At 35.7% G+C, this 67,857-nt stretch overlaps 5 protein-coding genes and 1 long non-coding RNA gene across 7 annotated transcripts; 1 reads left to right on the forward strand and 5 right to left on the reverse strand.

Moving 5' to 3' along the window:
• Positions 1–7,791: 7,791 nt before the first annotated feature.
• LOC147550158 (protein CNGC15b-like) lies at positions 7,792–11,043 on the reverse strand. 2 transcript variants are annotated; one of them, XM_086665963.1, is made up of 9 exons: positions 10,895–10,948; positions 10,553–10,619; positions 10,185–10,408; positions 9,895–10,022; positions 9,591–9,803; positions 9,132–9,427; positions 8,932–9,043; positions 8,596–8,832; positions 7,792–8,501 (listed from the first exon to the last, which is right to left on the reverse strand). In XM_086665963.1, the coding sequence occupies exons 2-9, from the start codon at positions 10,576–10,578 to the stop codon at positions 7,884–7,886; spliced, it is 1,854 nt and encodes a 617-aa protein (XP_086522089.1). In that variant the 5' UTR covers positions 10,579–10,619; positions 10,895–10,948; the 3' UTR covers positions 7,792–7,883. The 2 variants fall into 2 exon arrangements, with proteins under 2 accessions (XP_086522089.1, XP_086522088.1); XM_086665962.1 differs by having other exon boundaries at positions 9,895–10,408; positions 10,895–11,043.
• A 1,211-nt stretch (positions 11,044–12,254) lies between these two features.
• Positions 12,255–14,179, reverse strand: LOC147550159 (RNA-binding protein CP29B, chloroplastic-like). The gene is made up of 4 exons (XM_086665964.1): positions 13,744–14,179; positions 13,533–13,634; positions 13,017–13,298; positions 12,255–12,522 (listed from the first exon to the last, which is right to left on the reverse strand). Exons 1-4 carry the CDS (start codon positions 14,158–14,160, stop codon positions 12,460–12,462), a joined length of 864 nt encoding a protein of 287 aa, XP_086522090.1. The 5' UTR covers positions 14,161–14,179; the 3' UTR covers positions 12,255–12,459.
• Positions 14,180–14,688: 509 nt separating this feature from the next.
• LOC147550160 (exosome complex component RRP41-like) lies at positions 14,689–17,996 on the reverse strand. The gene is made up of 7 exons (XM_086665965.1): positions 17,679–17,996; positions 16,429–16,507; positions 15,954–16,056; positions 15,744–15,864; positions 15,562–15,650; positions 15,258–15,407; positions 14,689–14,993 (listed from the first exon to the last, which is right to left on the reverse strand). The coding sequence occupies exons 1-7, from the start codon at positions 17,809–17,811 to the stop codon at positions 14,904–14,906; spliced, it is 765 nt and encodes a 254-aa protein (XP_086522091.1). The 5' UTR covers positions 17,812–17,996; the 3' UTR covers positions 14,689–14,903.
• An 18,056-nt stretch (positions 17,997–36,052) lies between these two features.
• On the forward strand, positions 36,053–38,024 carry LOC147550161 (lysM domain receptor-like kinase 3). Its single transcript, XM_086665966.1, has one exon. The coding sequence runs from the start codon at positions 36,410–36,412 to the stop codon at positions 37,730–37,732; it is 1,323 nt and encodes a 440-aa protein (XP_086522092.1). The 5' UTR covers positions 36,053–36,409; the 3' UTR covers positions 37,733–38,024.
• Positions 38,025–39,304: 1,280 nt separating this feature from the next.
• LOC147550162 (adenylate kinase isoenzyme 6 homolog) lies at positions 39,305–41,707 on the reverse strand. Its single transcript, XM_086665967.1, has 3 exons — positions 41,403–41,707; positions 39,798–39,943; positions 39,305–39,692 (listed from the first exon to the last, which is right to left on the reverse strand). Exons 1-3 carry the CDS (start codon positions 41,598–41,600, stop codon positions 39,506–39,508), a joined length of 531 nt encoding a protein of 176 aa, XP_086522093.1. The 5' UTR covers positions 41,601–41,707; the 3' UTR covers positions 39,305–39,505.
• A 6,149-nt stretch (positions 41,708–47,856) lies between these two features.
• Positions 47,857–51,268, reverse strand: LOC147550163 (uncharacterized). Its single transcript, XR_015238294.1, has 3 exons — positions 50,573–51,268; positions 50,221–50,423; positions 47,857–50,164 (listed from the first exon to the last, which is right to left on the reverse strand). It is a non-coding gene; the product is annotated as an uncharacterized LOC147550163 (long non-coding RNA).
• Between the last annotated feature and the right edge of the window lie 16,589 nt (positions 51,269–67,857).

The following is a 67,857-nucleotide window of genomic DNA, read 5'->3' on the forward strand; positions in this document are numbered from 1 at the left end:
AATATTAATATAGGATTTTAAGCCAAAATAATAATTATAATGGATATTTAGTCCAAATTAGGTAAAGTATGTCTAGACTTCAAAGTTACAGTATTTTTCTGTTTAAAAATTCTTGTTTTGTTTCATAAATTACCTGTTATTTATTGTTAAAGTTTCATACTTTATTTCATGTTTTCCATACTTTATTTCATTTTTTTTATATGTGTCATACATAACACGTTATTTATCAACAATGTTTCTTCCAAAACGAAAAGGACTAAAAACCTATTTTCTGGGAAGATTGGACCTTAAACTTTTTTTGAACTTTATTTTGGACTTAAAACCCATGGACCCTTAAATATTAGCAATCCTGTACCAATTCATTAAGCTCGTGACTTTAATTAAAAAAAAATTAAGTACTTTATGTTGAATACATAAATCACAAACAATTTAAAAAATATGAGAGAGAACGAGATCACGTTGCATCATGAATTTTGACTGGTTCCGTAATTAGTGAAGGAGGAAAGACGAAAAAAGTTTAGAAAAAAAGGGCAAAAGATGAAGGAGAAGAGTCTTCTCTAAAGCCATAAAGAAATTTTATATTATCAATTATTCAAGGTTTTGTTTTTAGTTATGAATATATAGGTCATTGTTATAGGATGGTGCGGACCAGCCTTCTGGCCTGCTAGTGATATTGTCCACAGGTAATCTCTTAACCATCCCATCAAATAAGTGGAGGATTCATTAAACTGTGAAACGTTACCATTTTCTCTCTTTGTGCAAGTTATTTCTCTTTTTGTCTAAGTCACTTCCTCTTTTTAGCACCCATGCTAGTTTTCAAAAAATTCATAAGCACACGGTTTTTAACGTGTTTCTGTTGACGCTCAAATATGACACATTCAAACATCAAATAATGGGTTAAAGAATATGTAATAACTCGATCATCTACTTCATATGCATATCCGATTTTGGCACAAGAGAATTATGAAAATCCAAGAGAAGCAACTGGGCGTATTGTATGTGCCAATTGTCATTTAGCTAATAAGCTCGTCGATATTGAGGTTCCACAAGCGATACTTCCTGATACTGTATTTGAAGCAGTTGTTAGAAATATTTTCTTGTCCTAAAATCGACTTGGAAAAGCTCTTATTGATTGGTTTCTAAATTTCGAGAAGAAAAAAATAGAAGAGAACACTTTCTGGGTGATAACTTTTTATCTGATCATTGGGTCGGAAGTTCTTGTCTATGTTTCTAATGCTAACTTTATATGTGACCGATATCCTTTCTCCGTCCCTTGACGAGAGCCTCGGAGCCTCTCGATTTCTTTTAGAAGTTTTTGGGCTTGGGCGATTGGCACGGTGAAAATTATCCCACCATGCTTCACCCCTATGGCTGTTAAAGAGAGAAAGAAACAAGAAGAGTAGATTAACAAAAAAAAAAGATTAAAATGAGGAAGTAGAAAAGTTGGAAATATGAAAACAATTCTTAGTTTCTTACTATCTTTTCCCACTTACTGAAAAAACAAAAATTATCTACTGACCCTAGAGTCCTAGAGGATCACGTTTTGTTCCCCTATCCATTCCTCCCTTGACCTAATTTTTTTTTTCCATCCTATCCCCCATTTCCCTCTCTTTGTGTTTCCACGCCTACCAAATATTTATCTCTTCTATGAGGTTTTAGTTTCTAGTTTTGGATAATTGAAGGAATATGTCTCTTTTCCTCTGTCTGGTTTATATTGATGCAAAGAGAGTCTAATCATCATCATAATGTCACATTTTGTGTCATCATCTAATTCATTATGCCACATGTACTCATAGTGTGATCATCTTCATCATCTATGTCATCAACTTTACACTTCAACATCCACTACATCATAGTTTGTCTTGATATCAAGTATGTCTTTAGCTTTCTTTTGTTTTCAAAATATAACAAAAAGTTATTTCATCAAAAAAAAAATATAACAAAAGGTTATTTTGTGATTGGCCATCCAAAGCATGGCTTGTTTTCGCCTGATTCCCTTTGAGTTGAGAAAAATATCTTGGTGCTTGTTTTTTCCAATTTTTACATGCATATTGACTAGGTTATCGATTTAGATTGCTCGGAGAAACATTGATTTCAAATGAATGATCTGTTTCATAGATGTAGGAAGCAAAAAAAGAGATACAGATCAAACTTTAAAAAAAAAAAAAAGACTATGAAGATTAATCAGATTCAACAAGAAGAAATAAGAAACTCTCGGTTGTTTCTGATGTTGATTTTTTGGTGGAATGACATCTGTTGTATTAATTCTTAGAAATATTTTGGACGTTCGTCCAATTATACCAAATTATCTAAAAAAATTGTTTCCTAAACTATTTAAATCTTTTCAAAAAACTAAATTTTATGCCTCATTAAGTACCATAAGTCTACTAGTCACTTTTTTGTTGTTGTTGTTGAGATAGTCTACTAGTCACTTGTTAGAGACTAATAGACTTTTAACCTTCATCGAAAAAAAATAGACTTTTAACCCATAAATTCTTATTGTAATATGTACATTGTGAAATCTGTGCCAATTAAACATTGTAATATTAAAGTAAAGGGTTGTGGTCTTTGGCTTGATGAGTCAGAATCCATATGTAAGGAAGTTGCTTAATAAACTTGAGTTTCACCAACTCTAGGACAGTCCAATTTGTGTCACTGTAGTGATTGATGGTAATTACTTATTAGTCTCTCTTCCTCTCCCTATCTCTAGCTTGGTTTCTTAGTTTCATTTATACCTCAAAATATTTGTGTTATTTAATAAGAGGACCACAACATTCAAAAGGTGGTAATTGTAGCTATGAACAATTGAGAAAGAGTACATGACAAATAATTTATGATAATATCTAGCAATGAGTATGTTTAAAAGTTCGAACAAGTTAATGGACCATATTTGTATGGTCTAATTTGTTATCGTATCATTAAAATGAAAATGACATGTTCTGAGATAAGAATGTTGAAGACCATATATGGTTACAAATTTCCAAGTATGTTAAATTTACTTTACGTATAGGATACATTTAGCCGACTATATAATGTTTAAGATAAGATGACAATGACAATAACGATCATGACAATGACAACAATGATCACAATTTATCTTTTGAAAGTTCTACAAAATTGGGTTCCGGGACAGACTAAAAGAAAGTATGTCCTCTTTCTAGAGGTTAGAGGGAATTATTCAATTGTCGTCATCTTGATGAATTCGGTCTTAAGCTTAACTTAAAGATAGCTTGATTCTAATACTATAATGACAAAACATGAACTTTAGTTTAAAGCATAGCTTTTACTTTTCTTTTGGTCTCATTAAGCCTTCAAAAAAGCAATGACCTTTTGTTTTATTTTAGTTCAAAACTTATTAGGGTGGTAGTTATTCTGGTTAACCTTTTACTTTTCTTTGTGATGCTAACTTAAATACATTTGAACCCAACCCAACTACCCAAGCTAGAGAGAGACTAACAGTCAAAGTGGGACATCTTGCCATCTTGGTGTACTAATCCACCCAAAATAAAAGGAGAATTTGCTTCTAATGTATGGGACCCCTTCTATAGGGAAAAAATGAGTGAAAAACCCAAAAATCTAGACCCTAATAAGAAAAAAACCCACTCAAAAATAATAATGTCAAAAAAACCTATTTTTTTAACATTTTTCAAAATGTTCACAACATATGTAATTATGTTGTTAACAAGACAACATATTTTTTTCATTATTCCATTTTTACTCTTATATGTTGACAACATATATCATTGTGTTGTTATAAAATGTTGACAATATCTATAATAATGTCCCGACTTATTATAAAATGTTGGCGTCATATATAATTATGTTTTTAACAACATATATAATGTATTAGTCAAAATATTATTTGTTCGTTAACGGATTTGTTAAATATAAAGGATAATATGCATAACATTTTAATTTTTGTAAAGGACAAATAAAAAATGCTTTAGTCTTTATATTTATGTCGAAAGCAAAACAGAAAATGCGAAAACCATTTATTTTTTCACAAGACAAATCGAAAAATGTTGTAGCCAAAATGTTTGTGTTTGTTTGTTAATGTAAAATGCAAAAGAAAAAAATGCGAAATATTTTGGCAAAACAATGTCTAAGCAAAAACGAATTTGTTCAAAAATTTACAAATTGTTGAGACAAACTAAGATTTGTTCAGAAATTTACAAAATTGTCGAGAGCAAACCAAGAATTGTTCAGAAATGTTCAGAACGCTGATTTGGGCGGAAAATTTCATTTTGGAGGGTAAAATTGTATTTTTACCTACTGGGTTTTTTCCTCATTATTATTTAGTATTGGGCCTGATTCTCTTTAACTTCCCCATTTTGGGCCTTATAATTACCGGCCCTTTTATAGGTAAGTTAATATAATCTTTTAAAAAAGATTATATTGTGTAATCTTATACTCCATCTAATTTGGACTCAAATACTATTTTTTTCATTTTACTTTTTCCTAGTCACATCTCAAGAGGTTAGTAACTTGTGAAGAGAGGTGGAGAGCCCAGAGCTAAGGTTTGGGCCCATTGATGTTCCCTCTTTATTGGCATTGTCTTTCTTTTGGTGGCCAATTTGAGTTTTACCACATCAATATGTTAGTTACTCCCTTTATCTTTGGTTAAGCCAATCAATCTCCTTCATTTCAGGTAAAACTAACTTTTCACTTTTTTTACCTTTTCTGTTTTCTAAAGGTAGAAATTGTTTTCTCACTCCAAAGACCAAACTTTTGGAGGTAAAAATTGTTCAAAGGAGAGATGGTATGTAATAAGAAGTCCAAATTGTTTACCTCCTTGTTTAGAGGAGGAACTATTAAGCATGATTAAGATTAAGTACACATTTTTCTTTCCTCAAGGGAAGACCGCGTTGAAGGTTTTTTTCTTAAAGTAATTAATACTGGGGGATCAAATATTCGATACCAAGTCAAAACACCCAAACAACCTCTTGACTTGTAAGTTCTTTCACATTTTGTATTACACGTCTAAGTCTGCAAGGTGTTCAACAAGAAAGATAATTGTCTCAACCTAATAGGTCCAACTACAACTTTCTCCCTTTTTTGACGAATAAATGATTATTTAACGTTCTACTTAATTATAAAGTAGACTTTTCCAATAAATACAAGATCTTTAGAATTTTAATTAGAAAGAAAAAGTTATGGTAATCCAAGTCTAACCCTAACTATACTGAAGAAGTGATTATTAACCCCTTGAGACTATTTTAGTATCTCACACAATCTTAGGGTTAATCAACATTCTCTAATATAATACTAGTTTTCTTAAACTTTAGGTCAAAGTTTATAAGGACTTCAAAGGTGAAGTTGTTAATGGTGAATCTCACATATTTTTGTCTCTTGTATTCCATTCAACAACTTTTCAAGAGTTTGGAGCCAAATTAATCAAAGCCCTAACGAAAACACAGGATTAGGAAATGCTTTATATGTTAAAAAGATTCAAAAAATAGATATTAGTATATCATTATAAAGAGATTAAACTTTAACATTAAAAGTATTGGAAAAGAAATCCATGCATTAAAATATTCATAATATGATTATGAGATTATCTAAAGCAAATAGGTTTGTAACAAGTGGGTTTGATGATCAAGTAAGAAAACATGCTCTAAGCTATGATTCTTTTAGTGGTTTGCATTAAAAATGTAAGCATCTATTTAGGGCACTTGATTACATTGGATTGCTCAAAATTGGCACTCATAGTAATAGACCAGTCCTCTTCTTTCTTTTGATCTCGTTCAACTTTCTCTAAGTCCTTTTTTTTCTTTCTCTTTGGTTAAAAAGCTTGCCTTCTTTTTTCATCCCAATGAATTCTTTGATTTTCTTGGACAAAGTTAGAGTATCTCTAAAATAAGAATAAAAAGTTCTTTTTCATTTTGAGGAAGGACTCACCGCCATAATTAGTACTTGAATCTTTTTTTATTTTTATTTTTATTTTTATTTTTACTTTTATTTTCATTGAAGACTTCAAAAATCATTACATTCATTACATGACATTAGTTATTTAGTTATAGTAGGCAAATTCAACATTGAAATATAACACAAGGACAAGATGAGCAACTACATTGCCACAATTGATATTTCGACATGTAAAGGTCATATAAAAACTTTTAAAAGTCATCTGAATGGACTTTAAAGTCATTATATATTCCTATAATTACATAAGATAAATTTTGGGGATATTCCGCCTCCACCCAGGCTCAAACTCACTACCTATAAGACTTAAGAAGGAGACAGAAGCCGCTTGACAAAAGGCCCATTTACTTTATATATTTTTATGAATCGACATACATCTCCCAATTGTAACAAAAATAAAACATACATCCCCCAAATTAAAGTAATATTCTTCCGTCAAGTTCTCTATAAACCATATTTTCATTTATTTAGGCATTATGGATTAGCATAATTCCTCATTATTCTTATGGGCCTACTCCAAACCATTTATGTTTATCATGAAATTTTATAGACACTTACCATGTTTTTATACACACACACTCACAGTGACTTTGATTTGGTCATGTTACTCTAACCAAGTCAAAGTTTCACTCACACTCCGGCCCATCGTCTTCATCGGAAGATTAAAAGAAATCCTCTTCTCCCCACCCCACCTCCACCAAGACCTCTCTCTCTCTCCAATCTCTCTCTCTCTCTCTCTCTGATAGAGGGAACAATAGAGAGAGACACCAGAGATTAGAGAGAGTGGTAATTTTGGTGGAAGGGTGGGTGTGAGAGTGAGGAAAGTTTTTTATCTCATGATACAAATCGTGTTGAATTTGGGCCTAAACCAAATTTATATTTTAGTTGGGATTAGCCTTGCTTTGTTAATTCAAGAGTTTAAGTGAATTGTACTCTCTCATCAAAAAAAAAAAAGTGAATTGTACTCCGGTTTAAAAAAGGTCAGTGCTTTGGAGAAAGCTAAATAGTTTCTGGGGTATGAAGACTTGGTCAAAATTTGATCAATTTAGTTTGACAAATTTATTTTGTAAGATGTTATAGGGAAATAAAAAAACCCTTCACCTCATCCCACTCTCTCTCTACCTCACTTCACTCTCTCTCCACCTCACCTCTCTCTCCCCCACCATTCTCTCTGTCTTCTCCGACTAGGTCGCCGGCCGGAAGTGAGGTGGAGGGTTTTTTATTTTGAACCATATTCCCCATAAAATATGTTTCTCCGGAAAATTTTCAAAATCTTGCATATTAACTTTAAAATTTAAAGAATCTTGAGGGTTTTTAGTGAGACAGAAGAAACTTAATAGTGTGGAAGAAATTTGAAGAAGATCTGCAATGTTTCTTGTATTCAAGGTAAATAAAAAGTATATGTATTTTGTTTATGAAGTTGTAGACCGTAAAACAAACTTTATTGAATCAAAAGATGTTTATGGGAACACTTTGAAATATTTTCAAATGTATTTGCGTGCGGGGTATATTGGAACAAAGGGAACTGTAATATCCAAGAGATCGTCCGTCAACCACAGGTTGACAATCTTCATAGGCCAAGAGCCTATCTCACCTATATATAGTTGTTGTCCAATCTAAAACTAATGGGCAATGATTAAAGATTAACAATTGTTTATATGAAAACCATTCTCAAATAAACTTATTGTGTTGAGTACATTCTTCATGAGGTTTCTGAAACTCTCTTTTGCAATTTTCTAAAAATGATGCCTTTCGCAGGGGGTTGTCTTTATAAAATTGCTAGGGTTGATATCGCTTCATTTCAACCTAACTCAACCTATCAAATTACGGATTGGTTATAATGGATGTTCATATACCTTGACTTCAGAATTTTTCTTTTATAAGCAACATACCTGCGAAGGCTTACAACACTATATTTATTCAAAAGAGAGAATTCTTGTTATACAAATATAGACAACAGTCTAAATAAAATCATATTCTGCAGGTTTTGTTAATGAGATAATAACACTAGGGTTTGACCCACAAAACCTAATTCCTCCTCCCCTGGTACTATTAGTCACTAATCCTTGTTCATTCAACATCTCCCAAGCCCTAACCTGAGCCAAATTCTTTCTTTTCTTAAACCGACGCCACGCCACTTGTATAAAACAAGCTGCCCATGTTCGCCAATGGTGCGAATAAAACCTAAATTTATGCCTTATTTGCTTGCTATGTAGTCTTCGAAATTGTGAAGCTACAAACTTTAGATCTTCCGCTATTAGAGCAAATGCTTCAACTTCGGTAATGGCTTTGACAGTACGTGTTGATGAAGGTATAACGACGCTTGGGCCTAGGTCAAGAACCCAAGTAAGGAGTTCTTCCCCACAAAAGTCGCCAGGGCCTATTCGACATGAGTTGAAAAACCCAGTCCGCCCTCCGTTTGTGGTGTAAGAATCTAAATGTCCGCGAATTATAAATAACATTTCATTTACGGGGTCACCTTCGCGTACCAAACATGTACCTTCTGTGCATAAGCATGGTTTTAACCTCTCACATATTGCATCTAACATCCTCTCATCCATCTGATCGAACAACGGAACCTAGAAAGAGAACATGGTTATTTAACATGGTATCAGAGCAAAAGATCATAAAGGATAGTAGTCTGAAGAGAGTAATGTAGTTTTAAGTGCTTACTCGTCGAACAAGATCAAGACAAAGATGTCGTTTGATGTCTCTACGAAGATCCATAGGGAGACTCTTGAGAAGAGATTCTTCATCAACTCCTCTTGTCGCTACCCATTTATATTGATTATACCTTCGAACGGAATTTTTCAGTTCCCTTGGGAGTTGCCTATGTCGCATCCATTCTTCTGTATCTCTTCCTTTTATCCTCCATTCTTCTAATCGAACTGTTGTGGATTGTAGATATGTCTATGAATGACACAAAGAAAATTTAGCAAAGATTATTAGACGAGTACTCTTTATCGATTGAGATGACTAATGTCTTACGAACATATCGGATGGACTTACTTGCATATTCCCAATGAGCAACCCGAAAAGTACTAAGCCAAGAATCGCTATTACAATGGCGAAAACAATTTCACCAACATAAGTACTTGTCAAGAGATTCTGTCCCAAAGAACTGCATAAAATCGATCACTAGATCATAAATCTCATCGATAAACCCATTGTGTTGAAGACAAACTAAGCAATCTAACAAGCAAATGTACCTTAAATTCCTTAATCCCCACCAAAGACAATAGAAGTACTTCTCGAAGAAAGGCGAAGTCGTGGTTATGTCAAAATTCAAAGCATCGGCATATAGACCAAACTGATAGAACTTGTTACTTGGGTTACATAGTTTTGTAATGTTGCTTGATTTGAACCAAGATATCCTACTTGAGCTCTCAGCTTTATTGCAATCAATGTATTCATATTGACAATATGGATTTTCAAGACTGCATACTTCCCTCCAACACGCCTCTTGCCTCTCGATCGATAATAGATACCAACACGCTCCAATAACCTTTCAAAATCAAGAAAAAGAAGAAAGATTTGGATCAAACTATCAAAGTACTGCTCAAAATTGCAAGCTAGATGCAAAACATCAATTACGTTATATATATATATATATATATATATATATATATATATAACCGAAAGATGAATTAAAATCTTGAGTTACTTACATGACTAGCTAACATGTAGAGCATAAGATTGTAAGCTGCCCCGGCCCATTCTGTTTCCGTAACAACTCCTGTGGCCTTAACAATTTGTGATGAGAGTGGAAAGATAAGAAACAGCCTTGGTATATATTGAATAATGAGACTAAAACGAAGAACATTCTTCGTATTTGTCATCGTTAAACCCTTTAGATTAGGAATTACAGCCCAAAGTAAAACCTGCAATAATTCGAAATAATTTCTCATTCATGAAAGAGCCATATCCAACATAATATAAGTTCTTCGTGGTTAATGAGCTTAGTTTCTTTACCTGCGGAAGTGGGATTGCAGCTATGAATTCAATCCAAAATTCCTTGGCTAAGTACCTTGAAGCAATCTTCGATTGATCGATAACAAGTTCTCCTCTACCGAATACACGAGAAGAAGGAGCAACATAAGCTGTTCGAAACCGAACAAAAATCTGAATCATGTAAAATATGTCTGAAATTGACCTTATAATTGTAAGGACTACTTCAAGAGGAAATGTTATATAAATGCACATTTCATCCCGAGCAGCGGGTAAGTAAAAAAATAAAGGATCAACGAAGAGAGAAACTAAACAGGCAGCTAAGAAAATTTTGTTCCATTTACGAATGAACGGTCCTCGAGGATCTAAAATCTTTTTCTTCACTTTTCCGTAATCTTCGGAGAAAACTCTTGATAGTACTTTAGATTTTAATAATCGCCCAGTTTTATTTGTCGCCTCCTTTTCGGAATTGCATGAGAACTTAACCACTTTCCCTCTTCTTTTGAGGTTTTGAACTTCAACTTCATCATCTTCAAACCTGAAAATTTATGTTTGGGTTATAAATAGATCCGAGTAAAGAAGAACATAAAATTAAACTCAAATTTAGCAGATAACGTCAGGAAACAGAATGTAGATATGAACTACCATTAAAGAAGACCCGTTGAAGGGTTGGATAACTAACCTTAAGGATCTTGAATTATAATTCATTGCAATTCAAGAAGAAGATTCTGTAAGTTAGGAGCATTCGCCTGATATAAAGAGAAGAGAAGATAAGAGCTTCATAAGTATCTACACATGAATCAAGTGATACTTTCACTTCTTAGCCGCAAGAAGTAGAAGATCTTTTTTTATACTGTAATAACTACTTTAGCTGAGAATCATGTGAGAAAAAACAAAAGTTCTTTCAAACATGTGATACTCTTGCTCTATTTCAAAGTAAAGATTCGAGTATCGGAGTATGTCGATTTTATATAAGAAAACCCAGTGCCTGAAAACAGAATTGAAACAAAATGAATGAACTTGCCTGATTCAAGAACATCTATTGAGGAAAACTCATACTCTCTCTCTCTCTCTCTCTGACTTTGAGTTCACCAGCTTTATTCATGCCCAGTTCACAAGTTTTCTTGAGCCCAGAAACCAATATTGATCAAGAAAAATAGACACCCAGAAATCAAATTCTGGTTTTGTTTTGTTATAATAAATAACTTCCCTGAACTTTCAGGAAATAGACTACTGATTAAAAAAATCAAAGTTAGTTAGAGTACATAAAGATAGTTTTTTCTTTAAAAAATATATGAAGAAAAAAAGACAAAGATGGACCTAAAAGTCCACAAATAAGCATAAGCTTCAAGTAAACAAAACAATTTTGAGGAGTTGACTCCATTGTTATTTTTTGTTTTGACCTCTTATCCGTTCTACTATAAGTTTTTCTTGCTCGTTTTTCGCCATTTATGGAAACAAACAAGATTGCATTATACGTCCCACGGTCCAGGCTGTTTTATATGTTCTTCAGACCGACTTACTTGGACCAACATAAGCATGTTTTCTGCATAATTTGCGAGAAACATGACTCGTACGTTTTCACACTTTAGTGAAGATCCAATGGTCTATTGAATGTTTAAACACACACACACACGCGCGCGCGCGCACACACACACGCGCTCGCGCGCACACACACACACACATATATATATATATACATATGTGTGTGTGTGTTCTTAATTACTGCAACTAGAGAAGTTACTATATGTGCAGTTAAAATTGTACAAAAATGTTAAATATGTTGAAGTATAGTTGTGGAAGATCTGAGGGTCATAAACTAGAGAGAGAAACAAAATAAAGTTGGGAGGACATAATATGAAAGATGAGACTTGACAACAGAGTTGCAATAAATTCAGACCCACAAAAGATAAGCCAGCTACTATACATGTCCAACAAAATATTCATTGTACATTGTATAGAATTTCTTGCAATCTTGCACCCCCACCCCACAACATCAAATTTAATTCAAATGTTCAATTGGTCTAAATGGTGTTTATGGAAAAGAAAGGCCTATACAGATCTACACAAAAGCCTATATCGAAAATATATAATTATATCGGTGATCGGTCGATACACCTACCAGTCTAATAAAAGGTATTTCGTAAGGTCTTTATTCTCAATTATTTTTCCAATCTTTTTCAATAATATCTCTATTATATCATTGTATGAGTTATCGACCCTTAACCAGTATATATACATATTGTTCAATTTCAGAATATCAACTACCAAAGTTTGAGTACCAATACTTACTAGTTTGATCTACAAACTTAATGGGAGAGATCCTAATGTGTTTATCAAAATTTAGTATTCAAACTGTATATAAACAATTTGAACTATGGAAGTAACAAAACAAATGTAGCTGTAACCTGCATTTCTCTGATTCAAATACAAATCAAGGACCTATTACAGGAAAACCTATTGCTGCAACTTTAACCAAATCTCATAAATATATTCTGAGATAGAAATGTCTAACCAATTACATTCTCTAAGCACATAAGACGTAGGTCGGAACAGTTCCGAGCTGAAGAATCTGAAAATATCCTGCTATTAAAATTGGCGCCGTGATTTTGATTCAGCTACGGTTACTCGAATATCTCTACCATCCAATTCCTGCATTTTACACATAATAAGTACTTAAAATAGTAATACATGAACATTTTTTAATCTAGGAAGAAGAGGGTGAAAGTGTTCATGATCACAGTGACTGTTTTATAGATAGTCTGCACCACAACTAAATGTAGAATATCACCAAAGATAAAGATTCTCAGAGGTAGTAATACTCGAGCTATATCTTCTTTGGTAAAGCTCTTATATCTTCTTTGTTTACAGGATCAGCTTTAACATTTGGTTTCTTGAAGGTACAAGTAGCTAAAAGGTCGTCCTGACTTTCAACTATATCTAAACATAATCATAAGTATTGGGGCTTGACTCACGATTATATAACACGAAGACCCTTCGTGCATCTCTATGAACCTCGTATGCTTGCGACAAATTTATGCAAAACTCTCCTTGTTCATAATATATACACACACACATACATATATAATGGAGTCCTGAAATATTACAAGTTCCACAATAAATGATAGTAAAGGTTCATAACTTACAACACCGTTTAAGGATGAAATTGCATTATCGACTTCCTCAGAGGAGCTATAAGTAACGAACCCGAAGCCTCTTGATCTACCACTCTCTCTATCATAAACTACTCTCGCCTCCACAACTTTTCCTTGTTCACTGAATAAATTCTCAAGTGCTTCATTGTCGACGCTCCATGAAAGGTTACCGACGTATACACGTCTGTCATCACTTCGGGATTCCCGGGAAGGAAAACCTTCCTTAGGAGGTGGTGGTCCATAATTCACTCTAATTGGCCTCCCACCCAATTCCTGGAATCATAAAATTTCTCGTTCAAAGACAAAGTAACTTCAAAGTTCAAACTAGTTTCTTGAGTTCATTAACATTACGCAATATGAGATTTTCAAGTATATCTTACAAGAATCTCAACATTTATAATGGCTGTCATATATGACATAGATTTTTGAAATTGAAATTAGGTCATTCAATACTAGTTGAAGACCCAATAACTTTGGAAGTACTTCTTTGAGCTAAGAACAACTTACATAACCATTAAACTGTTGAGTTGCAGCTTCAACTTCCTCAACTGAAGACATAGTCACAAACCCAAAACCTCTGCTTCTTCCAGTTATCTTGTCGTACATTACCTGTTCATGAACACCCATTTCTTCTTAAACCCTCAAAAACCCAAACTTTTCAAAATTACAATAAACACAAAAAGTATAATGGAGAACCGACGTTTTAAGAAAAACCCACCTCTGCCATTCTTACATCTCCAGCTTGTCCAAACAATTCAGCAAGTTCAGCATTGGCAACACTGAAAGGAAGGTTACCCACAAATAGCCTCAAATCCTGGGACAAATTTGTTTCCTCATTTTCATCACTGGGGGTATCTTCTGATTCTTCTTCTTCAAATTCTGGAGAAACAGCTACTTTTAGGATGGAACGAGAGGGGGAATGGGCATAACTACTGTGGGAAGAGAAAAGAGAAGAAGTAGAGATGGAAATATGAGTGAGTTTTAGAGAGAAAGAATGGAAGAGAAGAGAGGGGAAAGGTTTTGTTGAGTGAGAGGAGAAGAGAATGGATTTGGAAGAGAGAGCAGATGAAAGGAGGAGAGATGAAGAAGCCATGGCTGTTTTGCTAAAACACTCTCCTGATAAGGTATTTTGCATAGTAACACCTTTTGGACTCTCACTTGAAACTCTTACTTCTCGAGTCCCTGGAGACGGGTTGAGTAAAATACGTAAGAAGATCGCCAACAAATAGTATTTATGTTGTCACCCATTTTCGTTAATAACCCAATAGTATCGATGATGTGACAACTATTTCTGATATTATACACCTCGGCCAAGTCTAACTACAACAAACTTGTGAAGTGGAAGATGAAATATGTTTTTATAGAGCATGACTGGATGTTGTGGTCAAACTATGGCAAGTTTTATACAGTCTCAATTTCTTTTATGAATGTCATCACTCCTAAGATACCAGTCAAAGTGCTCTAGCACTTCCAACATTATAGAGACCACAGTAATAAAATATATAGCGGGTTTAAGGCTCAAACTTAATAAAAAACATAGGTAATAGGTCTATTTTTTCTTATATACAAATATCTCCTCTAGGCACATTAAACATAAAAACAAAATAAGATTTGGACAATATATAAACTCCAAAGGTTCTGAAAAGAGATAGGTAATACAAAATTTCATTATAAAACTGCAAGCTGGAATTAGATATATATTGATCAAGTTCAAATCCTTTTGTGCCATCTTTAACCCAGTATGCCCATCAGTTACGAAAACAGATTAAAATTTAACAACAGCAAACCTAATCTGATCTATATCTCGACAGAATCTAGATAAAAGCTGGAACTGTTGAAGAACATCGAGCAAAAGAAATGAAAAAGAAATAAAGATTGTTATTCTTGTGGTGCTGAAGCTGATTCTTTTAGACATGATCTCATTATCTTCCCAAGTTTTGAACAAGCATCAAGGCAAAGCTCCATTGCCTGAACAACATAAACCATAAGATATTTTCCCACTCAAATTCCAGCAACAAACTCATACCGTATAGGCGTAAAGTATTATCATCCCGAAGATGGAAGCGAAAGGTTATATAAAAATGTATAGCCGTATAGTTTTATCATCCGGAAGATGGAAGCGAAAGGTTGTATAAAATAAGGAAGTTTTCTCGTAAGAATTTTTTTTCCCGAAAACAAATAAAATATTGAGCACAAATTTGGGAATCATTTGCATAAAGAAAAGTATCATACCTCATGAATCTTTGGAGTTGACCATTCACCCGTGAGGGTTAATTGAGTAACCTCATTACGAGAAGGCATTGATGTTATCATGAGACTTCCATCTTGAGAACTTTCTTCTTCTGTTATAGGGTCGATCACGAAGTTGGACCCAAGAGAAGACTGCGATTACATGAACAAAAAAATCAAACAAAAGATTAAGAGGCGTAAGCATTAAGCAGTAACAAAAAGTTCTTCGAAAATATTTTAGTTTCTTCTAAAATGGGTCTAATTGAATACATTAATTTCTTAAAGAAAAATCGTCTAAGGGACCTACCACAGAAACTGAAGTAACAAGGTCAAACATCAAAATGCCTGCATCAGCTAGGGCAAGACTTGCGCACGATATCACGACTGGAAGATCACCTACAATGTTTAAATAGACGGATATTTTTTAACAAGCCAAAGAATAAGATATGTTAAAAGAGAAATGTACAAGTACTAGAAGTTTATACTTACTTCCACCAGATTCTAACACCAAGGCAAAAACATCCACAGTTGTCTTTGGAAAACTCTCCAAAATAATAGCACCCTCCAAGGCTTTATGAAGCATCGAGGTGAACTCTTTGTGGTCTGAACCCTGGGTAATTCAAAAAAGGTTTGAGCTATTGGACAGATATATAAAGAATCAAATTGGGTAGCACGACTGCAAAATGATACAACTTATACCTGTCCACGGACTGGGGTAGAAAAAGTTGTGTAGCTAACGTTACAATTCAGACGACCTATGTCGCTGTACATCATAGCTTTCTTACTTTCCCTTGGACCAAATCTGAACCAGAAACGATTCAATTATGTCAACCAAATAATAGAAGGAAAATAATAGAGTGATAACAAGTAGTGGGGAAAATTATATGGATAAGAATTTCTCAAAGAAAATGTCTTGTTTAGTAGATATCTATCATCTCTTTAGGATATGTCAATGAGATAATACTACTACCTCATTCATTTCCTTGGTAGAAATGGCGAAGGATTAAAACAATAGTGTTTGAGATATGGGTGATAGTTAGATATGTGAGTAAGGCTCTAACCCAGTTTTTAGTATAAGCAATATAATCAAAGAAGGGAAGTATAAATTAGAGGAAATGCTGAAAACAACTCGAAGGGGGATTTCTTGAGATGTAAGATATAGTGATGTACTCACACAGATACGATAACCTTGGTGTTTCCAAACTCTGCATATGCAGATCCTGATGCCGAATTAACTGCACCAGTCCTGAGAACTGTAAGAAAATCCACAAGCATATGCATGAGAAAACGGAACTTTTAACACTACTTTCTTTTCAAAAGCAAATAATTAACTATTTTGAAAGCGGTAAGCTATTTTCATCTTTGTTTACTTGAACAAACACCAACTAATCAAGGGAATAAGAGCAAATTAAGCTAAACGGGACAATTCCTCCCCGCAAGAGATGATTCCAAGACCATTCCTTTTAGTCTACCTATTATGGGCTAAGCGGTAGAAGTACAAAAATTGTTCGTAAATGGTTCTTGGATGATATTTCAGAGCAATGACAAAGTCGTCTACTACATAAATACAGTCCCATGCTTCTCTGCATCCCTATGCCTCTCAAGTGTGGTAGTTCCCCTTTTCCTTATTTGTCTCGGCTCTTTAATGGGGGTAAGGTTCCATGCTCTCGGCTCCCCACATATGTATACGTTTTTTACAATAACAAAACGTACCAAATACTGCTCGCTCGAGTGTTCATTTCAGAAAGAGGAAGACAATGAAGGTTTCTAAGGGGTCAAAAATGGACAAGTAAATCCAAAAACATGTACATATAGTTTTCAAAACTTATACTAAGAACGAAAAGATTTACTTTCTACCATTCCCTTAAACTTAATTTGATCATTCACCTATTATGCTAATTAAACAATGATTCTGCATGTTTCAATTGTTCTAATAAAACTTCATAAAGGAAAACCATAGGCAATTTATATCTCCTTTGTAAACACACAAATTAAACAATTAAATCCATCAACACCTTACGGATTATTATTACTAGAAAACACAAATCTATTAGCCGACTGAAGTGCATGAAATCTAAATGAGCAAAATCTTCTAACTTCTATCCAATCAAACTATAATTTTTCTATTCAACTTTTCCTAATTGAAATGGACCAAAACCAATTGATTCTATCAAGCACTCCATTCCCAAAATACAAGTTATATAACTTAGAAGTTCACCACCCAAACAAATAAAAGGAAGAAAAAAACTTGTTTTTTGAAGGAGAAGGAAACTTTACTACCCATGAAGTGAACTACCTAATGTGGGTCAGAAATAATCGAAACAAAACAAGACCCAATCAAAATGATCAACAAAATCACAAATCCCATTATGTTCTATATGAGTTTATTATGACTAGATGATGAGATAGAGAGAGAGAAGTTACAAGCTGGGCGACATTGGTGAAAGGCACGGCCGTCGGGACGAACCCAGTCGACATCTTTGAAAATAGGGGTTTGTTTCTTCTTAACCGGAGAAGGAGAATACGTCGTTGGAGCAGTCGCAGACTTCCCCGCCATCTCTCTCTCTTTCTATTGTTTCTCTCTCTACTGTCTTCACCTACATGCGTCCGTCCGAGTACACAACTGAGAGAGAACCGCGAATTCGCTACCGGAGAAGGACAAGGGCCTTACTTACTTGAGTCTTATTTTATGCCAAAATAGACTATAATACCCTTAGAAGTACCCTCAGTCCAATACATTTCTTTTTAAGAAGTTTTAAAAGCCCTCCCTATGACTAGGTAAATTTAGTATGACTGTGTTTAGTTATAGACTTGTAGGCGCTTCTAATAAGTGGTCTTGGAGCAATTTTTTTTTTTTTTTTGAAAAAGCCGCTCAAGATCAACCTAATTCAAGTCTAATGTTTTGAGTTGAAATTAGTGGACTAAGATTAAATTTTATTACAAAATTCGACTCAAGGTCTACCGAATTCAAAACTAATATTTTAGAGTTGATTTAGGTGGACTTGTGTCGAATTTTAACAAAATTTCTATCAGAACCCACATATTTGAGTTGTATTCATGGTTTTAGATCCTTTTGGGATTGTTGTGCTCGAGTCGATTTTATAACCAAATTAGCTCAGTCCACCGATTTTACGTATAAAAAGAAAGTGTGGGAGTGTTGAGAGGAGACGTTTTTCACAATTTTGGGAATGTGGGGGCACCCATAACCGGAAGTCCCCAATAACACTTACAAGAGGCGGTTTTAAAACTGCTCATCTCTTTATATACTTTAATTGAACACTATTGACACTCCATAATGATTGCGGAGCATTTGTCATAGAGACTCTCAATAGAGTTGTTTTGAAAACTGGAGTGTCTTCTAGAGTTCCTATAAGGGTCACCTCATCAAACTTTAAAATTTAAACAGATAGAAAACTTTACTTTGTACGTACGAGTAGGGGTGGGAATCGGTCTTGACGGGCAGGAAACAGACACTAACTCAACCGGTCCGCGCGAAACGGGCACAAGTCGTAAGTGTTCACTCGGACATCCAGACAAAACAGCGGGCATTTCAGATTTGTCTCCAACAAAGTGTCAGTCTGTGACCGTTTCGACAGTCAGGCAAACCGGGCATCAATCGGTCGGGCACCGGTCACTAATGAACAAATAAAGAAATTTTTATTCGAAATTAAAACGGTTTAGTAGCTAAATACAACTTTCTAAACTCCCACTTTACAATTCCAAAAAGTAAATGAATACAAAATCAAAAGATAATTGTTGAGATTTCTCATGGATTATGATCGGTTCTATTCTTCTTCTCATGGATTACGATCGGTGTATTGTGGATTCTAGGGTTACTGATGAGATATTGAGATTTTGGAGGAGAGAGAAAGAGACTAAAGAAGTAGAGAGCAAAGACAAGATTAAGAAAAATGGTTTCTTGAATTATATATTTTTATTCTTGAAATCTAACGGTTGTAGCTAACCTTACAAATCTAAAGACATAAAATCAATCATATAGGTGGGCTGGTATAACGGGTAGGATAAAAGGACGGGTTCGGTCGGGCTATACAAACGGGCGGACTCGGACGGATCACCGGGTAAAGACCTATACCCTCTCCGTCTGCTTAAGCTCTTTCGGTTGGGTGGGTACGGACCGATTCGGGCATCAAACGGTCACGGACCCTTCGGACTCTCACGGTCGTGGGCAGGTTGCGGGTTTTCGGGCCAAAATCTCACCCTAGTAAGAATGACTTGTGTATTAGAATTATTTTACAGATCTCTGTTAGAGACAATACAAAAAAAAATGTCTTTATTTTGCCACTTTAAGAATAAATCTAATTGACACTTGATAACTAGGCTGTTAGAGACATTTGTCAAGTGTCTCATTGCAGTATTTCACTAACAGCCCTTAAAGTTCTTTCGCTTTTTATTACATGTTATCAACACGGGAAGCTCTATTACGATGTAATCTTCGAATAGTACATCATCTAATAATCTCATATCTGTGAGGGACTTAGGGGGGGGGGGGGGTAGTGGTTGGGGATATTGGGGGACATTTTTATGTCCCCCAATGTCCGTGTTATTGGTTGGGGACATTTGAAATGTCTCAGAAATGTCCGCGTTATTGGTTGGGGACATTTCAAATGTCCCCAAATGTCCGTGTTATTGGTTGGGGACATTTCAAATGTCCCCAAATGTCTGTGTTATTCGTTTGGGACACGAAATTAGGGACATTTCAAGACAAATTGGTTTTGGGGGCATTTGGAGACATTTTAGTGTAAATTTGGAGAGCTTTTGGAAAGAAAATGTCTTCCAAAATATGGAAGACACTTGTGGACACTTGGGGACATTTGAGTAAGGAAGATAATAAAAGTAATTATTATTATCAAATCATATTATAATAATATTATCTTATTATATTACTACATTATTGTATTATTATTATTATTATATTATTATTATTATATTATTATATTATTATATTATTATTATATATTTGAGTAAGGAAGGTAATAAAAATAATAATTATTATCAAGTCATATTATTATAATATTATCTTATTATTATATTACTATATTATTGTATTATTATTGTATTATTATTATATTATATTATATTATATTACATTATATTATATTACATTATATTATATTATATTATATTATATTATATTATATTATATTATATTATATTATATTATATTATATTATATTATATTATATTACTATTATATTATATTATATTACTATTATATTATTATTATTATTACATTATATTATATTATTATATCACCATTATATTATATTATATTATATTATATTAATATTTAACTATATTAAATAATAAATATTTACCAATTGTCCATCAATGTCCACAGATATCTACAGATGTCTACGAAAGTCGAAAAATATATATTTGGAAATATTAATTAATTTTTTTATTTCATATGGTAAGATAGTAGTAATATTAAAAATAATAAATATCAACTAAATATCTATCAATGTCCATGGATATTTACGGATGTCTACGAAAGTCGAAAAATATATTTTCAAAGTAGTAGGGCAAATTTATTTGAGGGGTTGGGCCATTGGTCCAAAAAGGGGCTCAAAATGAAAATCCCACCCAAAGTTGCCTAAAAATGAAAGGGAGGTTCAATGTGTCAGTTTGGGGGTCAAAATTACGTAAAGGGCCCTTAGAAAATAAAGTATTTACCGTTCATGCCATCGAAAATTACAAAATTGCCATTGAAAATTACAAAATTGCCATCGAAAATTCTCGGGAAACGATTTTTTTTTTGAAAAATAATCTGACAACCCGTCCATCAGAATCTGTACTGTTCAGAAAATTACGGAACTGCCACGGAAAAATTCCCGGGAAACGAAATTTTTTTCGGGAAATTATTTTATTTACTGAAAATTTTTTTCTGTACTAGGCATTTTTGCTGGGCGGGAATTTGAAATTTCGTAAAAAAATTTGAAAATTTGGGCTGGAATTTGAAATTTCGTTTGAAAATTTCAAAACTTCGAAAAAAAAAATTTGTGACCGGGAAATTATTTTATTTACTGGAAATTTTTTTCTGTACTAGACACTTTTGCTGGGCGGGAATTTAAAATTTTCAAAAAAATTTGAAAATTTGGCCGGGAATTTGAAATTTCGTTTGAAAATTTCAAAAGTTTCAAAATTTTGGAAAAAAGATTTCGTTTGCAAATTTCAAAAAAAAATTTGAAAATTGGAATTTTTTGTGTACGGGAGATTATTTTATTTACCGGGAAGAGATGGTTTGCTGGGCGGGAATTTGAAATTTCGTTTCAAAATTTCAAAAAATTTTGAAACTTTGAATTTTTCGTGTACTGGTAAATTATTTTATTTACCAGTCAGTTTTTTTTCCAGGAAAACGTCAGCATGTCCCGTCCAAGGGCAAGAGGGGAATAAAAAAAAACTGACATTTGGACCTGCAACTAATTTTTGGGCAAGAGTGGATTTTTTTTGGGTTTACCCCCCAGATTTTGGACTGTTGACTCAAAAATCCAAATTTATTTCGTATGATTAGACAATAATGATTACATTAAAATAATAAATGTCTACCAATTGCCATCAATGTCCACAGATATTCACGGATGTCTACGAAAGTCGAAAAATATATTTTCAAAGTAGTAGGGCAAATTTATATTTCGTATGATTAGACAATAATGATTACATTAAAATAATAAATGTCTACCAACTGTCATTAATGTCCTCAGATATCCAAAGATGTCCACAAAAGTCGAAAAATATATTATTGAAATATGAGTACAAGTATATTATTTCATATGGTTTGACAATAATGATAATATTAAAATAATAAATGTCTACCAATTATCCTTCAATGATGAGATAATAATAATAATAATAATAATAATAATAATAATAATAATGATAATAATAATGATAATAATAATAATAATAATAATAATAATAATATCCACTACACATTTTGTCCATGGATTCAATATGTTGAAATGTCCCCAGGACATTTTGTCCATGAACCAAATGTCTTAAAATGTCTCTGAGACATTTTGTCTATGAATCAAATGTCCTGAAATGTCCATAAAGACATTTTGTCTACGGACAAATGTCCCGAAATGTCTTGAAATGTCTCTAGAACATTTTGTCTCTGAGTGTCCTCCAATGTCCTGAACCACTACCCCCCCTTAGTATGTCAGCCTTATTAAGAAATTAAACACCTTTTTTGTGACACTTAGTGGCATGATTCTCTTGGAAGTTCAGTGTGTAACTACAGTCGGGCCTCTTTATAGTTTATACAATAACGTAATATGTAATAATTTTTATTCGGAAAATAATTGGCCAACGTTTGCATCGATATATATTTTGTAGTTAATTTCAGTATGAAAAAAAAATGAATATGTCAATACAAAGAAAAATTCAAGAGAAATCTAAAGAAAAATTCATTGTTGAAGCTTAAATTATAAATCCTATCAAATTTGGGTGATTACAAATACAAATGGAGTACATTGATATCGAGCAGCCTAAAGTAGATCTCCCCATGATTACAAGTGATTTTTTAAGGTTATTTGTCAAATAACCCCTTAGTTCGTAACCAGCTTTTCACGTAGCTCCTTAATTTATCAAAAATACACCGATGACAACCTTTTGCCGTTACCGTCACAAGACCATTAAATTCAGATTTTTTTTCAAATTTGTCCTCCTGTGTTGTCTCCCTATTTCTAACGTGTAACTTCAAATTTGTTTGACTCATTTTCCAAAATATATTTTTTGACCAAACCAAACTTAAACCTTTCCCTCAAAAAATCTTTTTCTCTCTCATCATCTTTCTCTTTCTCTCTCGAGGAGTTTAGCGATACCCCCTCATCCCTAATGTCCAATAAGCGATACCCCCTATTTTAATTGGATACTAGTGAAACCACTTTTTTTGCACTTAAAAGTACGAAAATAGCACTACACTTAATATATTTTCTTTTTTTTCCCCTCTCATATCACGTTGGTAAGCATAACATCGAAGTGGTATAAGAGATCGAAGAAAAACGATAGATAAAACAATAAAGATAAGGGTATTTTTGTAAGTGCAAAAAAAGGGGTTTCACTAATATCCAATTAAAAACGGGGTATCGTTAATTAGACATTAGTGATGAGAGGGTAACGCTAAGTTCCCCTTCTCCCTCTCTCTCTCCATATACTTTTTGACCATACCACTAGATCTTGGAATAAGAAGGTGAAAATTTGGGTATGGGATTTTGAGGGTAATTGAAGATGAGATATATGTAATTTGGCTATGGGATTTTGAGTGTTTTTTTTTTTGGAGAAATTTGAGTGTTTTATGTTCTTCAATTTTAACATCCTTCAACTCTCAAACTCTTCTCAGTAATTGAAGATGAGCTTTTTGGGTTGGTTTGAATTTTAGAGAGAGAATAAAAAGGAAAAAAGGTGAGTTTTCTGTTGCAGTATAGAGAAAAGTCAGTCATAGAGTTCAATCGATCTTCTTCTAACATGTTCTTGTAACATTTCAACTAGATTTTTTGTTTTTGCATTCTCGAATTTGATTTTGTTGTTGTCCTTGATGATTGTGCATGGAAAATCTAGGGTTTCAATTGGTGTTTTTATGTTATAGCTGGAGAGGAAATGGATAAAAGGGAAACCATTTACGAATAGTTTAAGAGCAAGGTATCGATGGAAACTGTTGCCAATGAATATATATATAACAGAAATTAAGCACGATAACCGCCTAAGTTAAACCGGTTGGAAAATTGTTTATATAATAAATAATTTTTTTTTGAGTGAAATTAAATCTAATGGTTACTTGTGAAAAGACACAAGTTATGGGAAGTCACAACCCAAATGGAGGGACATCTTGTGGATTTGTAGAGTCATGAGTAACTCTATAAATACTCAATTTGATTTCTCTTTTTTATATATAAATTTTGGACAGCCTTTAGTATATTGTGAAGACAAAGTTGAGTAGTCTAGAGTCGTCAATGAGAGCATAGTAACTGGAAAGTTCGATGGAGCGTATAGAATTGTAGTGCTTCTATCTTGTAAGAGGCAGTTTTTTTAAAAAAAATTGAAGAGGCGGTTTTAGGATGGCATGTTTCACTTTGGCGGTTTGAATTGGAATTGAAATTGGAGGCAGTTTCCAATTTGATTTCTAATTGCTATGGTCGGTGGATTGAGTTCCTATTTCGTAAGTTTGGAGTCGGCTTATATTAAATATAAATAGAGGTCTTGAGTCTTTGTAATACATCAACACAAGCAACAACAACTCTTCTTTAGAGAGTGCTAAAGAGAGAGAGCAAGTGAGAGAGAAATTTTTTGTTCATAGTTTTGACCGGTGTTTAATTTCTTGGTCATCGAAGATTTAGTATAGAAGGTTGATTTCTATACGGTACCATCTTGGGACGAACTTGCGGGTTGTGTGAGTCGTCTTCATCTATCCTTCAATAAAGATTTCTTGTTCGCCCGAGGACGTAGGCTTTAAAGTCGAACCTCGTTAATTCTGTACGCATATTTAGATTTTGGCTTAGCTTTTCGATTAATTTTCATAGTCGGATCAATTTCTAGGTAGGTTCGATAGCTTCCGCGACTTTTAGTTCTAACAATTGGTACCAGAGCCTTGTTGAGATTGAACGAAGAAGAAGATGGGATTGAGAAGTGGTACGGTCAAAGCAGGGAAATATGAGATAGAGAAGTTCAATGGGAAAAACGATTTTTCTTATTGGCGGATGCAGATGAATAATCTATTAATCTCGCAGAAATTACACAAGACGTTGACGGGAAAGAAACCAGGAGATATGTCAGATGAGGATTGGGAAGAGTTAGATCTCGAAGCACAGGCAACCATTATGTTGTGTCTTGAGAGGGACGTGGCGTTCCCAGTAGACGGAGAAACAACGGCGGCGAGTGTGTGGTTAAAGCTAGAAAGCAGTTTCATGACGAAAACTTTAACGAATCGGGTCTACTTAAAATCCAAATTATTCACATGTAGAATGGAAGAGGGTTCTTCTATTCAGGAATATGTGAATAGGTTTGACATGATTATCTCAGATTTGAAGGATATTGATGTTAAGGTTGAGGATGAGGACCAAGCCCTCATATTGTTACTTTCATTACCTAAATCCTATGAGAACCTTGTTCAAACTTTGATGCTTGTTGGTGATAGTCTAACCATGGAAGAGACGAGAAATTCGTTATTAGCGGATGACCTTCGTAAGGTTGCTACTAGCAGTATGACGTCAGGTGGAGTAGACAAGGACCAAGCACAAGGGTTGTTTGTAACGAGGGGGAGGAGTAATGAAAGGAGAAAGGGAAAGGGCGGGAAATCTAGATCCAAATCTAGAGGCTCTTTCAAGAAAACGTGCTTTAGTTGTGGTGAGCTTGACCACTTTAAAGCGGTTTGTCCAAAGAGAAAGTTGAAGCAAAAGAACGAAGACTACAAGGGGAAACAAGAGATGCAAGAGGCGGGATATGTGTCAGAAGACCCTGACGAATGTTTCTCGGTGACAGAGGTGTCTGAGAAGATCTCCGATAAGTGGATGCTTGATTCCGGGGCGTCACACCATATGTGTCCAAATAGGGAGTGGTTTACTACCTATAGGAGTATAGATGGTGGTACAGTTATACTGGGTGATGATAGTGTATGTAAAACTGTGGGACTCGGAACAATACGGATCAAGATGCACGATGGAGTGGTGAGAACATTGACGGACGTAAGACACATACCCGATTTGCGGAAAAATCTAATTTCCCTTGGTGTGTTGGAGCGGAACGGCTGTAAGATAATTATAGAGAATGGCTCCATAAAAGTCGTTAAGGGTTCTTTGGTGGTAATGAGAGGTACTCGTTACGGTAATTTATACAAACTTTTGGGGACAACAATTACTGGAGATGTAGCAGTAGGAATCAGTGGAAGGGATCCAACGGCTAGTACGAGGCTTTCGCATATGCGCCTTGGGCATATGTCAGAAAAGGGTCTATCTTTGATGTGCGGGAAAGGCTTGTTGAAGGACATGAAGAAGCTTTGCATGGAGTTTTGTGAGCATTGTGTGTTCGGGAAGGCACACAGGGTGACGTTCTCTTCAAGCAAGCACAGGAGCAAAGAGGTATTAGACTACGTACATACCGATGTCTGGGAACCGGCAAAGTTTGCTTCCAAGGGTGGTTCCAAGTATTTTGTTACATTCGTTGATGATCATTCGAGATTTGTCTGGCTTTATTTTCTGAAGCATAAGAATGAGGTATTCAACACATTCCTGGTGTGGAAAGCAATGGTTGAGAACAAAATTGGTCGAAAGCTGAAGACGTTAAGATCAGATAATGGGACCGAGTACACGGATGGGGCATTCAAGGAGTTTTGTAATCAGGAAGGCATTGTGAGGCACTGGACAGTAGTAAACACACCTCAGCAGAATGGAGTCGCAGAGAGATTGAACTGTACACTACTTGAGAAGGCTAGATGTATGCGCTCCAATTCGGGATTAGGCGTAGAATGGTGGGCAGAATCTGTTGCTATAGCTTGTTATATTGTGAACAGGTCTCCACATTCTTCTTTAGATGGCGGCATACCTTACGAGGTGTGGTCAGGTGAACATGCAGATTACGGGAGACTTAGGGTTTTTGGTTGTAAGGCCTATTACCATGTTAAAGGTAACAAACTTGACAATAGAGCAAAGAAGACAATTTTCTTAGGATATGCTACAGGAGTCAAGGGTTATCGGCTATGGTGTACGGAAGACAAGAAGTTTGTAATCAGCAGAGATGTGGTATTTGATGAGTCATCTATTGTAGCTATGGCGAAAGCTACGGTGCCTAGTTGTGGTGATGTTGGGTTTACTAAAGCTCAAGTAGTGGAAGTAGAAGCCGAAGACCAACGGGTTTCTAGGAATCATGATCAGGTGGAGCATCAGGATAGTACTCAGGATGAGGAAATTGATGAACCCGATCATGAAGAGGTTCAAGGGGAAGATACACAAGTTTTACAACAACAGCAGCAGGATGTTTCGGTACACACTAGGCCGAAACGGTTATATAAGCCGGTACAGAGGTTAGGGTTAGACAAACCTCTTAGGCATTACGGGCAGGCAAATGTGGTTGAATATGCACTCTCGGTGGAAGACGACGAGCCGGTCACCTTCAAACAAGCTATTACCGCGGAGGAAAGAGAGAGTTGGTTGGTTGCTATGCAAGAAGAGATGGAGTCTCTTCACAAGAACACGACATGGGAGGTTGTCCCATTGCCCGAAGGTAAGTCTGTTATTGGTTGTAAATGGGTGTACAAGAAGAAAGAGGATTCTTCCGAAATCAAGGGTACAAGGTATAAGGCAAGACTAGTTGCCAAGGGTTATGCACAGAAAGAAGGGGTCGACTACAATGAGATTTTCTCACCAGTCGTGAAACATACTTCTATTCGGGTGCTATTGAGTATTGTTGCTCACAGTGATCTTGAGCTGGAACAACTCGATGTTAAAACTGCCTTCTTGCACGAAGATTTGGAAGAAGAAATTTATATGGCTCAACCTGAGGGATACAAGGTTGAGGGTAAAGAAAATCAAGTATGTCGTTTGAGGAAGTCTCTTTACGGATTGAAACAATCCCCTCGCCAATGGTACAAACGATTTGATTTTTTCATGCTAAAGCATGGTTTTCGCAGAAGTGACTATGATTGTTGTGTATACATCAAAAAGATTCGCGAAGGTGAATTTATTTATCTCCTTTTGTATGTGGATGACATGCTTATTGCTTCTCGAAGCATGGTGGAGATAAATAAGTTGAAATTTCAACTCAGTCAAGAGTTTGAGATGAAAGACATGGGCGCTGCAAATAAAATACTGGGAATGGAGATTAAGAGAGAGAGAGGTCAAGTAAGAAACTGTACTTGAATCAGAAAGGTTACATCGAACGAGTAGTTTCTCGATTCGGGATGCAGAACCTTTGGCACCACACTTCAGGCTCTCGGGAAAACAATATCCCACTACTACGGTGGACAAGGATCATATGGATCGTGTACCGTATGCTAGTGCAGTTGGCAGTTTGATGTACACTATGGTGTGTACTCGTCCGGATATTTCACAAGCGGTCAGTGTGGTTAGTAGGTTTATGGCAAACCCGGGGAAGACATATTGGGAAGCTGTGAAGTGGGTCTTGAGGTACTTGAAGGGTACCGTTGATACGGGTTTTTGCTTTGGTGGAGACACATGTCAAGTAAGCGGTTATGTTGACTCGGATTATGCTGGCGATCTAGATAGAAGACGATCTACTACTGGTTATGTATTTAAGGTACATGGTGCTCCAGTTAGTTGGCGATCGATGTTACAATCTACAGTTGCGTTATCTACTACGGAGGCCGAGTATATGGCTATGGCCGAGGGTGTGAAGGAAGCATTGTGGTTGTGGGGTCTTTTGGATGATCTAGGGATTAAGCAGGAGTGCGTGGATGTATGGTGTGATAGTCAAAGTGCGATCCACTTGGCGAAGAATCAGGTCCATCATGCTCGTACTAAGCATATCGATGTCAGGTATCACTTTGTACGAGATGTCATAGAGGAAGGTGATGTTTCTCTCATGAAGGTACACACAGATGAGAATCCCGCAGACATGTTGACTAAAGTGGTGACGTGTAGCAAGTTTCAGCATTGCCTAGAATTGCTACAAATCGGCTCGTGTTAAGTTGTCCGAAAGGGCGTAATGGCGACAAGGTAAACTTTATGTGAAGGATTGGTAGAACTACGGTAGGCTTGATCCTGTAAAAGGGTACGTAGGCAGCCATGGTCATATGGTGCAGTCGGATGAAGTTACAAGAAGCAGATATATCTTACAAGGAGTATCCTGGTGTTCGTCCAAAATTTGAAGTATATCAAATTATGTCCGAGGTGGAGAATTAATTGTAAGAGGCAGTTTCTAAAAAAAAAATTGAAGAGGCGGTTTTAGGATCGCATGTTTCTTTTTGGCGGTTTGAATTGGAATTGAAATTGGAGGCAGTTTCCAATTTGATTTCTAATTGCTATGGTCGGTGGATTGAGTTCCTATTTCCTAAGTTTGGAGTCGGCTTATATTAAATATAAATAGGGGTCTTGAGTCTTTGTAATACATCAACACAAGCAACAACAACTCTTCTTTAGAGAGAGCTAAAGAGAGAGAGCAAGTGAGAGAGAAATTTTTTGTTCATAGTTTTGAGCGGTGTTTAATTTCTTGGTCGTCGAAGATTTAGTATAGAAGGTTGATTTCTATACGATACCATCTTGGGACGAACTTGCGGGTTGTGTGAGTCGTCTTCATCTATCCTTCAATAAAGATTTCTTGTTCGCCCGAGGACGTAGGCTTTAAAGCCGAACCTCGTTAATTCTGTTCGCATATTTAGATTTTTGGCTTAGCTTTTCGATTAATTTTCATAGTCGGATCAATTTCTAGGTAGGTTCGATAACTTCCGCGACTTTTAGTTCTAACATTTCTATACGACGCGATCGTTCTATCTTGGGAGACAAATGTCTATAGAACCGTTAGCACCAATGCGGGGACATGATTGTCTTAAGGAAAGAGTGACCACTCGCCTCGATCAAACAAGATAAGTTTTTCGTTTTTATATTTATACAATCTTATAGTGTCATATTATTCGTTGTCAAGAATCGAACCCGTAAACCCCAAAACCAACAATCTTAAGACAATCATCGTTAATCATATAATAGGGTTTGGTTTCTTGAAATGTAAAATGCTTATCATTTCTGGTATGCCCCTGTTCCAACATAAATGCCTTTGACTCAATGTAATGTGTTGCTTCTAATACATCAAACAAAGACGTGTACAACTTGTACTTTGTTTTTGAGTCTAGTAACATCAACCCTCTTCCATGTTTTTTACTTTCTATTTATTCTGATTAAAGTCTCTGATCTTTATGAATTTCTTACTGAAATCCATTATATAGTTGCGAGATATCGGTCAAAACCGATAAATTCCAGCATTGCCATTATTAACAGTAATTTTGAATTAGTTTTTGTAGGATGGTTGTTCTATACCTACATGCATTTAAAATTAGACAATTGTCTAGTTTAGTCTGCTTAGAAGCCTAACGTTTGGAACCTCATGTTATATGATATGAATCTGCACTTTTATGTCTATTTTTACTGAAAACAATTTCAGACTTGTGCAAGATTGCAAGTTCATTACGTTATAAGAACAGTTAGATGACAATATGTCATTAATGGTGTGACAAGCTTTCTCATAAGATCTTGTTAAGTATCCTCGCATAATACCACAGTAGGCTATAGTTCTTTGAAGTCTCTGAAATACGATAAGAGACTTCACCGGTCTGTATATGGCTATTGAATTTATTAGTAAGGGACTAACCAAACTTAGTAATTAATTATGTGGCTGTTATGATTATTAACCTGTCAGTATGTGGCATGAACCATCAAAGAAGGAAAGTGTTGGATAGTCACATGGCGTATTGGAGTAATCTAGTACTGTTTGGATTGGAATTAATAGACCCATCTTCTCATATTAGATGTAGAGGAACTGTTTTTAGAGGCAGACGTTTGAGAGGGTCACAGAATAATACATATTGGGTTAATCTTCTATTAGGAAATCTGTAGGAGATGATGGGTTCGCACACTTGAAGCATGTGGTGATAGTTATCTCATATATAGTAACAAAATTAGAATACAAAGTGACTAGACAAGAGAGAAAAAACAGAAAGAATGAGGGAATATTTTAAGGAATTAAAGTAAATGGACAATAAATCGGAATCCGTGGCAAAGCTTCATACATTTACAAAAGAAAAAATAAATCAATAATTTGAACGTTTTAGAAGAAAATCATGGAGAAAGACATGGCACTTATTCATATATCAAAGAACATGAAGCTTCAATTAAGAGGTGTGATGTAATGATTTCATTGGAAGAAGTCAGTATATAGGTGGGGAAGTTTGAATTACTGTTTCAAATCATTCCCTAACTTGTTGATCCTTGTGAGTGTATAAGGGTTACATGGATTTATATCCAAAGCCTTTTACATGGTGTAATGCCGTCAGAAAGTCACAAGCACTCCAAGCTGATGTTTATGCACTTCACTGAGTTGTTGTTGCTTTGTTTTGAAAGCGGACTTGAATTTTTATGCAAGCCTTGCATATTCATGATGATGAAGAAGGAAATCATCAAGAAGAAGATGATCACCTCTTTCCTTACTAGGATCATCGAACATCTGTTGTTTGAAATTGGATTGTATTTTCTCATAGATAATTCAAATTTGGCAGTACACCCAAGTACAATGGCAAAATATCTAGTCCTAGTTTCACCATTAAAGTGAAGAATACTAGAGACCCATCTAAACAGTGAACCATTTTGGAAATGATCTCACTGTGGGGGTTTTACGAAAGAAGGGTGTTTAATTAGCCTAAAATTCTCGTATAGGAGAATAAGAATCTCAAGTGATATCCACTTTGTTTAATTAGCCTAAAATTCGTCATAGTTCTCTAACATGATTTTTTCGTAAGACAGACTCAATATTCTTCGATGAATTTTGGTTTCATGACTTATTGAGAGTCATGAAATGTGGGGAAAGTGTGGAGTTATGATATATCATTGTTGCTTTCCCATGAAAATTTGTATGCTGGATTTATAGACGATTTTGTTTGTTTCAGATATGGTATATCATAGTTGTTTTCCAATGAATGTTGAGAAATAGTGTGTTGGAATGAGATCCGATTTTGATTAATTCGAGAATGATATATAAGATATATATCTTGTTTGGTTGTTGACTACAAACAATAGTATACCAGTGTATTAGTTTTATATAACTAAATGAATGTCCAACCAGTTGTCGAAATCCACATAACATAGGAAAAATGGATTTCTTAGAGGATATTCGAAAATAAAATATGATATATGCTTCGACAAAATAGTACCATAAAATAGTAGGTCATGGTATATGCGTCGACATAATGTTATCCTTAAATGATTGCTCTATACAGTTTAATAAACTAGATCAACTATGCATGCATATAAAGTTGAACGACAACCTAAAAGGATCCAATTAGAAAAGGTGTGTCAATCGCGAGCAATTATCATCAAGGGGAATGGGACTATTGCCTAAGTAAATGAGTAAATTCATAATGGGAACCCAACCTAGTTGACTGGAGATCCCAAGATATGAGTTCAATGGGAAATTGAAGTTATATACTGACTCGTTAGTAACACTGAAAGAGAATATTCTCTTACCCATTCCTATGATGAATCAGTGTTGCCTGTAATGAGTGAGGATAAGGTTATCTTTTAATGATTCCTATAATTTAGAATTATTTTCTCTAAATGGGGTATAACAGGATACCTTTAATAGGAGATCACCTATATGAGTCTGAACTGGTGCTGGTTCCGTGAGAAGGTCGTAATGGCAGACTTCTCTAAAACGCTCATGAAACCCGAGAATGTTCAAGGCCGAAATGAACACAACCGAGAACTAAAGGTTATAATGAGTGTCATGTGTGATAGATACTGTATCGGTTTACAGTTCATAGAACCCAGTTCAAGACATAGTTCACTAAGGTCCTTGTAAATCCGGTATCTATTCACTACGGAAGATTCAAAGCCAAAAGCTATCTTTCCCGATGCATGGTATCTCCTGTTATGCTCTCATATGTATGTATGTATGTCTGTATGTCTGTCTGTCATCTGTCTTTTGTGGGTAATTTCACTCATGTGGGGGATTGTTGGAAAATTATTTATATAATAAATAATTTTTTATTTGAGTGAAATTAAATCTAATGGTTACTTGTGAAAAGACACAAGTTATGGGAAGTCACAACCCAAATGGAGGGACATCTTGTGGATTTGTAGAGTCATGAGTAACTCTATAAATACTCAATTTGATTTCTCTTTTGTATATATAAGTTTTGGACAGCCTTTAGTATATTGTGAAGACAAAGTTGAGTAGTCTAGAGTCGTCAATGAGAGCATAGTAACTGGAAAGTTCGATGGAGCGTATAGAATTGTAGTGCTTCTTTCTATACGACGTGATCGTTGTATCTTGGGAGACAAATGTCTATAGAACCGTTAGCACCAATGTGGGGACATGATTGTCTTAAGGAAAGAGTGACCACTCGCCTCGATCAAACAAGATAAGTTTTTCGTTTTTATATTTATACAATCTTATAGTGTCATATTATTCGTTGTCAAGAATCGAACCCGTAAACCCCAAAACCAACAAAACCGTGAAAGAGGCGACTAAACTCTATTCGTTTGATCCGATCATAAAAAGAGGCCATTATAATGAAAGATAAAATGTCAAAATGACCAAAATCATTGTTGGGGTTGTTCTAGATTGTTGACTTAGAGTCATGCCCAGGGAGTTGAAGCAGAAAATTTCTTGCTACTCTCAATAAGGATGATGAAGAAAGAAAAGTAAACGGAGAGGTTTAAATTTGGTTAGACTTTGAAAATCACAAAAAGAAATCGTGAGAATGATTTATAAAGATCTGATGTGACAAGCTTTAATAGTTGTGCTCAGAGAATAAGGGTAACTTTGGAATAGAAGATGTAACTATAACGGTCTTGTGACGGTAACGACAAAAAAGAAACCATCTGATCTGAGTATTTTTTATTAAAAAAAGGTTACGTGAGAAGCTGGTCATAAACTAAGGGATCATTTGGGAAATAACCCTCTTATAATAAATCAAATTGAGAATCCAACGAACCCAACGAGATTTGTTGACCACTACAGTTTTGGGAAGGGCTTTAGCCAAACTTCTCAATTTAATGTTTATGCTACGACACAAAATCTTTTGTTGATTATAACTTAAGCAACAACAATTTTATTGGTTTATAACTACATTGTCTATGGGATAGTCCATTAGATGAGACAACACTAATCCCCCTCAAACACACCTCTGGTTGCAATTTTGAAGCTGCTAGATTCTGAAATATTAAAGTGGGCAACTTCGCTTGCAATCATAACTAAACATTCTACAACGCTGTTTCCATTTTTAAACAATCAAAAGTAATCATTTTCCAACGAAAAACTGGTTGATTTGTTTCTAAATCGGATCAATAAAGCTTCACTCGTGTTAATCCAACAATGTTGTTCAGATTAGGCATCCCACTTACTAAAGTCTGCTATTATTTGTCGATTTGGTTCACTTCACTGCAAGCTTGATGTCCATCTCATTGGATTCTACCATATTACTAGTTAAACATAGTTGTGATACTAAACTTTATCACAAATCTCGTGCATAACAACTCATTTCGATCCTATATTTTTGAAACATGTTTTTTCTCTCTAAATGCCACAATATGTGATGTATGTTTCTGCACGCCAAGTCACACTAAACTTAGTTCAACAAAAAATAAGTCACACTAAACTTGGTTCAACAAAAAAAAGTCACACTAAACTCTTATTACTGAATTTACAGATGACCATTCGTGTCATTCTTGATTAGGGGTGGGAATTAAACCCGCAGGCCCGAACCCGCCCGCGGGTAACCGAGACCCGCTATGCATATCGGGGCCCGTTGCCCGATATCGGGCTTAGCCCGCCCGCCCGAGTTAAGGACAACGGGCGGGCACGGGTGGGAACCTTGCGCCGGTTACCCGCCCGAGCCCGGCCCGTTTAAACCTTTAATTAGGGCCCGCGAGCGGCCCGCGAGATTTACCTTACAGCTCTAATGAAGATACACTCATGGGAAGCTTATATATAGCATTCAAAACCCTCTCCAATTTTATACTCTTCAATGTGGTACTAAACAAAAGAAGGAAAACTCATACAATTACAAAAATATATTGTCCCACATTGTAGATTGTGAGGAACTAAAGAAGCATGAAGTCCTACAAGTACCCTCAACCACTTTCAATCTCATAAAAGCACCATAACTTGCTATAGGCTTGTAAGGAGCTAAAGAAGCATGAACTCCAAGTCTCCATTTGGATTGGACAACATTAATAGACATCCCAAAAGGTCATATTGGTGTATATGAGGCTTGTGGTTCCAATATCATACTTGAACGATCCTTCTTTCCAATGTATTGTTGTGAAAATAGAGATTTGTATATAGATTGACAAATTTTCCTTCTCCACCTGATAAATAAAATCCGTGAAGGTGACAAGAAGATTGTAATACAACATCGTGAAAGCTTAAAATTATTTCCTTTATATAATTCCTTTATATAATGAATCCAACTGGTCCAAACCATATAATACAAATAATGTTACTAACAGGGGTCCAAAATTAACCCAAGGTGGAAGATACACTCATGAGAAGCTTAGATATAGCACTCAAAACCTTCTCCAATTTTGTTACCCTTCAATGTGGTACTAAACAAAAGAAAGAAAACTCATAAGATATTGTCCCACATTGTAGTTTGTGAGCAACTAAAGAAGCATGAACTCTTATAAAAACCCTCAACCACTTTCAATCTCCTCAAAGCATTATGACTTGCCTTGGGCTTGTAACCTTGGGCTGGTTTCACTCCTCAAATTGGGCTTTTCCACTGTTAACCGCCCGAGGCCCGACAATAATGAATTTTATTTTTAAAGGTTCATCGGGCTACCCGAATTAAGCCCGCCCGTTGCCCGATGTGCCCGCTTAATTAATCGGGCACGGGCGGGCAATGGCGGACTAAGAGAGTGATTTTGCCCGCCCGACCCGCCCGAAAAATAAAGTGGTCATCAGCTTATGTTGCCCGAACCCGCCCGGCCCGACTCTTTCTATGCCCGCACCCGACCCGCCAGTCCCGATTCCCACCCCTATTCTTGATCCATCTCATCTCATTTCATTTCAAACTTGTATCCTTCTTTTCACATGAACGTAAGGGACCCAACAAATATATGGCCACGTTGACTTAGCCGTCGTCAGTCGTGACGCTAGGGTCGGGAGAATAGTTCCAAGTAAACCATTGATGTCTCGTTTTTTCCCCTCTTTTTTTCTCCCCCTCTACACCTCCCGCCAAGAAAAGATCATCCTTTTCACTTTAACAAACGCCAAAAAAATCTAACAAGCCCAAATTAGTTCTCATGTGTTACGTCATCTCTATAATCACAAACTCAAATCAAACCCTAAAATCCCCAATTCATAATAACCCCCAAATTAAGATTTTCTCTCTCTAAAATTCTTCAACTTACAACCCTAAAATCGAGATTTCCTCTCTCTCTCTCTATCTATATATCTGAAAACCCTACAAAATCTTTATGTGTAAGACTAAAATGAACACGAGAGTAAAAGAACCAATTCAAATTTCAAGAACATCTCGAAGAACAAAATCATATGAAACAACTCGATCTACAACAAAAACTTCTTCTTCTTCTTCAGATCCTTCAAGTACCAGTTTTGCTTATACTACTACTACTACTTCTTCAAGCTATAAAGATTCATCAAAGAGTTCAATTTCAAGTAAAACTTCTCTCAAATCTCTCAGAAATTCATTACCTGAAAACGCTCATATCTATGATTTCTCTGAAATTCGATCCGCTACTAAGAATTTCCTCTCCAGACGTTTCTCATCTTCGTCTTCATCTTCTTCGGCTTGGAAATGTTTAATCCGCGGTAAAGATGTAATCGTTTTTCAACGGAAATTTCGTCGGTTAATCGAAATGTCTCAACTTCAGTTTTCTCTCTCGATTATCTGTAAAAGTCATCACAGTAGTTTGATCAAACTATTAGGCGTTTCAATCTCAGGTGATTATATTTATCTTGTTTATGAATTTGTTAATGGCGGTAACCTTCGTGATTGTCTACGGAACCCTAGAAATCCAGATTTTACAGTTCTTTCATCATGGATCTCAAGAATGCAGATCGCTACTGATCTAGCACAAGGACTTGAGTATGTTCATTATTATACAGGATTAAATCTATCTCCAGTTCATAATCATATCAAAAGTACATCAGTTCTTGTTACTGAACCTTCTTTTAAAGCTAAACTCTGTCATTTCGGAACATCAGAATTATGTGGAGAAATCATCATTAAACAAGATCATCATACTCAAAATGAAGACGATCGTCATAATCAGAATGGAGAAATTCAATTAGTAGAAGAAAATTCGACGAAGAAATTGAGAAGATCAAAGAGTAAAAACATGAAATTTTCAGGAACAAAAGGATATATGTCACCAGAATATCAAATAACAGGAATTCCAACACAGAAATCAGATGTTTATGCATTTGGTGTTGTGATTTTAGAATTATTAACAGGTGAAGAACCATTGAAATTGAAAATTAATGAAGAAGGAGGAGATTATAAGAGTATATCATTGATTGAAACAGCTAAAGAAGTGATTGAATCAAATAATAAGATTAGAAGATGGATTGATAGAAGATTGAATGATTCTTTTCCAGTGGAAATAGCTGAGAAGATGACACGTGTGGCTATAGAATGTGTTGATTTTGATCCAGATAAAAGACCTGATATGAAACAAGTAGCATGTATATTTTCAAAGCTTTATTTACAGTCTAAGAAATGGACGGATCAGATGGGAAATAAAATTGACCTCACTGTTTCTCTTGCTCCTCGCTGAGACTACGGGAAAGTATATCCAGAATAGTCCCACGTAAGAAAAAGATGACATAAATGTTATCCTGGATGAACGATGAAATCTAACAAGCGAAAAACACGGGAGTCTAACTCAATCATCAGCCCAATGTGGGTCCATTTTTTCGAAGAGACTATTGTGATAAAATATATATATATGTATTAAGTTGTTGCGGCATAATTTGCTTTATAAAGACATCAGAATTGTATGCAAGTGCAAATATTGTATATTCTCTTGTGAATATTTAAATAAAATGGATAAGTACTTTAATGTATTAGATTTTTTTTGTTGAAATAGAACATGGTAGATGACTTTAATATTGGAGTTTTGTCTATAACGATGTTTCCTCTACTAGCTTAGAGGTTTTTTGCATAAATATTTTGATGTATTTGAAAGCATGACAAATAATGGGGAAGAATAATTCCCTAGTAAGAAAATGTCAAACGAATTATTGATTTAAAATATATTGAATAAGCAAGTAGATGAAAAGAACATAAAAACAAATATAATAAGCCTATAACTTTGCAACAAAAAAAAAAGTGTATAAACAAACAAAAAAGTGTTTAACTTAATGATGGTCGAGTGGAAGGCGGACCAAACTCAAAGTGGACCCTGTCGTGTTTGGGCATTTCGAAGTCCCAACAAATAGGCCTGCTTAGAGCCTGTTCAAAATAAATGGAACAATAGTGATAGAACAAGAAAAGGCATAGACAGATCTAAGAGAGAATATCAAATCTAACGCGTTGGAATTTTCTCTTGATTTAGGACACAAATCAAGAGGAAGTTGACATATCAACTTCAAATCTTGATTTAAGATTTCCCCAAATCTGTTTAGAATTTCCTTTGCTAGATCATTTTCGTAAATGGAATTGGTTTCACCCACAGGCCTCACGAGTGTACAATGGTTCTGTTTCTTGTGGTTTGGGACTATCTAGAAATCAACCCATTTTTTGTTAACTAATTTTCTCAATCAAAACCAAACCAAATCGTCTTTTTTACCACAGTATAGACAGAGAGACTTGCAAGTCATCTTTTTGACCATAGGAATTAGAGATAGAGACTTGGAAGTCATCTTTTTGACCATAGTATCTCCTTCCAATAATCACCTCAAATAAGTATGTGTGGGGACTAATAGGACTTTTAAGCCGACTTATAGTATTTTCCCCAATCTAATTTGTTGAGATCTGAACAGAGATAGTTTCTCTCATTTCCCTGGTTCTCATTACAATTTGTGAAGAAGAAGAAAAGTACTAAAGAAAACAGGTGATTCTATGTGGCTGATCTAAAGATTGTCAAGAAATAGATCTCACTTTCATGATTTGTGAGGGTGAATTTGGAGCTATTATGCAATATCTCACATCGCTTAGGGAGAGTTGCGGAAAATAGACTATAGGTGCAACCGCAGACATCCGGGGGTGCTCGTCGGGCCTTCGCCAGAAACGTAATGTGCATTGGACTCAAACATGAAACACGGGAGGAAAAAATGGGGACAATGTCAATTAGGGGTCGGGTAGTTAGAGATCACAGAGGTATTATAACGAGTTGGGAGATCAAGAGTGAAAATTCGAAGTTTATTAAACAGCTAAAAAGAAGAAGAGTCGAGGAAAGTTGTACATAAATTACAATACTGAGCCAAACACTTGAATTCACCAAACATCCCTTCATTCAGTGAAAAGGAAACCGGTCCGTCCGACTAAGCAGATTTTAAGTGAATAAATTACAAAACTTACAAATATATAAAGATACTAGACTACCTGCTTAAGATGCTGGCCTCCACCTTTTGACCCAATTGGTTATCATGGATATATTCGTAGCTAAGTCGCCAAGAGAATCATTCTGCATCGCTACAACAATGTCCTCGGGATAACTCTCTTTCGCCTCGTCAAGTATTACTTGAAAGATTTCACATTCGACGTTGTTTGTGAGTTTTGGACCCAAGTAACCTCTGCAGTAAAGAAAGTCTTGAATAACAACCACAATTTCGAGTAGAATCTAGAAGAACATCTACCAGATATCGAGATAAATGTTCAGAAATATGGAGTAATAAAACCTGTTATGCAAGCGATCATGTAGCAAGGAGTTTTCTGTTCGAAGGACTATAACTCGATCAAACCATCTTTGAGGAAAGAAATCACAATCGTGGTAATCAACGATGTTTCCACCTTCTTCCATTTGGTCCTCGAGCTCATCACATACCTGTAATAATAAGCCAGATTTCCAATCGTTCATCTCTTTTTTAACTTCTACAAGTTCATCATTACAATGGTTAAAAATCTACGTTAGAAGCGTATCTTCGTAACTCTCGCCAATGAGACGGAGCTTGTGGAATCCTTTAGACTCTCGTGCTCCATGGAGGTTCAATAAGATGTATTATGAGGATAGAGTTGGCTCAGAGACGATTTAAACACGGAAAGCCATCTCACATCTCACATGCAATCATGTGGACCATTTGGAAGACTAAAAGCTCGTCCATCTTCAAGGATAAAAGTTTGTTACCGAGGAAAATTTTGGTATATGTTGTTTCATTGGATTAGAAATAGGGTTCGAGGCAATAGGTCCCTAGCCGCCAATTGGAACACCCAAGTTGCAAAACTGTTACCGCTAAACAGGGTCTCCTTTCTAGGGTTTACGATGTGTTTTCTGAGTAGTTTTTCGCTTTCCTAGCTAAAACTATTGATTCCTGATCCTCTATCCAAAGTCTTTCATCTTCGAGAAAATACCATCACTTAGCAATTTTGCATTGTTCCCAATACTGATATGTATAATTCATTGATCGTTCCTATTCCGACACTTTGGACCCCTTACAAGTTATAACTTGCTTGGATCACCATTGACACCACTGATATATCATTTCATATAAATCATTTTTATCCCCTTCTCTTGGTTAAAACCTAATAAATTTAGAGTATTTTTTTTTTACTTTCTTTTTGTTTCCTCAAACCCCCACCACGATTCATTCCCCACTTCCATAATTGTCGTCGGCAAACGGCCATTTCTGGCAACATTTTCTTTTTCAAATCTTTTTTCTCTTCTCCTTCGACAATTACCAGCACGACCCCCGTCATTTCTCTCTCCTTCCTGTTTCTCCCTCCTCTCTTCTCTCTCTCTCTATCTATTCGGGCGAAGAGAACCCCTCCCCTTCGCTGGAATAGATAGAGTGTCTGAGACAGAACGAGAGGAGGGAAAGAAAAGATAAGAGGTGGTGGTCGGAGGTTTTGCCGGAAATGGGTGGCCGGAGATGAGGAAGAAGAAGAAGAAGCAGAAGTTTTGTTCTACCCGAAAATTTGACAAAACCCACAATTTCCGTTTAAAATTTTGTTAGTGCCAGCCTTATAAAAACTTCACCCTCTACCAAGTTCCTCAATGTTAAGTCTGTCACTTCAATTTTATATGAAATCTTAGACCTCGCTAAAATGATTCATTTAACGTGCAGTTTACCAAATCAAACCAACTTTTTTTTGCCTCCCATACATCAATTATATAACTAGGTAATTAAAGCTCAATTATTTATGAACAGAGCAAACCCTAGAATAAAATCATGCTTAACAGTTGTTATAATTTTAGGGTTTGATGGAGGAAAGAGTAGTGATAACAAGAGTATAAGGGAGGAGAAAAAAAAAAGTTAAAGGTAGAATTAGGGTTAAAAGGGGGTTACCATATCTTGGTTGATGATATAGCAGTGAAGTTCATCGTCCCAACCATCGTGCAAGTTTTTTTGCTTGACGAGTTCTCCGATGTTAATGTGACGGAGCTCCGTCGCTTCACTGACTAAAGAAGACACGGTGGTCTTCCCTGTACCTGGTGTTCCCGTCACTAAAATGTTCGGCTTCTTCCTACTGATATTTTCCGCCATTATTTCTCCTCTTTTTCTCTCTCCCTGTTTTCTCTTTCTACAAAAATATACAGAAACTAACTAGAGGTTCCTAACTTTATGCTGCAAAAGGAGATGATCCTTATTTTACAAATGTACAATGATATATAATCTCCAAAAGTTCCTCCAGGTGATTAGAGGTGGTGGAATCCTTTCATTATTGAATTTGGGGTCATTAGAGTATAAACACTGTAATTAAGCTTTAGGTACTTTACTTAGGCTTTAGGATATTTTTTTTTTGAAACCGGGAAACCATATTTCATTCATAAGTGATACAATCATAAATTTATAAGGATAAAATGTTTATTCCTCTCGGCCAGATACTTGAGAGTTACATAAGTAAGTTCGCAGAACTTTAAATGTAAAGTGCCTCATGTATTGAGAGAAATTGACTAGACACTGACGAAAATAAGAAAGAAGAAAGGATCCTAAAGATCACAAATTAAAAGACCCTATAGGTCAACAAAAACAGGAAAAAAACTTAAAGAACCACCGTCGTTGTCATTGGAAACCGCCGTTGTCGCCAGAAAACCGTCGTCGTCACTGGAAAACCGAGCACCACCAAAAACTTGAATCCTTCTATTTAGATCTCCAATTCTCCGACTCTATCTCTCCATATATAACCTATAAGGATAATCTGCAATGAAGAAATCAGTTTACCATTACTCATCATCGTCGTCTTCTTCATCTGATGTTGAAGATCTCGAATCTATTCCTTCCGGTATGTATTGTAGTTGGACATCAATAGTCAATCCTTCTTCATTATGAAGTGAGGCGAACCAAGAACGATTAAAATCTGAGTAATCGAAGTAAAAAATGTCAATAATGTTAGTACGTCAATAATTTCCTCATCTTCTTCATTAATAAATTCTTCATCAAATCGGATTAATAAGAAATCAATGGCGTCAGCGTCATAACATGTTATTCATCACTGGAAGAACACATTTATATTGAAAGAAGAAAGGATGAAAAATCTATGGTGGATAGCAACCCGGAAAATCATTATGGAGAAAGCAATTCTCAATATTGAAGACCCTAGATACTATTAATGGAGGGAAAACAAACAACAACAGAAAGATAAACGGGTTCCGGCGAAAGGATGACCTTTCGCCGAAAGAACAAACTCAGATCAGATCTTTAACAATTTGAATGAAAACCACCTGGACTGGTGTTTCCCGGCCAGGAACTGCTTAGTAACCACCTAGAAACAGTTTAGAAACCAAAGGATATTTTTGTTAAATTTGACAATTACGGTGCTTATTACATCTTTAATGTATCAACGTCAATGTAAAGACTATGGTGAAAATTTCTAAAGAAAAAATTTTATCTATTATATAAAACACAAAGTTTTTTACTGACTGGGACAAACCGAAAGATAAATCCAACCGTTTATTGCGTTTTTTTTATCATCTTAACCTTTAGATCTATTACCTACCTCAAAAAAACGAAATATATAAAACACAAAGTTTTTTACTGACTGGGACAAACCGAAAGATAAATCCAACCGTTTATTGCGTTTTTTTATCATCTTAACCTTTAGATCTATTACCTACCTCAAAAAAAACGAAATATATAAAACACAAAGTTTTTTACTGACTGGGACAAACCGAAAGATAAATCCAACCGTTTATTGCGTTTTTTTATCATCTTAACCTTTAGATCTATTACCTACCTCAAAAAAAACGAAATTTGATCACCCACCCTATGCACACAACGAAACAAAACCCAGTTATAAATCTAGCCACTCAATCTTTTGTCTTCAAATCTACGCCGTTAGATCTTTAAGTTGTTTTTCCTATAATAAATCAAAGCCACTAAAATAAAAAAGTAATCTCCTGACCTTCCTCGTAACACCCTACATAACTCATGTCAATGGCCTTATTTAGAACTCATGAGTTACTTTTCCTCATTAATACCCTGATCTAATGACCATCCATCAAAGGACCACCACCACCACTAACTTACTGTCCATGGGCGTTATCATCTTCCATATTCTTTCTCCACTAAAGTGCTCCATTTGAATCATCTTCACAAAATTAAACATTACCTAAGAAATTTGTAACTGTTATGCAACACCTCCAGACCACTCTTCCTCTCAGCATAAGGTTTTCTAAATCAATATTTTCAGTCCAATTTTTCTTCTCTTTCTTTCTCGCCTCGCGATTATATTTGTAATCTATGTTTATGAAAGTTACGAAGCGAAGAAAAGCAACTACTAAATCTGCTCCGAATAAAGAAAAATCTCCTGGAGAAATGGTTTGTTGCGAATACTATTCATTTTTGTGTAAGTGATTAAACAAATTTCTCTTTTAAAATAGAGTTTGCTACTTATTTATGCCCATTTTCATTTCTTCCGAGTTATTGTATCTAAATCCCTTTATAATGGAGTAAATATTTTTTCCCTTGAATTTATGCATGAAATAGTGTGATCACAGCGATTCAACTTTAACATTTGGTTCTTATTTCTTCACATTAATTTTCTCTTCACTAGCTTCAGCTTTCGTCTCTTGAAGTTATGTTATTTGCTTTAGTTTTTAAGTTTCAACTACAATGATAGTCTTCGACTAGCATCTTATATTATTATAATAAGATGATATTCCAGTTTGGTTGTTTCATAGTTCATCTATCTTCGTATATTCTCAGTTTGTTTAATAGGAGTTGTTGATTCAGTATTTTATTTATAGATTTTCCTTCTCTTTTTATATGATCGGTTCCATATAATTTTTCGTCATGTTATGAATTTTCTTGGCATAACTTTGAAGTTCACATCTTCTTTTTGTGTGCATATTCTCTAGAATGACTTGGATTGACATATTTTGATTTCTTACAAACTCAAAATTTGTTGGTATAGTAGTTTGTTATCTTTAGGCAAGGTTAGCATCATAGACAAGTTTATGAATCCTAATACTAGGAGAACATAAACTTTTATAGAAGAGTTCTTGACTAAGATTTCTCTCTCCCCACGGAAAGCTATTTAAGGGCCATTAATTACCTAAATCAAATATTATGAAGGTTTAATTTTTTATACATCCATACAACCGTTTTTTTATTCATACAACGATTTTTTTTTTAAGTAAAATGCCTGTATTTTATATTTTACAATTTTGTTAGTGAGATTCATCTTTATGCCCCTACATATTCTAACTCTGTATGTATATGCATTTAGTATTGTGTTGTGTAGTTTCAGATATAGATCAGAAGAACTTGGAAAAGATATTTGGCCGACATTTTGGTGCTATATTGGTTATCGTAGAGAAAAAGTTGTATCGATGTGTATTCATTAACACTTAGAAGACACTTGAAAAAAGATATTTTCTGATATTTATACCGAATTAAACCAATGAAGTGGAACGAATCGATATATTTTATGCTATAGTAGAGTTCCATTTAGACCATCTTATTAGAATATGGTTCGCTAGGAATTCAAAAATCCCTTTCCAGTTTCTGATTTCCAATTTCTTCATTGCGAGTAACTTGTAATATTTGTAATATTAGTAATTTTGTGACTGATATCTTTGAATGGATTATAGCATAATTGATTGATATGAATCTGTATCACAAGCTATGTATTTTTTTTTTTACTGTTTCAAATAAATCGTGTTTCTTAGACCTAATTATTGTTTCTTAGACATAATTAAAGAGAAGGTACCATTCTTTTTTTGTTTATGTTAGTCTAATGCACTTGTGGTAATTACTGTTTCTTAGACATAATTAAAGAGAAGGTACCATTTTTTTTTGCTTATGTTAGTCTCATGCACTTGTGGTAGTTGTTTGGCACTATTATCTATCAATACTTGTATCAATAATTCTCAATGAATTAAAACAAAGAATTATATGAAATAATTTCGAATTTAGAATTTGAAAGTAACACACGGACTTCAAATCATATTTAAAAAACTTTGTACTTTCTAACTACATAAAGTACCAAATAATTTTTTCCGTGGCGGAAGCACAGGCAATACCCAGCTAAAAAAACAAATCCGTGCTAAGCCATTAATTTTGATAACAGAAGAGTCACCACTTATAATACCAAAAATACTCAACAAGAGCACCCGTGCCAGAGGCACGGGTTATACCTAGTATATATATATATATATAATGATTAATGACATTTTATAACCAAACTCACCATCTTCACTCTTCCCCATATATTTTGACCATTTGTCTTTTTGACCCTCAACTAATGTTTCTTTAACAAATTCTTAGTTTTCTTGTTCTTCTTCTTAGGTAATTAATTAATGTCTCCATGTTCTTTTTCGAGAGAAGATCAACCTTCAAATTTTCGATAGAGAGGCTTGATTATCTCGCTTTGATGTTCTTTTAGGGGAGGGGGTATGTAGACTTCCTAAACCCTCATGATTTTCTTTGACAGGGAGTTGACCTCTCCCATTGGAAAACGTTGGGGATGCCTTTAGTGTCAATCATGTATAAAATACTAGGTAAGTTTTCGGTCCGAGAGAAAATTAAAAAATGTCTTAACAAAAGGCACACCCCTTTTGTTGTTATGCCAACACACGTACATAGTTGCACTAGAGATTGAAAACTACCAGTATAGCATATAGTTTGTAACAGAAAGCTTGTACAAGTCGAAATTGAAAATTCAACTTACATATTCAAGGATCAAATTTATTCAACTAAGAAAATATCAAATTCCTAAAGAGTTGTCATTCTTGTGAAGCCCGCTTTGTTTCGGTGGTAACAGAAGCTATTTGATCAGCAACTAAAGTATCCGGATTTAGCAACTTCATTAGTTTCTTCTTAATTTACCTGATCAATGATTCAAAATCTTCTAACTGATAGATATATAGGAAAGTAACTTCAGCTACATGGACGGATTTCTAAACTATATCAGTAGTCACCTATCAGTACTCTCCAATTTCAGCTCTTTTCATAGGTGACCACTAATTTTTGTCCCCCTAAGCTCCTCCAATGACATGACTTTATTGCTTAGATTCTTCATCAACAACAACACTTCACTCACAAACTTCACTCACAAACTTCCAACACCAAGAAACTTCCGATTAGCGCCGAGCGTGTGGTTAGTTAACTTAGTTTAGCTCGGGTCAATGAACGTTAACCCGAGCACTCTCTTATAACACACAGATTTGATGTCGAAGAAAGGTCATCAACATACTACAATTGACAACAACCCTTAGAAAATCTTCAAAAACTCCACTGCTTCCACCACCAACACCATTATCTTCAAAAGTCACCGGCAGACTCCCGTCTGGTTTCGGTTGATTCTAGAGTGAGAGAAAAAGATAGACAAAGAAAGAGAAATGGTGGTGGTTGTGGTGGTGGTCGGCTTGTGGTGCTGGTGGTGGGAGGGGAGAACGAAGAAGAAGTGGTGGTTGGGCCTAGGAGCTTGGACCGGGTGCTTACGGATTAAGGATAAATTGGAAATAGGCCAGGTGCTCAATAAAGCCATCCGGTAAGCGCCGTTCAACCACTTCCAACATGTAAAAGAGAGATACTGAAATTTGGAATACTCAACATCATCCCATAATTTGACTAGGTATTAGATGGAATGGCAACAACAAATAAAGATATCTATTAGTTTTCTTATACACAAAGAAAGAAGATTGGCTCAATTTTACTACACCTGGGGCTATCAATTAGAGTTTTTGGAAACAAACAAACTAAAGATTCTTACAAGGAATTAAAATTTCAACAATCTAGGACTAATTAAGACCAAAGGGCTTCCTTATTGGAGCATCAATAAGATGGCATTCAACAACTCTTTTCTAAGATTTCTTATTTTAATAGGATGATTTATTTTCCTTGTAATAGATTGGGATTCTTTACATCCTTGTAATTTTTGTCTATAATTTTAATTGCAAACAACTTTACTTTATTCCACAAAAAAGAGATACAATTGTGGAATCAAAGCTTTTGAATCGACTAGACTCGTCAAAGTCGAAAGATAGACATACCATTGTGTTCTTCTTGCCGAGCTCATAAGTTTAGAACCAAGATCACTCAAATCCGATATGAGATGAATGAGATATTCTCTGGTGTCAAATGATTAAAGAGCGATACAAGGGAATCCATCTTGGTGGCACCCGAAAGAGCTAAATCGACACAAAAAAGAAGGGATTTGGAAACAAATCTTAACGGTTGCAAAGCTTGTGAAGAAATATACCAATGTCCACATCAATAATGGTGAAAATTTTCATTTTGGGAAGATAAATGGGCAGGTTCTTCTTCTCTCAAAGAAGAATTCTATGGAATTTGGAAATTTTCAAATTTTAAAGATTGTTCTATTAAGGACATGAGGGTTAGTATCAATAATTCTTTTGATTGGGATCTCAAGCTTCCAGAATTTGCAAAGAAGAAGAAGCCATAGAGGCTTCAAATTTATTAAACAAAATCTCCAACCCCCTGATATCTTTTAATGAATACCCTTCTTCTAGAGAATGGAGTATAAGTTTAATGGAGAATTCTCCGTAGCGTCACTTTACCATGCATCATCATAACAACTTATTCTATGCTAGCAACCAAGGTAATCTTCTCAGAGAATTTCCCAGCAAAGTTATTTGGAATAGCTTTGTCCCACCAAAAATTTCTTTTATCATTTGGGCAGCCGATCTCAACTCTCTCCCAACTTGTGATTTTCCTCAAAGAAGAGGTTTCTCGTTTCCAAATCGATGTTCGTTGTGCAGATGGAGGAAGAGACTCTAGATCACTTATTTTTCATATGTTCGTTCTCGGCAAATATTTGGAAAGACATTACTTTTTCAACTAGTAGTGTTTGGCTACATGCTAATCTTACCAAAGACATCTTCGACAACTTAACTATTCCTACAACAATAACCATAAATAGCTTCATCAGATTTGTTGCTCCCTGCCATTATTTGGAGCCTTTGGCAAATTGGTATGAAAGAAATAGAAAAACTTTCGAGGACAAAGTTAAATTCGCTGCAAATGTTATAATTTCCATCGAAGGATGACTTATGCATTATTGGAGTGTTAACGAGCCTTGGCCCTCTTCCACCATTTTCTCGGATTGGATTTTCAACTGGGATGCAATATCTCGAATGTAATTTTCCTTCTTTTTTCAGTGTGTATTTTTCCATTTGTAATTGCAACCTTAGCAATTCTCGAATACAATTCTACCTTCATCGAAAAAAAAGTATTCTCATTTGAAGTTTAAACAAAAATTGATTACTGAAATTCGTTAAGAACCAAAAATGTAAATTAAAATAATTAGTTTGGGGGCAAATTTGTAATCAAGTAAAACTTGGATTTGAGAATCCATATAAATGCATCCAAGTACTGGTGTTTGGTTCATTTGACGTGCCTCGGGCCACCTTCTAGAAGGGTCCAAACGTGCAATCCGACCACCAAATTGAATTTGGGATTACCGCGAGTTCATTTAGGATCTAATGACATTTTTTCCCGTCAATTTCCTCTTAATCCGAGGTTGAAACCGCAACCGATAGTTACATCCACTGAACCTTCATGTTTCTTTATGAAATGTTGTGTTTCATTATGCCACGATCAACATAAACATTTTTCATCGAACAAAAATGTTCCTAGAGCATGTGTCTCGTTCGTTTCTAACTAATATAACCAAATGAACTAAGTAGGTAATTCTCTGAACAAAGAAACAATGGCCACTCGAATCTTAACTAAAAGAAACAAAGCAGACACCTGATAATTAGGATCACTGACATATCATGGGTATTTATACCTAACTAAGTCAATAAAGGATCGCAAAGGAATTGTGAAAATGGGTGGAGGTGGAGATGCTAAGGAGTTAGGATGGAAGATGAGATCTATTTGATAACCAAGGACAAAAGTATGCATCATGACTAGCTGAGAAGTAAGAAACAAACCATGTGCGACTAGTAGAGCATCTCCAATGCAACAGTGTCAAACTCTAAATCTTAGAGTGCCAGATAGGATTTTTTAGAGTTTCTCTTTAAAATTCATCTCCAATGCAAAACTCAACAAAAATCTCTAAAATGATGTGTTGAGATTTATTTTAGATATCCATAAGAGAACACTCTAAATCTAGAGTGTCCTCTTGAGGATCTGTAAGTGTCACATAAGCAAATAAATTAATTTTACGCCAAAATATAAGTTTTTAGAGTTTCTCTTCAGTGTTGCATTGGAAAGCCTTTTCCAATAGAGTATCTCTAAATAACCAAATAGGAAAGAAACCATTTAAAGATCCATTTTTCACACTTTACACGTAATTTTTAGAGTTTTTCTTTAAGTCTTGTAGTGGAGATTCTGGTAGGAAAGAACTTATCAACGCATATAATATCCTCGGGTCCAAGAGAAAATCAAGGTTAATACTATAGATCACCCATGCTAAAGGAGAGAGGCCCTTGAGACAGGATGTCAAGTGGTGAGCCTATCCAAACATAGTTGAATCCCCAGGACCAAGGAGACATGGGTGAAGTAAGATGCTATGTGAGGCTGGTCTGATCAAATACTATAGCTGTTTAAGTCATGAGATAAAAGATCATTCTTATTAATCTTAAGATCTATTATGTATATGTTGAGGTATTTCCTTGTATAAGTGCCACAAAGTTACCCTAAAAATAATGGAAAATGAAATTTTTGTTATTATAATTTGTATGATTGTAAATACTTTTTGACACAAAACTTTGGACTTACTATTAGATAGGCCTGCCACCAGTACCAACAATAAGTGCAGACACATTGTTCCTTGGAGATCATCTTTTGAGATCTAGAGAGAGAGACAGAGAGAGAGCACCATTTCTTGGACTCAACTCAGTTTGCACTTCTTAGTGCATTTCTTCAAGTTTCCACAAGTTTTCCAAGTTTCAAAATCTACAAGTAGAGACAACAAAACATTTTGATGAGTATAGATTAGTAGAGAATCAATCTATATTATAAAAAAACATCACACTTAACTCTATTTTGCTAATCTAAAAATTTACCCACTAATCTTAGTAGTTAATGGTATTCAAAAAGTTTACCCACTAATCTAGTTTTGATCAACTTCTAGCCACCTCCATTTATCATATCCCAAGCATCACCTGAATTCATAACCTCATATCAATCTCTTCAAAACATAAATTGCTATCAACTTCTAGAGAGAGAGAGAGAGAGGTAAGATTGGTCACCCTTAGAGGAATTAAACAAATGCTTATACAAGAATAATCTCAATATAGTCACTTATTGCTAATGCAGCATCATCAAGATTCTCATCACCTCAAAATATTTCCCCTTCAACACAGGATCATGTGAATCTTGATGATGATGCATCTGAAAATAGTGACTGTCATCACTTAATCCATCCATGAAACATGATCTAATCCACCCATCCATACTAACCCACTATCAAAAAAATTAAAAAATAAATAAATTTGGATCTCATTATAAAATATCTATTTGGTATTGATTTCTATCACATTCAAGATAAAAGAAAGATCACCCATAACCAGATTAGATTCAAGCGCTTAAGTGGTGCACTTTTAAGTAACCACCATACTGATGAAAAATGAAAGAGATGAAAAACACAAGAGGAGGATTCCCAAACCCTAAAATAAACTAGGGGGACTTTAACTTCTTTAAAGGATTAGGGTTTGTGGGTAAGAGTACCACAAACTTCCATGAGAGAGAGAATAAAGATGTATAGGAGAAAGAGGAGGGGGTGTAGTAGGTAGCTAGGTAGGTAGGTATAACGTATATTGTGAATGAATAATATTGTTACTACTAGTTAGCATGTGATCACACAGTTTTTTGTCACTCCATTAATTGGATCTTCAAATTTTGATCGGTCTCTATGCACCACCCAATCATGTCAAGGTGGGTCATGCAAATGTGGTAACTCACTCCACCATCGTCTCACTCCTACTTCATCAAAAATATTACCACTCGGAAAGTATCAAGGAAAACGATAGATGGTTCGAAAATCTCAAATTAATATGACAAAAATGTTGGTCTGGCAAGTTTGAAGTTCGAAATAGGATATGGACATGTCAAGTTATCAGTTAGCCCATGCCCATGTAAGGGATACATTACAAATTCTTTGGAAACCCTAATTTGCTCACTTTGGGCATCTCGCACTGAGTAGGTTGTCTACAGCTTAGGTCCTTTTTAATATTCTTCTTGAGGCAGCTGTCCCTATAGTCTTGCTGGGTAAATTTCTTTATGTATTATATATGTTTTTCATAATAATTAAGAAGCGATTAGTGATTAGTTAACACGTGCTTAATGATTCTTCGCAATGTTTAAGAAATTATATTAGTATTACCGATCATCAACATTTTTCAATCACAATGTGAACTTTTTCTTTTTATATGTAGATTCAAACTTTGCTCTGTGTGGTAGATCAGGGCCGTGGCTGACAATTCAGAGGCCCAGTGCGAATGAGCTAAAAGGTATTTTGTATACGGAAAGTAATAAACAAAAAGTAAAAGTAATTTAGCTTTGGAAAAAATAGTTTATCGCTGGTGAATCCAAGTTTGACGTATGACATTACTATATAATTGACTTTGTATGTTTCTAAGTAAATCTTATCTGAACGTAAAAATTTTTATTTTCTTGAGGTATTATTTGAAATTTCAAAAAGTAAACATCTCGGGTAAAGAATGAACATTTAGTTTAGTTTCTTTTTGCTCGTGTGAAAAGATTTAGAGAGGAAATCAATATTTTCATGAAAAAAAAAATTACTTTTTATGAGATTATCGAATGTAAGTAGGCAATAAGAAAATTAAACTCTCTAGTTCCGATCTATGTCAGTATCTGACTCTTACAACAACCTAGAAGAAAAATATGAAGGTAACAAAAAACTATAAGAAGAAACTAAAATAGAAGCCATCTATAACACTCGAACACAAGACCTCTTGTAGGTAATTCAAGGAGCCACCCAGTTGGGCTATTAGTTGTCTGTTGTTTATGTTTTAGCTGCGAATTTAATATACCCAAGATAAGTGATATTAAAAGACAAGAAGAGAAGTAGGCCCTTTGTGGTGGGGGGCCCAGTGCGGGCGCCCGGCCCGCACTTCCCCATCCACGGGCCTGTGGTAGATAGATAAACATATTATCACTTAATCAATGTGAAATTCGCTTACGAAACTATTGTAATATGGTATTGAATTATTGGAAAGAACGTCATGTGACTATTGTAGTGGTCTTACCATCAAGTACTTATTCTGATTATTTCAACAAAAAAAGGTACTTATTCTGATTTATTATCTCTTAAAAACTATGTTTGCTACATTATCTAATTAGCTATCCTGATATTTGCGAACTTCTCAAAACAAATTAACGCGTTCGATGTAAGTAATTTATATACAAAATTGATGGTTGTCATACAAATTTTACCAGTATTAAAATTAAAATAACTGTAATTTATATCTATCAGAGCCTCGGAAGAGATCACAACGACCAAATGAATTAAGATTAACTAACCTAAATAACAATTAATTGTTGGGTTATTTCCCTAATGGCCCCCTACTTTGTGACCAGCTTCCCGCCTGGCCCCCTACTTTACAAGAAATACCCATATGGCCCCCTAGTCGCCGTTACAGTCAGAAAACCGTGAAATTGCACATTTCACTTCCGTAATTGCCCTTCCGTGTTGTCAGGCGTGCCTGACAACCACGCCCCGTCAAATCGAAACATTAAATGGACGCAACCCGTCAAATCGACGCATTAAATACCAATCCCCATCAGGTTGCCTTTCCCCCATGCCCGCCGTTTCTTGGGAAGAAAACGACTCCCCTTCGCCTTCACCTACCCACCCACCATTTAACTTCCCTCTTCTTCCGGTTCATTCTCTCTCTGACTCTTATCTCTTCTCTCTCTAAAACTCTGCTTCATTCACCTACTTTATTCTTCTTCTTCTCATCTGATTTTCCCCAAAATTCTTCCATGGACGACAAATACGAACCCCTTTATCCAGTAGAAGATCTGATCGATGTTCAGGTTCACTATGGTGGTTATTTTCCTGAGGGTACCGATTGGAACCATATTCACTACACAGAGTACATTGGTGGAGATGTAGTTATATTTCAAGACATTGATGTCCCTCTGACGAAGGAGTGGACGCTCCTGAAGTTCCTTGACGCCGCATGCAAAGGGTTTAAGTTACCAGAGGGAACGCTTGTGCTTAGTTTGTGGGCAATTGTTCAAAGCAAGTCCTTTATTGGTATGGTCTTAGACGATGAAACATTGAACCTTTGCTTTCTGAAGGCTAGAACTTTGAGAAGGGGCGGTGGATATCTTCATTTTTTTCTTGTTGTTGAACATCCAGAAGCCCCCCCCCCCCACCACCACCATGTCTGTACCTTGAATGGCATGGTGAATGGCATAACCCCCCTAAAATGAAGAGGTTTAAGTCGAAGGGTGGGCATGGGCTGAGGGAAAGAATTTCCACAAAAGGGTTGAGGTTTCTAGAAGAACAGAGGAAGGGAAAAAGGATAATGTTGACTAGAGGAGCAGTAAAAAGAAGACCTAACCTGATCATTATTGATTCTGATGATGAGATTGAACAGAAAAGAGGTGATTTTGCTAGCGGGTCTGGTAGTTGTCTACAATCTTCAGGGGGGCGAATGGGAGATGCTTCATCATCGACATCAACAGATTCATCATCGACATCAACGGATTCGTCAGATTCAGGTTCAGAAGTTAGACAACCAGACATTAACCAGAACGAACAAGATTCACCATGCCAGCAAACTGAAATTGATCAACCAGATATAGATTTTGGGGAAGTCACAGAGATTGATGGAATGGAGGAAGACATAGGTGGAGATACTGAGGTTGATACGATGGATCAAGATTTGGGGGGTCAAACGGGAAACAATCAAATGGAAGAAGATTTTGGGGGTCAAACGGGTAACAGTCAAATGGAAGAAGATTTAGGGGGCCAAACAGGAAACGATGAAATGAAGGAAGATCTAGGGGGCCAAACAGGAAACAATGTAATGGAGGAAGATCTAGGGGGCAAACAGGAAACAATGTAATGGAAGAAGATCTAGGGGGCCAAACAGGAAATAATGAAATGGAGGAAGATTTAGGGGTTCGAACAGATTCAAACCAAGTTGAGGATGATTTAGGGGGTCAAACAGGAAATGATACTGACTGGGCCAACTTTGATTGGGATCAGTTTATGTCTAGTGATGCTGATACATGGAGATCGATACTAAGACAGATGGTGGGGGCAGAAGAGGTCATAGTAGGAGGAACTGAAAGAGGGGATGAGGATAACCCTACTGAAGAAGAGGAGGGTTGTAACTCAGATGAGAATGTCGATCCTCAAGAAGGTTATCAGAGTATGGATTCAGAGGACGAAGATGCTGAATACGATTCAAGATTTGATGAGTATTTAGATTTTGTTGAAGGGACTCAGAATATGTACATGGCAGAGGAGGCAAGGGCCGAAAGAGAAGCTGGGGAGCAACCACTGGTGGCAGGCATGATGTGGCCAACCATTAATGAGGCCAGATCATTCATGAGGTCATATGCCATCTCTCATCATTTCACATTCAAACAAGTGAAGAATGAGACGAAGAGGTTGAAGTACAAATGTAGGGAACCGAGTTGTGGTTGGAGGGTTACCATTGCTCTAATGCCTGATGGCAATACTTATAGGGTTGGGACGAAATGTAATTTTGTGCATACTTGTGCCGCGGATGCTGAAGATAAAAACCTAATGGCTAATTCTCAGTGGATAGCACAGGGTCTGATAGAGGAATTTATGAGAAACCAAGAGATGACTGTCGATACTATAATGAAATGGGTTAGGGCAAATCATGGGGTGAATGTCACGTACAAAGTTTTCTGGAATGCTAAGAATATCATGTTGGAGAAAGTTAACGGGAATTTTGAAGAAGGGTATCGTCTCGCACCAGAAATGGCAAGACAGATACTTCTGTCTAACCCAGGTAGCATTGCAACTGTTTCTAGGGATGACAACAGTGGCAATTTCACAGGTATGTGTGTCTCTTTCAAATCTAATATTGATGGGTTCTTGAATGGTTGTAGACCAGTATTGGGTCTCGATGGGTGTTTTTTGAAGGGTAAATATGTTGGTGTATGTTTGTCTATAATGGCTCTCGATGCTTGTAATGGCCTTTTTCCAATAGCCATATACATCTGTCGAAATGAGTGTAAGGAAACCTGGACTAGGTTCCTTGAGACTGTTGGAGGTCATCTACAGAGACACCCTCAACCTCTTACCCTTATTTCAGACCGACAGAAAGGGTTAGTAGATGCAGTAGATACTGTATTTGGTCCTGGTAGGTATAGGTACTGCTTCAGGCATATGTACAAAAACTTCAAAAGGGTCCACCCTGGTCTGCATCTTGAAGAATTGGCTTGGAATGCAGTCAAGTCATATACCAGGAGTGGGTTTGATAGATGGATGAGAGTAATGGAAAGTAATAACTTAGTCGCCAAACAGTGGCTTATGAGAGAAGACCCAAGTACATGGGCACGATCCCATTTTGATGAATCTGCTAAGTGTGAGTACATCACCAACAACTTCTCTGAGAGCTTCAACAGACAAATTTTGAAGTTCAGAGACAAACCTTTGTGTAAGATGATTGAAATGTACTGGATGATGGTTATGTCATCTATATATAACCGAAAGATGAAGGCCAGGGGATGGAAACAGGATGGATTGGTACCAAAAGTGGAGAAGGAGTTGACAAAAAGGAAGGAGAGCATTAGGGACTACATTGTATCACCATCTGACTCAACTCTTTGGAACGTTTCTATACCTAATAGGGCTAGGTGGCAAGTAGATCTGAACTTGAAGACTTGCACCTGTTGTGCATGGCAGATCTCTGGTTTGCCATGTGTACATGCACTGGCTGTTATAGTGCCTAGGCGAGAAGATCTGACTAATTAGTAAGATTTATTTTCCCTATTGGCCCCCTTTCCTTATGTTGTGATTTTGGACAAAGTGGCAACTTATACTATGTTATCTTCTGTTCATATATAGGTACTGCAGTCCCTTCTTCACTGTTGAAGCCTTCTCGAAGACGTATAACCATCTAGTTGTTCCAATTCCCGATGAATCAGTGTGGGGAGAGGTAAATTTTTCCTTTTTGCCCCTTTTCCTTTTTAGCTCCCTTTCCCTATTTAGCCCCTTTTCCTTCTTAGCCCCCTTTTCCTATTTAGCCCCTTCTCCTATTTAACCCCTTTTCCTTCATATGCCTTATGCAGCCCCAATATGTAGTAAGACCTCCTGTACTTGCAAGACCTCCAGGCCGACCAAGGAAAGAAAGAAGGAGAGATCGGGACGAAGATGGTCGTTACATCTGCACAACTTGTGGTAACAGAGGCCACAATAAGAAGAGTTGCAGAGGAGCCCCACCACCAAATGCAGCAAATGTAGGAGAATCATCTTCAGGAGGTCGAACTCAGAGTCAGCAAGGAAGAGGTAGAGGAAGAGGCAGGAGAGCCGCTGGATGGGGTCAAGGAAGAGGAGGTGGACGGAAGAGGGGGGCAACTCAGGAGGTCGAACTCAGACTCGACAGGGAAATCAACAGAGTGAGCAGACTCAGCAAGGAACTCAGCAAAGTGACCATACTCAGCAAGGAACTCAGCACAGTGAGCAGACTCACCAAGGAAGTCAGGAGCAAAGTCAACAACAAAGTGGTGTAGCCAGTCAGCAAAGTGTAGTCGGGCAGCAAAGTCAGCAAACTCAATCGCGGCCTTACACTAGGCCAAGGTTAGTAATTCCTGGGAGGCCCGACACACAGCCCATCTTCATCGAGCGAAGGGGTCGAGGAGGACGACGCACAACCTTTTTCAGTATGAACCGAGACCCGGGCGGCCTGTGATAGCTTTTGAAAAGTCTTTTGACGTTCGTGAATGGTGTTTATTTGATATTTTGGACATGGTATGAATGATGTTTTACTTAGTAATTTGATGTGTTTTGAACTTAGTATTCTGGATGTTATGAATGATGTTTTGAACTTAGTATTCTGGATGTTTATGAATGTGTTTATTTTGAACATATCAATTTCCTTAGTGTTACGATTTAGTTTGAACTTAGTATTCTGGATGTTTATGAGTGATGTTTTGAACTTGGTATGTTGGATGTGTTTTGAACATTATATTTGAGCCTTTTCCCATATGGCCCCATTTTCCCATATGCCCATTTCCCATATGACCCCATTTTCCCGTAAGGCCCCATTTTCCCGTAAGGCCCCATTTTCCCATATGACCCCCTCACTATGTGATACTGATCTATCCACTCAAATAACAGCAGGTAGAACAAAGATGGGCAAAATATAATGAAATTCATACTCAAATAACAGCAGGTAGAACAAAGTTTATAGGTTACATAACATTCTTCTTCATAAAATCCTTACAGAACTCATCACAAGGAACCTCACTACATACCATCTTAGACTTTCCTTTGGGTGATTCAACCTTTTCAATCCATTCCGCGACCTAATCGAATTTGTTGCAAGTACCACAAGTAAAGAATTTTCTCCCATAATTTTGAGTCGTTAAGGAAGTTCGGATCACCCTCCTACCTGTGCAATGTGGTCTCGGACAAGGTGTATCGGACCATGGGCATTCCTTAGCCCAATGATCAAGCTGACCACAGTTGAAGCAGGGTTTAGGCAAATCTGAAGCAGTTGAGCCATTTCTTGAAACCGGTGAAGATTTTGAGACACTTGATCCAATTTTTAATTCCTCCTTCGCCTCATCAAGCCACTGGAAGCTAGGGCATGTAATAAACTGACAAGCTAGGTATTTTCGAACTTTACCTTCCCTGTTCGTCGCAGCAGAAACACATCGAATGCCTATACATTTTGTAGCTTTGCAGGGACTGTAGATCCATGGACAATCTAACCCGTAATGTGTTTTTTCATCACAAATTTGACATATCTAGAGAGAGAAAACGTAAAACCAGAGAAGTTTTAAGGGGAAAAATTGGGGAAAAAAATGGGGGAAAATGAAGATGGAGAGAGAGAGTGAAGATAAATGAAGGTATCTTACCGTAACTGTACTTTGTTGTTCATCGCCACCACCCATATCTTCTTTTTTTGATCTTCTCATGAACCAGTCTTTAATGGTGATGAAGATGGAGACAGAGAGTTAAGCTTGTTGTTGGGAAAGATGAACTAAATAGAGAGAGATAAGATGAAGAATAGAGGAGAGAGAGGGACTAAATCTTGTGTTGGAATTGACAAAAAGGTGAATCTGGGCATTTAATGTTTCGATTTGACGGGGCGTGGTTGTCAGGCACGCCTGACAACACGGAAGGGCAATTACGGAAGTGAAATGTGCGATTTCACGGTTTTCTGACGGTAACGGCGATTAGAGGGCAATATGAGTATTTCTTGTAAAGTAGGGGGCCAGGCGGGAAGCTGGTTACAAAGTAGGGGGCCATTAGGGAAATAACCCTTAATTGTTTTTGTATTAGCATAAACATGGGTTAATTGATTTTTCAAGAGGAAACGAGGAGTACCCAGATAGACAGATAGACCTGTAATTCTGCGTATATCTCGAGCAGAGTGGAGGTAGATTCCTCACTCACATCACCTCTTTACACCTGAAGTGGGTCCCTCTTTTTCCACCCAAATCTGACGTTTTTCCATTTTTCCACGGTCCTCAATAATCGGTTTTCGAACCAATATCATAAAGCCACGTAGATCTATTGTCAAATTAAATTGAAATTACTCACGCTCTCTGTTTGCCCGCCGACCACCTGCCTTGTTCTTCCTTTTTTTTTTTTTTTTTTTTTTTTTTTTTTTTTTTTTGTTGTTCCCATAGTGCATTTGCTCTTAGGGAGTGCTAATGGAACAAACTACAAAGAGAAATGTTGTTTAGCCCAATTAGTCAGCCCATGTCTAACATCTAATTTGGCCGGCCGGGTCGAGGCAAATCATTTTTTTGCTCTTAATGAGAACAAAGTTCAGACAGCTATTAATTGCAGTTGGAAAGTCCGGTGCAATTATGTCTCATTTCTAAAGATTTGTTGTGTTAGTAGTAAGTCTGCTAAGCAAAGGAATACGATAATAAATGAGGGACGTTAGTCGAATAAAGGATACCGGCTAGGTAGAAGGAGGAAATTGGCTGTGGCATGCCCGAATTTGACAGTGAGTATACAGAACAATGTATCATCTGTCAAGCAATTGTACATGAGAGCAACTACCGTATACTTGTTTAGGTCTACCACTAGGTAAATGGCCCAAATGTAGAACTTTCAGGGGCCAATTTGTTGAGAAAACTCGAAAGAACTTGACAAGTTGGAAATGTAAATTCTTGTCAAAAGGTGGGAGGTTGGTTTTGTTAACGAGTACACTCTCATGCATGTATTTGGTCGATTTGGTAAGAAAGAAACCAAAAAAAATAGTGTTGGATGAAGATTACCATAAAGGTGAAACAATGGAAATGTTAAGCATGTGGTCATCCACCTCAAAATTACCAATGGGCAATGAGTGGAAAGACATGTACATTATATTTTTGATTGCTAGTTGCTCTTTCTCTCGTGTGGAACTATTCTCACACGCGACACACCCTCTCACGGGTGGTGTGGTTTTAAGCCTATCACGTGTTGAACTCTGATATCATGTTAAGTTTGTGGTCATCCAACTCAAAACCAATTGGCAATGAGTGGAGAGGACCTATACACAATATTTTTTTTGTATTTTTTATGAGAAATCGACTACGTTTTACATTTGTCGTTACAAGACATTGATACATCATGAAGATGTGATGTGCACGATAACTGCCTAATTTAAACTATAATAAAAGAGGCCTAAAACCCGACAACATGAAAGAGGCCTAAAGCCCGACAAATTTATAATATTATTTATTTGGTATATTATCTAAATTACACGAGATAAATCTTTATATTCTTAGTTGCTAGTTATCTCTTCTTCCATGTGAGACTATTCTTTTTTTTTTTTTTTTTGAACTCCATGTGAGACTATTCTCGCACGAAAACATGATCCTTACTATTGGGCACAATGGAAAAATGTATTAGAAACATGATCCTACTACTGGGTTGTCATGATTTAAGAGTCATATGTATACTGGAAAGTTCGGATTGTTTCTATTCGCCTAATAATCAACTCTTCCAAAAGGGTTTCAAAAAAAAAAAAACTCTTCCAAAAAAAATATTTGTTGAAAACACAAATTATTTAGATATCCATACTTAAAAAATAAATTAAAATATGAGTATAACATACCCATAAATACAATCACTACCTACGATAGATTTATTAGTGTGCTATTTATTACTCGATTAAGATTTACTTGGAATCCGCTTGAATTTGATGGCAATATTTTTTTATCGATGTTACAGAAAAAAAAAATCCAAGGTAAAAAAAATTTGGGTGGAAACAAAAGTAATTTTGAATTTTTGTTTCCTCCAAACACTCAAACCCTTATACTTTTCAGCTTCTTCCCTCTACTTCCTTTCTCACTACAAGGTCGTGCCTGACAATTTAGGGGTCTGGTGCCAAATTTAATTGGGGGTGTTTTGAACAAACTCATATTGTTTTACACGTATGATAATAACTAAAAATTTTAGAGTAATTTGTGTCATAAAATTATAAATCAAATGAAATAATGACGTTGGTACAAATCAGTCCAACTTTTCTGCAAGGAAAACTTTTTTTATTTGAAGAAGTTGTTATTTCCACGTTGTATTATTGGTATTCAAGGGAAATAAAGTAATTTCTAGGATAATCTTCACGCGTAGGGTTTTATTACGCTTCCGTCAAAAGAAATCGATGAACAAAATGATTTTTTGTCATTGAAAAAACAAAATATTTTTATGAACTTATCTTGGGACAAAATATAAAGCTAAATATAAAACAATGTCAAAAATACAAAAAAAATTTATTTCCCGACAAAATATAAAACTAAATACAAAATATTTTTATTTCCATGCGATGTTAAAAACTAGGATTTTGATCATTATCTTGGTACAGAATATAAAACTAAATGCGAAGAAGATAAATTTATTATGTCCACCAATGAATTCAAACTCACGATCTTCCTTACTAAATCCACACGTCTAACCAAGTGAGCTCCTATCTTTGTTGGTTTTAGTTTTCATCTTCAACTATAATGTGACTATTAAAGCTGTACAGAATTTCCAAAAGTTGGCCCCTTGTGGTAGGGGTCCTGTGCGGGCGCACGACCCGCACCCCCACCACACGGCCCTGTCCCACTACCACCATCAACTCCAACAACTTCCACCACAAATTCTGGCGACACCTCCACCATCTCCAGTGACACTTATTCTTCATTTTTTCTCATTTCTTTCTTTCTTTCTCTCTCTCTCTCTCTCTTCTCTCTATCTCCGGCGAAGGAGATGAGCCTTTTCGCCAGAGCCGAGATCTGGTCTCGTTTTGAACCAGATCTCGTTTGGTTTCGAAACAAGACGAGCTCCGGTAAAGGATTTTTAGTTTGAAAAAAGATTTTTAGTTTTTCACCTTTTGATATTTTATTCTCTGAATTTTTTTTTATTTTCTAATATAACGACTTATTTTTCATAAAGGGAAAAATAAAATATTTCTGTGTAAGATGTCAGCAACGAGCCGAACGACTTTACCATGAAGTACCCATCATCAATGGGGACTAAGCTGTCCTATGAATCTGTATAACAACTGGACGGCGTGGGATCTAACATTTTCTACATGAAAGACAAGATGGACGGTTAGGATGACATATCCATCTACTTAAGGGACACATAACTAGTCGGAGCCACCCACCCTCGCCAGCTATTTTTAGGGTTGTTGGGATCTCAAAGATCTCTAATCTTGTTGGTAGTTAGCCACGTGTCATCACGTGAAGTAGATTTTGGTTGTGTTTAGAGCCTAAAACAGGTGAGATAATCCAATTGTTTATGCCCGTGTGTCACTTAAGCCTTCCTTCTTAACTTATGGGGTAAGACAAGAGATACCTCGTAGTCGTAATTAATCATGGGAGATTTTTTGAACTACATCAAATGACTTCAATAGCCAATAACCCTTGGCTCAAGTGGTAAGAGGTAAGTCTTCCAACTTAGAGGTCAAGGGTTCGAGGCACACGCTTAACAATTCAAAAAGAAAAAAGACTTCAATACATGCTAACAACATAAATGCTATTGCTCACAATTATGGGGATCCACCACTGACATCAGTTTTTGGTATATGGTCAGCTTCTAATTTTGGATCAAATAATTTTTTCTTTATAAAATCGAACGGGCATAGCGGTCATGAATTAATATAGGTTTTTTGGTTTTCAAAATACAATACTTTACATGAGTACGATAAACATCGTACTTTATATATCAAATGACATTTTTCTTTGTTGAGAGTACATCAAATGGCATGACTATACTGGACCGATGAGATATACTCGTAATTGTGGTAGAAACACTTATAGACCCTAAATATTTTTCTAGGTTGATGTACTTTTAGTTTTCTTTTTCCTCCTTACTCAGAATCAATAAATGATGAACTTATCATGTGATCTCTTGATTTTTAGAGTGGGTGCACCACCCCTTGATCAAGACCCCTTTTAGATCAAATGTGAATATGCTACATTAAGTGATTTAATGTGTACTCCTACATGTCATTAAACAACTATTACATATATTACCTTTTTTGTAGAAATATTATATATATTACCTTCTTTTTTTTGTTGATGTCCATTACCTACTAGATACAATTATTTTTAGTGCCTATAAATGGTTTTTGGTATAGGAAGAGCACTATTTAGTAAAAGCAGTGCATTAGAAAGGTCAATTTATATATTTGCTCTTCCTTTACCAAATTAGTGTAAGGAGGGCGTTATAAGGATTATTTAATAAATAACGCCAAAATAGAAGGACTTAGATAAAAATTAATAATAAATCTAATATTTCATTCACTTGTAATTTCTCTCACATAAACAACCAAAACCCTAATATCGTCACTACTATCAACACCACCATTACTTTAATTAGTGTTAAAACCCTAAAAATCTATGGAAAAATCAAGCAATAATAATAATTACAAACTCTCTATGGAGATGAGTGTTGTGTTAGTCATCTAGGATTTAAGTTTCTATCTCTATATCTCTCTTTTTGATAAAATCAAACAGATTTAGGGCTTTTCTCCTTTTCAGGATGTTTATCTCTCTTCTCTCTCTTTAATTTTATCGAAGGTTTTAAGTCGAACAGAATTCTCCCCTCTCTCGAAAGTGTTTAGTCGAATAGGAAGATACTCTCTATTCTCTTCTTTTGGTCCAAAATAGTTTGATGGGACATGGGAGGGACCAAAGTATAAGTGTGAGATATTTAAAAAAAAAATATTTATCCCTCCCTATTCTAAAAGGAGTGCTCTCCCTATCTAATGCACTGCCTTTGCTAAAAAATGCTCTTCCTATACCAAAACCCCTATAAATTAGATGAGATAAATTTTGAGGATAAATTAAGATCCAAACACAAGATTCCAAGCACTTAAATGAAAATGCACACCACTTGACCCAAGCCCATCTCCATGGTGTGAGTTTTTGAATTACGCTATTTATGTAATATGAAGAAAAAAATAGATCAACATATAAAAATAAAATGATTAAGTACTAAAACGTTGACAACTAATAATGCAAGAACACGGTCAGTGACGTGGTTGAGAAAAGCGCAGCTTGGTGCGAAGTTCTATTCGGCGCCCTTCGATAATATAAGACGAAAATAATTTCTTATACATATTATAACTAACAAAAAAATTAACTTTGGTTACTAAATCCATTTTTGATTTCTTATCAAAAAAAAAAATCCATTTTTGATATATTTTAGATGAATGTGAATGAAGATAACAATTGACTATGTTTGATGCTTTAAAGTATTTAGGACAATTTAAAAAAAAAGTATTTAGAACAAAATAACTTGTCAACCAATTATTTTTTTTCAAGAGAAAAATCTAATTTTAATTCTATACAAATTCTCAAGAATCATTTTTGAAAAAAAAAGGACGAAAACATTACTTATTAAACTTCCTTTAAATCATTAGCCTAGAAGCATATATTTGTAATTGATATTTAGAAAAGAAAAAGAAAATGAAAGTAGTGAGATTTGAACTCTTGACCTCTTGTTTGTAAAACAAAGGAGATTAATAAATGAGCTACAACTAAGTTATGGTAGTGGCTTAGTCCTTCAAATATTTATACCAAGATAAGTTATCTGAGGGGTCCCAATTTCTACGGTTTTTCTTGTCGTTTAAGGGGGGTCCGGTGCCGTCACACACACCTATGGTAATGGCACCCCCTCTTCCACGCCCCTGAACACGGTTGGTATAGCCCCAAAGCAACCGAACCACCACATGGGCCCAAGGCCAAGGTCGACAAAAACTACTCTCGTCAAGACCCAGACCCACAAAAGAAGTTATATTTATGTAATATGAAGTAAGAAATGGCTTAATAATATAAACGACATTATTTATGTAATATGAAGAAAGAAAATGATTAATGTATACAAACAATTAAATTAAAAATAAAAAACTGACCACTTTAATGCAGAACAAGGTCAACATAGTCCATAGGCCAAACCAGACGAAGTGGCCCAAAATATTGGTGTTGCAAATTGGTGGGGGCTAAGCTTATAAATAGTCGAAGGTTAAATCTTCCACACTATATTTCATTTTTGTTATTCATTATATAAAAATTGGTCCAAATTAATGTAACTTCGCCTTGGTGATGTAAGCACAACAAACGGGATAATAAAGTTGAGCTAACTTGAAATCAAAGCAAGAGACATAAATTGGAGACATTGAATGAAGAAATAAAACAAGACAAATGTCCTTATGTATAGCTGTATAAGGTTCAACAGTTCTGCTAACGGAGAGGTTTCCGACCCTTTCTTAGTTGAACTCAACTTCTTAAAACTAATGCAACTTGAAATGGTATACAAGTATACGATAAAATTAATAAAAAAAATATACTCCTAATAAACTTATAAATCCAAGAGAGTCTTGATTGTCCAGTATTATTAAACACTAGGATTGGAATTTAATCCAAGGCCATATATGATATGGCTAGTGTCCAATTCGGTGACCAGTAAAATGTCCAAATGACGTGAAATTCATTAAAAGACAAAATTTTTTCAAAGTTTGATTACGGTGGAAACCGCTTTTGTTTCTAAATGAAGAAATATGGACATTTTACTGGTCACTGAACTGGACACACTGGTATTTCGGAAAATATATATGTAGGCCCTTGCTTTTTTTTCTTTCTTTCTTTCTTTTGCTGTTGTTTGAAAGGTAGGCCCTTCCTTAGATTGAGCCAATTGGCTGCACCATTTGGGCATTCCAAACACTTGGGGTCATCCTTGCATATAAAAATATCAAAATTTCAATTAATCTTAAAAAGTCAAATTGATGGTGAGTTTTGACAAAATTTAAAAAGTCAAAAGAGAGGTAAGTAATCTTAAACAGATCAGAAGAGTAAATGAAAAACACGAGCATCGTGACACATTGACAGTCAAAAAGTAAGTTAAAGGCAGGCCCCACCTCTTCCTTCCCCAAATACCATCACCCAGCTCAGTTTAGTCACGACTTCTCTTACCATGTCTGCCAGATATTCATTAGCTGCTCATTTCTCTCCAGACTCCCTCTTCCCCTATACTCACGAGCCCATTCAAAGCTCCTCTCTCTCTCTCTCTCTCTCTCTCTCTCTCTCTCTCTCTCTCTCTCTCTCTCTCTCTCTCTATATGTATAAATTCTTGAGGGTTTCAAAATAATTTATAAACCTAGCTAGCTAATGTTATTTAACACAAAAGAACAAGTGTAAATGTCTACTACCCTTTTCTTTACTTTTTTCCTTTTCTTACTCTTATCTCCTCTAGACACATCCATGAACCTCTTCGACTCAACTTCATCGTCGTCTATACTATTAGTTGAAGCAACAAGACCTTTCGCTACGGATAAATTTGTGGTGCTTGATACTCGTCCCAATCGCCATCATCATAAAATACATGGCAATAGAGGTAGCCGTGACGGTGTTAAGGAAGTTGAGAATTGTAAGCCAAAAGGTATTAAACATTCTTCAGCTCCTAGTAGATATGGAAATGTTCACACTCTTGGTTCAAATACACCTTGTGCTTCTTCTACTTCAAGTGACAAACCAACATGATAAATTAAGTTGATAATGTTGTATACAAACTAAGATTATTTATTGGTACAATTAATGTATATTGATTAATTAAGAAGCATAGTTTGAAGATGCCAGTGTTAAGTGTTAAGAGATGTAAGTCTTCACTAGCTAGTATCTTGTTTTAAAGATGAAAAAACAAAAGAAAATTAATAGGATGTATAATTAAGTTTGTACTTAATGAAGCATTTCTTTAAGTACTTAATAAAGATATATTATACTTATAGTTTGTAACATTTGTTTATTTCTTTCCTTCTTCTTGTTTGCTTTGTTATTAACTTTGAAAGATGAAACCGTAGTTTTGGGTGCCTATAGATTTTTTAGGTTCGATCGTCATTCGGGGGAGGCTATAGTATTTCCATCGGGCAAATTAAATATCGAAAAATGTGTGCTTAGAAAGAAATTGATTATAAAACCCAGTTGAGTATAAAAACACAACGGGAAATTTTTAATGCACTCACCATTTTTGTTAGTGTTACTATATACAACTGACCTTAAGGGTATTTCTTGTTCAACATCAAAGGAGATGTGAGTGCATATAACAAAAATGGTGAGTGCATTTAACATTTCCCAAACACGAAATAAGACGGATCGTGTCGAATAAATGTGACTGTAGGACATTCAAACGAGTTCTAATGTAAATTTAGTCTTCAACCTAAAACAAATACGAGAGTGATACATTACAAAATCTTTGACAAAATTCTTGGTTTAATGGCTCATTTTCATTAAAAAGACAAAAGTTGATCAAAGTTTGACTTTGATAGGAGTCGTTCTTTTAGAATTTTGTGAAGAATCTTGTCAAAGATTCTTTGTACACTTAGCATTTCCCAAACAAGTATACCATAAGTCCGTAACTAGCCTTAATACAAAAGTCTTCATAAACACGACATGACTCCCATGTTGAAAGTTTTGGACAAAATATTACTATTATCTTATAAAATTACATATTATTTTTTCCCAAACTTTTATCCCAGAAATTTAAAGATATAGTTTCAAGTACAAAAAACTATAGGACAAAACTAATTTTAGGATGAATCAGGGTTTCCTCGTTTTCTAACTGGTTCAAAAATTAAGATGATATCTATTTAATAGTAGTAGGAAAGTTTTATAGGGCCTCCCAAATTTTGTTAAAAGGCCTCCCCATAAACCATTTAACTTGGTAAAT

This window comes from Eschscholzia californica, unplaced genomic scaffold (assembly GCF_041429995.1).
Source record: "Eschscholzia californica isolate CP2 unplaced genomic scaffold, dmEscCali1.0.p SCAF_3, whole genome shotgun sequence".
In the NCBI taxonomy this organism is placed as follows: Eukaryota; Viridiplantae; Streptophyta; class Magnoliopsida; order Ranunculales; family Papaveraceae; genus Eschscholzia; species Eschscholzia californica.

Coding starts and splice junctions, on each gene's coding strand:
- LOC147550162 (XM_086665967.1), bottom strand. CDS start 41,600: ATGGCGGAAAATATCAGTAGGAAGAAGCCGAACATTTTAGTGACGGGA. Junction 39,944..41,402: donor ATATCATCAACCAAGATATG/GTAACCCCCTTT, acceptor TTATTATTACAG/GTATGTGATGAGCTCGAGGA. Junction 39,693..39,797: donor CATGATCGCTTGCATAACAG/GTTTTATTACTC, acceptor TCTTTACTGCAG/AGGTTACTTGGGTCCAAAAC.
- LOC147550158 (XM_086665962.1), bottom strand. CDS start 10,578: ATGAATTATAATTCAAGATCCTTAAG. Junction 9,428..9,590: donor TCTACATGTTAGCTAGTCAT/GTAAGTAACTCA, acceptor TGATTTTGAAAG/GTTATTGGAGCGTGTTGGTA. Junction 8,833..8,931: donor TGCTCATTGGGAATATGCAA/GTAAGTCCATCC, acceptor TGTCATTCATAG/ACATATCTACAATCCACAAC.
- LOC147550161 (XM_086665966.1), top strand. CDS start 36,410: ATGTGTAAGACTAAAATGAACACGAGAGTAAAAGAACCAATTCAAATT.
- LOC147550160 (XM_086665965.1), bottom strand. CDS start 17,811: ATGGCGGGGAAGTCTGCGACTGCTCCAACGACGTATTCTCCTTCTCCG. Junction 15,408..15,561: donor TTGTTACTTCAGTTTCTGTG/GTAGGTCCCTTA, acceptor ATGTAATCGCAG/TCTTCTCTTGGGTCCAACTT. Junction 14,994..15,257: donor CAACTCCAAAGATTCATGAG/GTATGATACTTT, acceptor TATGTTGTTCAG/GCAATGGAGCTTTGCCTTGA.
- LOC147550159 (XM_086665964.1), bottom strand. CDS start 14,160: ATGCAAAATACCTTATCAGGAGAGTGTTTTAGCAAAACAGCCATGGCT. Junction 13,635..13,743: donor GAGATGTAAGAATGGCAGAG/GTGGGTTTTTCT, acceptor GTTCATGAACAG/GTAATGTACGACAAGATAAC. Junction 13,299..13,532: donor CTCAACAGTTTAATGGTTAT/GTAAGTTGTTCT, acceptor TTATGATTCCAG/GAATTGGGTGGGAGGCCAAT.